At 39.9% G+C, this 72,089-nt stretch overlaps 1 protein-coding gene and 1 long non-coding RNA gene across 2 annotated transcripts; one reads left to right on the top strand and one right to left on the bottom strand.

The window, feature by feature from the left end:
* Positions 1-42,282: 42,282 nt before the first annotated feature.
* Positions 42,283-44,437, bottom strand: LOC126626005 (uncharacterized). The gene is made up of 2 exons (XR_007624558.1): positions 43,917-44,437; positions 42,283-42,503 (listed from the first exon to the last, which is right to left on the bottom strand). It is a non-coding gene; the product is annotated as an uncharacterized LOC126626005 (long non-coding RNA).
* Positions 44,438-46,907: 2,470 nt separating this feature from the next.
* LOC126626003 (scarecrow-like protein 27) lies at positions 46,908-50,244 on the top strand. The gene has a single exon (XM_050295162.1). The coding sequence runs from the start codon at positions 47,439-47,441 to the stop codon at positions 49,836-49,838; it is 2,400 nt and encodes a 799-aa protein (XP_050151119.1). The 5' UTR covers positions 46,908-47,438; the 3' UTR covers positions 49,839-50,244.
* Positions 50,245-72,089: the final 21,845 nt, after the last annotated feature.

Genomic DNA, 72,089 nt, shown 5'->3' with positions numbered 1-72,089 from the left:
GGGCCGAGGCATAGCAATAACAAACCATCTTCGCCTTTTCGGTACAACTCGTTCTGGTACGTGACATAGTTCGTGGCGTGAGCCCGTGTCCTGCGACTATGTTTCCCGTTAGGATTGTCAAGGTACTGCATAATGGGCTTTCTCCAATCATCTGGTACTGCCTCGGCCGCGTAAATTTCTATAGAGTCTTGCCGATCTAACAACGAAGGCAGGGACATGACCCTGGTGCGTATCACATTGTCTCGACGGAGGATTTGCTGATCAACCAAGGCCGGGTATAATTGTCGTAATATTGGTACCTCCCGGCCTAGCTTGCCCCCCAGGAGTTGTGCACCGGAGGAGATTTGAGCCAACTCGTCTGCGTCGGTATTATGAACCCGAGAAACATGCTCGAATGTAATACCGTCAAAGGACTCGGCCAAATAGCTGGCGACCATGTGGTAAGGCGCCAGAGTACAACTCATGCAGCGAAAAGACCCATTAAGTTGGTTAATCACTAGTTCAGAATCCCCGAGGACGAGGACACGAGTGGCATGTAGGTCAAGAAGGAGGCCAAGACCAATGACAAGAGCCTCATATTCAGCCTGATTATTGGTGCAGTCGAAATCCAATCTGAGCGAAAAATACCAACGATCGTTGTGATGAGATTGAATAACGATGCCTGCGCCGGCCGAGGACGAAGTACTGGAACCATCGAAATACATCGTCCAATAGTTGTCGCGGGTCACCACCATGCCGATTTCGACGTCAGCACTCCCAAAACCGTAAGGCGAAGGGTGCTGGGCAAGGAAATCGGCCAACGCCTGTCCCTTCACAGCTTTTTGCAGCACGTATTGCAAACTGAACTCGGACAACGCCATCGTCCATTTCCCAATTCGGCCCTTCACAATTGGCCGGGTAAGCATGTACCGGATAACGTCGGTCTGGGCAATGACTTGGGTGACCGACGGGAGCATGTAGTGCCGAAGCTTGGATGCAGCGAAGAACACGGCGAGACAGAGCTTCTCAACGGTGGAATAATTAATCTCTGGATGACTCAGATTACGGCTGAGGTAAAAGATAGCCTGTTCCCGTCCGGCATCGTTGTCTTGCACGAGGAGGCAACCGATAGACTCCTCGGCCGTCGAAATGTATAGCTTGAGAGGCTTACCGCGCTGAGGAGGGACCAAGACAGGTGGATTTGTCAGAGAAACCTTGATCTGTGTAAACGCCGCCTGATGCTCCTTATTCCACACGAACTTATCTGAGTCCTTGAGTTTCAAAAGTGTTGAAAACGCTTTCATCTTACCTGCCGAATTAGCAATAAATCGGCGTAAAAAATTGATCTGGCCGAGTAAGGATTGTAATTGTTTCTTCGTTGTTGGGGGTGGAGCAGTGATGATGGCGCGAGCCTTATTCTCATCGACTTCAATCCCACGATGATGTACGAGAAAACCAAGAAAATTCCTGGCCGATACACCGAAGGCACACTTGGCAGGATTCATCTTGAGGTTGTGCTGACGCATGCGGAGGAAAGCCTGTCGGAGATCGTCCAGATGTGTCTGTCGACGTTTAGATTTGACGACAACATCGTCGATATAAACTTCGACGATGGTGCCAATTAAATCATGGAAGATGGTGTTCATCGCCCGTTGGTACGTGGCGCCGGCATTCTTGAGGCCGAATGGCATGACAACCCATTCGTAAGTGCCGAGTGCCCCCGGGCAACGGAAAGCAGTTTTGTGCACATCGGCTTCGGCAATAAATATTTGGTTGTATCCGGCATGTCCATCCATAAAGGATAAGATCGCATGATTCGCCGCGACATCGATTAACAGATCTGAAATCGGCATGGTATACTCATCTTTGGGCGTTGCCAGATTCAGATTTCGAAAATCGGTGCAGATGCGCAGTGCACCGCTTTTCTTTAATACAGGAACAATATTCGCCAACCACTCGACATATCGAGCTGTCCGAATGAACCCGGCTTTCAAAAGCCGAACTAGTTCGTCCTTGACACTGAGTTGTACTTCGGTCGAGAATCGACGAGGTGGCTGACGGAAAGGCTTGAATCCGGGTTTAATACGTAATTCATGCTCGACTAAAGCACGATCTAAGCCGGGCATTTCATGATAACTCCAAGCGAAACAATCTTTGAATTCCGTAAGCAAGGCCCGCAACTCGTCCTTCATTTGTTGAGGAAGCAACGCACTAATAAACAAAAGCCGTGGGTCATCGGCCGTCCCAACATTAATCTCTTCCAAAGGGTCCTTAACAAGGGGCCGATGATCTTCGAGTTCGGCCGGGGCGGCTCGAATTTTATCAAAGGATAATGCAGGCCCATTATCTCCCTCAGCAAGGAACTCGATGAGGTTGACGCCTGAATTTGGTTGTTTAGATATCGTATACCAATGGGCCAGCAGTCGTTCCATAGTAGATGAAACCGCGGCCCTGCGTGCTTCCCGATCGGTGTCAAACATCGGCTTCGGGGAGAAAGTTAGCTAATCCGAGTCTTGCCGAATCCTGCTGGACAGTCTCGGCACCAACCTCGATAGCTTTCTGAACGGAAATCCGAGTCGGCCGTCCCTCTTCATTGAAGCCTTGCAACGTAATATAGCCGACGTGATCGTCATAATACCGTGCTTGAATCATGTTGGCTTCGAAGGGCTGGCTATCGGCCGGATGAACAGTGACCGATTTACCGTCCCAAAAGACAAGCACTTGGTACAATGAGGAAGGAATACAACTGGTTTGATGAATCCAATCTCGGCCGAGCAGTGCATTATACTCGGTTTTGGAATCAACCACGAAAAAGGCGGTCATATGGGTGCGACCGGCAATATTCACAGTTAACGGAAGCACACCTTTGGTGTGGGACTTATCGCCGACGAAACTACTCATTGTGATCCCTGACGGAATAAGCTCGTCATTTGAACGGCGTAAGGCCTTCATGATGTTCAGGGGCATGATATTGACAGTAGCTCCACAATCGACAAAAACTTTAGAAACCGGATATCCCTCGATGTGTGCCGTTACATACAATGGCTTTAAATGGTGAAGCTTGGCCGATGATAAACGAGGGAACAATTCGGCCAAAGTGGCCTTTAGACTATCATCTTTTGATGTTGACTCGCCTTCAGCAATCGATACAAAATCAACATGGCCAGGTTCCTCGACAACCACATCTCCATCGAGGAAATTTGGTTGAGCCGTGCTTGATTGAAAATCGGCAGGTAACACATGGACCATACTAATTTCCATATTATCCAGGACTGACGGGTCCATCTGGTCGAGACCCTCCTCGTTTGGTTGGTCAGCGACTACGGACTCAGTTGTCGTCAGAGTCGGACAACGAGATTTTTCCGTCCCTTCAATAATGTCACTCGGCGGAGCTGCTTCGGCCACTTGTTGGTTCTGCGTGACCGCCTCAGGTAAGGTCGAGATTGACAATGAACTTGGGGTCAAGACCTGAACCTGCTCCTGGTAGTGTAGCCGAGCATCCCTAGTGTCGAGATAAGCATCCAGACGGGCAATACGGGCGATTTCATCGGTCGTAAGGCCGAAGAGAGAAACCGCCGAAAATACTTCAAAGTGATACCGTAAATACTGAAGGTCCTCCAGCGAGAAAGGAAGGTCAGCGACATCGATATCGGTATACGGGTCAACTTCAAATCCAAAGACACGAGCTTCTCGTATGTGCTGGAACCTTGCTTTCAATCCTGGATCTAAGGTCTTCTGGATGATCCGCTCAGCATCCGGACAAGTCAAGACAAGATCAATGGTGTCCTGACATGCCTTCGGCAAACCATACAAATCGTTGGCCGAATGTTTCTTATGAAATTCTCGCATATACTCCAAAGACTCCCCAAGGAACGGGGGGTGCAAATTCCGTCGAATTTTGACCAAAGGCTCTTGTATAGCTAGCGGGGATAATTTGCTTTCGGCCTCTTGCCTGAAATGTTCAACACGTGCCTTCATTTCCCCTGGTCGAATGAGAAGTTTGATCCGCTTATCAACTTCTTCAAACATGGTCTCGACGTCTTGATCGACCAGCCGTTTCCCCTGAGCCAACTCTGTCATAATTGGTGGAGGTGGTCGCTCCTCATTAGTGGCAACTGTATCCTTCGGTCGCCACTTAGGGGCCGAAGTTTCTTGGGCTGCTTGTCGGCGAGCCATGCAATCTATCCGTTGATGCCGGCGTTTCTGAGATTTGGACAACGCAGTGTAAACGCCCTTCGAAGAATGGTATGTATACCAACGTTGATCTCTAGGCTCGGGAGGCTTAAAGGTCTTTTGACTCCGTGATGATCCTGAACTGCTAGAATTACGCTTATAGTAATCATCGTCATAAAATGAAGCATCAAAATCAAGGCGCCGCCTGACCGGGGGTGTATCTTCCATCCGTACTTTAGGACCGAGCCTCTCAAAAACCCCGTGATGGTGGCCTTCATTGGCTACCTTTTGCCGAGTTGCGGCCACAGGCTCCGAAGAAGGCTTCTCCTCTGATTCACTGTCAACCTTCGCTCTACATTTCCTGCACAAAACCGCCGTCCCACTATCTTCATCAGTACTATAATCCATCATAGATTTGACAATAGCGGGCCCCGTTAAAGCCGTAGGTGGTTTATTTGAACGAAAATCGGCCATGAACCGTGGCCGAACATTCTGATTCCGCGGGCGTTGTGTCTCAACCACTTTAGCCTTGCCTTTCCCTTTGTCCTTGGGTAGGTACGCGTCGACCATGTTTACTGTTGCCGTGGGGAATGGATCAGTATCCACACTCATCTTTTTTTCGGGGAATTTCAGTTTGCCATTATCAATCCAGTTTTGAACGTTGTCGCGAAATACGACACAATTGTTTGTCGTATGTTTGCTTGAATTGTGGTATTTGCAATACACCTTCCCTTTAAGCTCTTCGGCCTTAGGAATGTTGTGACCAGGCCGAAGCTTGATAATTCTTGCGGATAACAGTTGGTCGAAGATTGCGTCAGCCTTGGTAATATCAAAAGTGTAGACCTTTGATGGTTTCAACACTCCTTCAGCGGCCGAGCGACTTTTGACTTCTCTAGAATCAACCTGAGTTAATGCCTTACAAACGTATGGCTTATCTATCACTATCTCGGCCGCATCCACACTGACGCATTCATCCTCGGTTGACGCATAGCTGACAGTAGGATTTTTGTACAACGTCCCCCGATATGGCGTTTTCGAAACCTTCTCCTCACGGAGCAAGTAGTCGTATTGTTCAACATGCTGGGCTAATTCATACATGTCCCGAAAGTTTGCCCCCAGGAATTTCTTTTTGTATTCGACGTCGAGGCCGTTCAAAGCAAGCCTGACAAATTCGACTTCGGGTAAGGGCACTCGGCACCAATTCCGGGCCAATTTGAACCTAGTGAGATAGTCCATTGGTGATTCATCAGATGCCTGAGCCATCCTTGCTAATGAAGAAACTGACATCTCCATCCCTGGTCGATAAAACTGCTCATGGAACTTCTCGACCAACTCTTCCCAGTTCTGGACGGAATTGGGGGGTAGATTAATGTACCAAGCAAATGCCGAGCCGGTCAATGAGAAGTTGAATAGCCGTAACTTATGAAAGTCGCTATTGACATCTCCGCATTGCGCAGTGAAACGAGCCACATGCTCCAACGAAGATAAAGACGATTCATCGGCAAAAAGACTAAAATCTGGGATCTTGAAACCCTTCGGGTACCCAAACGATTGCACGTAAGCTGGGTACGGATGAATAAACTTAGGAAACTTCGGCCCTTTCTTCATGGCCGAGTCAATCATCCGCTGAACTTCGGTCATATCAACAGGTGTTGCTTCGACCCTCTGGTCGGTCCCGTCTGACCTACTATTCGACCCTCCTCCTTTCTCCAAGTTAATTGGTTTGAACAGGGCAGGAATAGGCCCGGCCGGTACAATCGGTGCCGGGTTATTTTCTGGTAAACAAGGTTGGCGAAGATCGAAAGGCCTGCTGCCACCAACTTGACTAACCAGCATTTCGAGCAGCTTGGTTTGCCGATCATTGGCACTGAGTATCGCGTCATGCAGCTTGTCAATGCCTCGACTGAACGTCTGCTCGACTGACCGAGACTGCTCGTCCAGTCGCTTTCGGAGAAACGACCTCGTTGGTGGGTCTGATCCTTCACCACCATCCTCGTCACATTCCTCTATTATCCCTTCATTGAGAACGCATGTGTTTCTGTTAGGGATCTCTAAACCACGAAGTTGACCGCCGAGATTAACTTCTCTCTCTCGGCGAGTCGCGTTCGTGGACTCAGGTGTACCAACGCTAAGGGGATTCTGCGCCTGTGGCACACTCTGTCCTATGCTCTGACTCGGTAAATCGGCTGTCGACTTTCCCATAGCTGTTTTCTTTTTTACCGATCGTGTTTCAATTGGCATGAACTTCGTAGTTTAGCACTGGGTCCCACTGGGCGTGCCAAAATGTTGACCCTAGAAATTACAAAGCCTACGTGGCGCGCAGGCCGAATATATTCTAAGCTAACTACGTCCTTCGGTGATTGCGGGGCGTGCCAACTCGTCGGCCGAGGCTCGGCCGAGGAGTAAATTTGATGATGCTGCGTTGGGTCGCGCTACTGACTTCTGCGTCTTGCGATTGCGGCCGAGAAAGGAACGCGTCTCGGCCTCTTGGGTTCTCGAGCCTGAAGACAAGGCTGCTATTTCTTACAAAGTTCACGAACCGAATTCGGCTTGCAATGTGCCGAATGTAATAACTGTAACACCTCACCTCGCCGAGAAGGCTAATGAGATGACCTCGACCAACAAGGATTCGAAAACCCTTCTTGACCGAGACTTGGATAGGCAATCGACCGTTCTCGCCGCAGTGCTGTTGATGCCAACGGAAGATACTGCGAGACCGACCGACTCTACGGTGACAGAGCTATCTATGCCGACTTAAGATATCACCGGTTGCTTCCACAGTGCTGTTGATGCCAACAGAAGATGTGTCAGCGAAAAAGGAAAAGAAAAAGATCTCAAGTTGTGAGAGTTTGCGCAGGGCAATTTTTGTGTTGATTTGCAGGGGCCCTTCCTGATGCACAGCGTCCCCTATTTATAGTACTGAACCTTGAGTCCGAGTTTAAATCCTACTCGGACTAGGTTTCCCTCTCCGGATCACCTCGACCAGTCCTACATCTACTAGGACTATGAACCTAGTCCTTAGCTAAGCTGGATTAGTTTCCTGGATATCCGATCTCGTCGAGACTCCCCATTGCACTAGGATTCGTCCTAACCGCCCTAGGTTTGGACGCCCACGTGTTGACCGATCCATGGTCCTTCTGCCGCCCGGCCTCCTGGACCGAGAGTGATCCTACCCTCGGCCCAAGCTATTATTTTGGGCCCAAACAGGTGCATACCAGCATGTTTCCATAATTTAGTTGTTAAATGCATGTGTTATTTTGCTTAATGAACATAGTTTATCAATATTCTCCTTCAAGTGGTATCAACAGCCTAGGTCTAGTAATTGGTGAATCCTTTTGGGTTTTTTGTTCATAGCATATGATTTGAATGTTGTAATGGTTACAAGTTTTGTTCTTCTTTTAATTTTAATTTTGCTTGAAAATTTGACATCTGAAAAGTTGTACATGTAGTTTAAATGAGTATGAGTTTTGCAGCTAAAATTTGGCGTTTTTTGTTTTGGGGAAATTTGGCTAAATCCATGGATGGATTTTTTAGGTTCATGTTTGTCTTGTTAAAAGAATTTTAAAGTGACATTAGGAACCTTTATGCACCCTTTTATCTTGTGGGATAATGATTTTTTAAGGTCGGAGTAAGGCTGATCCGAATACTATTACCTCAGAAATCCAGTCATGGACTCATCAGCTTTGGGCAGAGCTAGATTAGACGGGGTAGCAGTGTCATCATCACCCTATTTCGGGGCAATAGGCACAATCCTGGCAACTTCGTTAGATGACCATACTTGTTCCGCAAGACACGCGATTTGATCAAGATATGGACATAATCAGATCCTTTAAGTCTTAAAGTTCCTATAATCTAGGAATTGGCATGCGCCGCAAATAATTATAACTTTTAAGAGGGTGAAATATCTACTTCTAGATGTTCTCTAGGATTCTCCCGACTTCGAACAAGAATTATGTCCTACAAAAGGTATCTCTCCCATAGTATGAATACAATTGTCTCATCTCAGGTAATGCAATCTAAACACTTGAATTCTCTAGCCCACTGCTTGAGTCTAAAATTGTTCACTAATTGGACCGTCGGAGAGCCTTTGGTCGACACGCCCCAAGTCCTAAGCTTGCTCACAGTTGTTTATTGTTTTGCAGGTAGTCAAGTTCGAGCACTTCCTTCACACACGGCAATGCACTAATTTGGTTCCAACAATTGGTGCCTTCAATGAGAGCAAACTCTTATTCCTTTTGACCCGATCACTCAATCAACTGACATGTTTGCTAAAGAAAGCTCGGTTAACGCCAACGTTAACCCCATCAATAGGGATAACTTACCCTCTTATGCGTTCGACCCACTACCTCAGGTCACCACCGCCCTAGTGTCAAGTAACAGCTCACAACGAGTGACAACTATGCTAAAGAATAACAAGGACCCAGTCAACAGGCCACCTCCTGCCATGAACTTTGGAAAACCTTGATGAAGATCAACAACTCTGTCGAAAAGTTGTAAAAAAACCAAATATCCGCTCGAGTAGAAAGACACTCTAACCTTGTGGACATCAATATTCCTGTTTTTGGTTCTGTAAACATAATAAGCACCATAATTCCCGAAGGAGAACCCATAGTATCACCTATCGTCCCAACCTCCATAAATGCTACTAGTCCAAGAAAAGATCCCTTACACGATGGATAAGTCACCAGTATAGCCTTCGGAGATAAACAACAAGAACCACATAATTTTCCTTTTGGAATGCAACGAAAACACCGATAGTTGAACCTCGTTACCTGAGATTTGACAAACCTGACTTTCCTTAAAACCAAGAGCAGCGACATCCCTTGGATAGAAATGACCCTAGAAGTTTAGTCAGGAACGACGATCCTTGCATCCCCAGCAGGCCAACGAAGTGGTTCAAAAGTTCACTTTTGATAGCAATCGAAATCACTCCCCCTCCCCTACGAGGGAAGTTTTCCAACCAAGGTTCAAATCATTCCATGGTGATTCTGACCTAGATTACCATGTTATACACTACCAGAACTCCATGGCCCTATACAGCAACAACGATGCTTGGATTTGCAAAATGTTCCCATCCATCTTTAAGGAGCCATCTTTGAGATGGTACTCGGAGCTGCTAGCTAGGTCCATTGATTGTTCTGTAGATTTAGCTAACATATTCACGAACACTTATTCAGTATACCGTGATGTTCGAAAGCATCATGAAGGCATGTTGAGAATGATCCCTCAATCTAAAGACAAAAGTCTAAGGACCTAACTTTATATATCTTCATTCCAATGTCTGTTCTTTTTTTTCTTTTTGGTGATGCAAGGAATACCTTACTCGTTCCAAACAAAGCATAAACTTTGAAAACTTTGCATGAATGCAAGTCTAAAATTCAAAGTAACATTGTCAAAAGAGTCTCTCTTAGCCCATTCCATAATAAATGGTTAGCAACTTAGGATATTCAAACCGTAATAAGCGCTATTACAATTGGCTGGCTACAAGCATAGGCACATGGTGCCCTGACCCAGAAGTTCAATGCAACATCCAGCCTCCGGAAAGTTTATACAACTAGCAAAGTTATGGGTTTTAACATTCAAACCTAGGCTCTACGCCATTCAAGGTAATAGTCGAAAGGGTGATCTGGAAATCATTCGATGGTGGCTCTGAACTTCGACCCCAAGTGCGACTACTTCTATCTCAAACCAACATACTAAGTCAACTATGTTCTGCAACATTGTAGGTTAGCAGGTCCAAATGGGGCATCCATACTAGGCAATGCCCAAGAGGAATTTTATTCTAATAGACCTCCAATGCATGGAAATGCCTTGACTAAGCCAGTCAAGGTAATCGAAAACACTCAGGTTTGAGCATAGGGTATACTTTTGATCTTAATGTACTATTTTCCCTACGATTAAGAGCATTTTTTCACTGGATTTTTGCTACCTAACTAGGTTTTAATGAGATACCCATCCTGGGCTAGTCATGCCCTTGTGAGCTTGTTACTTGCGTCCATATGACTTATAGTTTTGACTTAGTGCAACTTCTCACGTTTCTCCTTAGTCGATGGGTTTTTATCCCACCTTGGGCTTTACCATAGCAAGGTTTTGTGAGTTTTACCTTTTTATGCCTTCTTCCGTTGATTTGAGACTCGCATTCACTCATTGTGCTGATGACTTCATTAACTATACTTACTTCATTGCTAAATACTTGATGCATCATTTACTTAAGTATTTACATACTCAAGGGGGAGTGCTGTAATTGTGAAGCCAAAAATAATCAAGAAAATTATGGAGGCGACACCTGGACTTTTAGAGAGATGAAAAAAACAAAATTACCCCTAAGGCACGTTGGGATTCCCACACGCATACAACGGACAATAACAACTCAATCGAGGTCAAAGGTGATCAAAATGGTATTCTTTTAAAACCCTCTCATCACTCCTCATCAAATCCTCACCCATAAGGTAACTCCCAATTATTCTTTTCAAATTGGGAATAATTTTTGAATTAATTGATTAATTACCAAATTGATTGCAAGATATTATTTAGCATAAATATCTTGCAATTAGGGCCAAATTTCTACCGTAAGTGGCCGGCCCCTATTTCTCCAAATAGGGCCGGCCACACCCCTATATATAGCCCCTCATTTCTTCAAAAACCTAAGTTCATTCCCCTCCTAAAATTCTCTAAACACTTTCTCTCTTCAATTCTAACTTTAGCATCAGAGACTCTTCAACCAATGCCCCCCCCCCCCCAACATTCATCATGGGCACGTGAGGCTCTTGGCCTTGATCTTAGGTGTTAATTGTTTTGCAGATACATTTTCATCCAAGAAGAAGAAGACGAAAATTTGCATCCATAGCATTCCTTATAGTTTAGGAATGTATGCATAAATCCTAGGAAATCTTTATGGAATTCTATTATATCTTATCGTTAGATTTTATCCTATTAGAGTTGCAACTCTATTGGGTAAGAAATTAAACTTCCCAACTACTATAAATAAAAGAATAATGGGGGTGGAGAAAATACACCTTAGAATTCACCCAATTCTCTCTACACTTAGCCACCCCTCTCTTTTAATCTCTTTATAATTCTTCATTCAAATAGGCCTAAATAGTCACTTAAAAAATATCGAATCACCTTATAGAAATTTGACATGAATGTTCAACCAGATCATGAAACTTTTGTTGCAGTGGGAGATTCAATGCAAGATAATTTCTTTTTTTAGGATAACACATGGTCTTTACACTTCTTTTGATAGATTTGCAGCCACCATTTAGTTAAGCCAAAAGTGAAAGAGTAGACAGAGGCAAAACACTAAGCAAAATAAGCAAATCTCCAAACCAAAAGCGAAACTTGTCTGCTAGCTTAACCACTGTACAATATCTTTTGAAACCATACATGTTTGCACTAAGCGATTTGGTATTGAATATTTGCTAAACAAAAGAATCGAACATAAACCTCTAAATTACAAATGAATAAAAGTAACTCTAAAATGTAGTGCTAAGTGATAGCCACTTTACAATTTTACATGCTAGTTAATTAGATTTCCATGACTGGATTATTATTATTATTTGCTGATTTATTTTAATCATGGCCACCAGACAAACCCGACCCTAATGGCTTAACATTCATTAAAGTGTACAAAAAGACGTAGTTCAGTCTATAAGCTAAAAACCTTTAATTTTCAAAACATTGGAACTTGCCCAAAAGCAGTTTTATAACTGAAAAGCTTGAAGTTGGGTACATGGAGGAAGATTTACATAAGCCGTAATTAAAGTTATAAAGTGTACAATCTAATGCCACAGACTCACAACAATGCTCCAAAAAGATAAATAAAGTCATCTAAATTGGACACAAAAGCTCCTGGCTTTACGGTTTAAAATATTATTATGGATTGGTAATAGTGATTAGTGATAAGTGACTAGAGATTAGTGACAACGGAGTATAGCATTGAACAAAAGCTATGAAGGTTTAGTCTGCAGATTCATGCCATTACCAATCGTGGTCACTCGATTAATGGTCTTTTCTTTTGGGACAGAACTATTTTTATGATTGTTAGAGACGCTTTGTTGTTTAATTTAGGTAGAAATGAATGGAATGGGGTTCACCCTCTGATTATATCTACTTAACTGTACTTAGTAAAAAAATAAAAAAGATAAAATAAGAACTCTGGTATAAAACCATTGTGGCCCCAAAACGAATCTACATGTAAACATTGATGTAAGATTTAAGAACCCTGGACTATCAAATTTCAAGTTTGATCTCTTTGAGCTTCTTTCCAAAATAAAGTTTAACTTGTTAAGATCCAGAGAAACGAGTCAGCGTCTCACTACTGACCACATTAATATTGCATCCCAACTTGCATCTTATCACCAACACAACAAGAGATATGAAAATTTCATCAAAAAAATGTCTCGATATAATTAGTCATATTACTACTCTATATAAGTTGTAATAATTTTGACAATTTTGCGTTGGAATTTTTGTATTCTTCGACGCAACTATATACAATAGTCATAGTCTGTAAGAGCATCTGCAAAGGAGTTTAGCAATTTTTTTAAGTGTCTTTTGCCAATCCATTTGGTACTTTTATGCCACTTTAAAAATTTGTCACCAAAACCCACTATTCAACCAACTCTTCAAACTTTATATTTCTCTGTAAAATATTAATATCTTAATTTTATCTTATCTTGTATGGCCCGCATTTTATTTTCAAACTTTTTACTAAATAATACTATTGAATCAAATATATTCCGGAACCAATCTGCTAACTTGAAGAAGTAGCAAAGGACCTTCTATTTGCAAGGTCAATTTTTAACTCCTTAATTTGCTTATTGGGTTGATACCTTCGTTGAAAATGCATTTTTCTTATGTGGCATAGCAAATCTAACTTTGTTATACAAATGTCACTTAGTACTACGGTCTAGTAGTATTCTTCTTCACTTGTAAGTGAAAGATCTTAGGCCAAATTATTGCCTAGCACATTGTGAGGCTAAGTCCATCTTCTCACCAAATTACCTGCCTTATCAGGGCCGGCCCAGGCCCAGTGCAGGCAGGGCAACCGTCCAAGGCCCAAAAAAATTAGGGGCACCAAAATTATTAGGGTGGTATATTTATATATATTTTTATGAGAGTATAAATTTATAAAATTTGGTTCAAAGACACAGAAATTTAACTAGAAATGGTGGTTTGTCATTTGAACTTGGGTTCAAAACACCATGTGTGCTTATTTACTTTCCATTTTTTACAAATTTCTTTTTATAAGAGTATAAATTTATAAAATTTGGTTAAAGGATCAAGAAGCTTAATTAGAAACAATGATTTTTGTTGTTTAAAATTAACAAGAGGTCCTAAGTTCGAAATGCTATGTGCATGTTTATTTTTTTCAATTTTTACAAATTTTTGTTTGGTTGTTAATTTATTTTTAGTTACTATCTAGTAGCTATGTGGGTTGTTATTTTTAAATATTCATTTTAATTCAAGTCTAATCTTCAACAAAGAATAATACGTAGACCAAATTTGCAAATTATATGATGTGTTATCAAAATGTTTAATTTAGTGCCCATCCATTAATAATGCATATCAATTAAAGACTCGAAAACATCATTATTTTTTAGTCCCATACTGACAAGGTTGGTAAATAAGAAAAAAACATCTAACGATTTATTCAAAAACACATTCAAAGTTCAGATAAAAAACAAAACTCATCATCTATCTACTTGTAAGACGGAAGTTTTTTTGTTTCCCTCTCTCGATACAAAATAAATTAGTCTTTTTGTGTTTCTAAATTATTGAGTTTAAAGTGTTTTTCTAAGTATAATTTTTTCGATGTCTTATGTGTGAAAATAAATAATTTTCTTACATGAAATTAGGGCACTTTTTTTTACGTCACCCTAGATCTCAAAAATCTCTAGACCGGCCATGTGCCTTTGTTGACCCTAGAAATTACAAAGCCTACGTGGCGCGCAGGCCGAATATATTCTAAGCTAACTACGTCCTTCGGTGATTGCGGGGCGTGCCAACTCGTCGGCCGAGGCTCGGCCGAGGAGTAAATTTGATGATGCTGCGTTGGGTCGCGCTACTGACTTCTGCGTCTTGCGATTGCGGCCGAGAAAGGAACGCGTCTCGGCCTCTTGGGTTCTCGAGCCTGAAGACAAGGCTGCTATTTCTTACAAAGTTCACGAACCGAATTCGGCTTGCAATGTGCCGAATGTAATAACTGTAACACCTCACCTCGCCGAGAAGGCTAATGAGATGACCTCGACCAACAAGGATTCGAAAACCCTTCTCGACCGAGACTTGGATAGGCAATCGACCGTTCTCGCCGCAGTGCTGTTGATGCCAACGGAAGATACTGCGAGACCGACCGACTCTACGGTGACAGAGCTATCTATGCCGACTTAAGATATCACCGGTTGCTTCCACAGTGTTGTTGATGCCAACGGAAGATGTGTCAGCGAAAAAGGAAAAGAAAAAGATCTCAAGTTGTGAGAGTTTGCGCAGGGCAATTTTTGTGTTGATTTGCAGGGGCCTTTCCTGATGCACAGCGTCCCCTATTTATAGTACTGAACCTTGAGTCCGAGTTTAAATCCTACTCGGACTAGGTTTCCCTCTCCGGATCACCTCGACCAGTCCTACATCTACTAGGACTATGAACCTAGTCCTTAGCTAAGCTGGATTAGTTTCCTGGATATCCGATCTCGTCGAGACTCCCCATTGCACTAGGATTCGTCCTAACCTGCCCTAGGTTTGGACGCCCACGTGTTGACCGATCCATGGTCCTTCTGCCGCCCGGCCTCCTGGACCGAGAATGATCCTACCCTCGGCCCAAGCTATTATTTTGGGCCCAAACAATCTCTTAACAATAATAAAATTATCTTCACCTTTCTATCCGACGGTTGGGAGGTATGCTTACTCAACGGCCTTGATTGCACGGGCCGATGATGTAAATTTGGGTCCAAACATTGCCCCCCAGTTTCCTTGAGCTTCGGCCTGTAAGCCGAATGATTAAGGAAATTAACTGGTTCATAGCCAACAACATCTCGTCGTATTGCCGAAACAAATTTTGTTCCTCGGCATTAAAATCACCTCTGTTCTGGCAATATCATAAAGCAGGGCCGAGGTCGAGAAGAATTGTGGTCGAGCAGGGCCGAGGCCGATGATGAAATTGGGTTGCCGCTACCGAGAAGAAAAGGTGCTGCATATATATAAGTATCCTGATTGTAAACTGGCTTCAACACCAAGGCCATAATGGCAGTAGCCTGATTGTAGGTTGACCTTAACACCAAGGCTATTTATATTTATATATATACATATATATATATAAGTAAAAGTAGCATGATGTAGGCTGATGTGACCTGCCAGCCATGCAGCAGCCATATATATAAATGGGATCCTGGCCGAGCACACACATTTATAAAATGAACCTGTGCCGAGCACCAGTTCGTCGAGCTCGGCTTGTGCGATATAGGTAGGATTTTTACTCGGCCAATAATATATATATATATATATATATATTAAACTGCACATCAAAACTTTAATTGAGCAAGCTTTGCAACCATGCATGCTCTCATAAATTCGTTCGACCAAAACTGTCTGCCGAGTACTCCATTATTCGACCAAAATTGTCTGTCAAGTGCACCCTCTTGTTGCCCCCTTTATTTTCTTAAGTATCGGTCAAGGGCCCGAATGGTTAAGAAAATAATTTGTTCAATATTTTTTAATATCAGAAAACAAAAGTGGCCGAACTATAAAGCGGAGGAGGCCAACGATGCTTTATTCCAAGCCGAGATTTTTGTATATCAACACAGCCAATCCAATTTTGCATTGAGCCGAATAAAAAATGATCTTCGAATATATTTAACTTGGAAAAATATTTTTTATCGGCCGCCGAATATGTTGAACAATTATTATGCCCCCCAGGCACAATAATTTCGCAAATTTCAGCTTTTAACTTGAACAACTTAGCCGAACGGGATTTCTCCATATCGGCTTTATCACCAATAATCATATCAATTGGCGTGATTTTTTCGGCTAGGCCTATGTCTTCAATTACCATATCAATCGATTGGTCTTGTTCGTCATTAGAGCACTCCTCTGACGATCCTACCACACTTCCAGTCTCGACCGAAAAAATAGGTGGCCTAAGTTTTTCTTCTTGGCCGACCATATCTTCAGCCTCGACCGAAAAAATAGGTGGCCTTTGTTCTTCGGCCAAATTAACAATTTTCTTAGGTCGATGTCTGATTACGGCCGGAGCGAAAAATTGCCCCCCGGCCTTTGGGCCTAACCATTTTTCAAATGGAATTGATCTGTAATCAGAAACGAAAGGAAAATTTTCTTCATCTAGCCAGGCATTAAATCGAGCCCTGTCTTCATTTACCCATTGCCTTTGCAGGGTAACAGGAGCTTTTATTTCCAACATGCAAGCAAATGACTTTTGCATCTCTCTATGGCCACGAAGAACTTTTTCTGCTTCCAAAGATTTTTTACATTCCTCATTATGTTTTTTCAATTCCTCCAGGAGCTCGTACAATCGGCTACGTTGAGCCAGATTGGAATCTTGATAGATCATATGAACTTCGTAGTTTTAGCACTGGGTCCCACTAGGCGTGCCAAAATGTTGACCCTAGAAATTACAAAGCCTACGTGGCGCGCAGGCCGAATATATTCTAAGCTAACTACGTCCTTCGGTGATTGCGGGGCGTGCCAACTCGTCGGCCGAGGCTCGGCCGAGGAGTAAATTTGATGATGCTGCGTTGGGTCGCGCTACTGACTTCTGCGTCTTGCGATTGCGGCCGAGAAAGGAACGCGTCTCGGCCTCTTGGGTTCTCGAGCCTGAAGACAAGGCTGCTATTTCTTACAAAGTTCACGAACCGAATTCGGCTTGCAATGTGCCGAATGTAATAACTGTAACACCTCACCTCGCCGAGAAGGCTAATGAGATGACCTCGACCAACAAGGATTCGAAAACCCTTCTCGACCGAGACTTGGATAGGCAATCGACCGTTCTCGCCGCAGTGCTGTTGATGCCAATGGAAGATACTGCGAGACCAACCGACTCTACGGTGACAGAGCTATCTATGCCGACTTAAGATATCACCGGTTGCTTCCACAGTGCTGTTGATGCCAACGGAAGATGTGTCAGCGAAAAAGGAAAAGAAAAAGATCTCAAGTTGTGAGAGTTTGCGCAGGGCAATTTTTGTGTTGATTTGCAAGGGCCTTTCCTGATGCACAGCGTCCCCTATTTATAGTACTGAACCTTGAGTCCGAGTTTAAATCCTACTCGGACTAGGTTTCCCTCTACGGATCACCTCGACCAGTCCTACATCTACTAGGACTATGAACCTAGTCCTTAGCTAAGCTGGATTAGTTTCTTGGATATCCGATCTCGTCGAGACTCCCCATTGCACTAGGATTCGTCCTAACCGCCCTAGGTTTGGACGCCCACGTGTTGACCGATCCATGGTCCTTCTGCCGCCCGGCCTCCTGGACCGAGAGTGATCCTACCCTCGGCCCAAGCTATTATTTTGGGCCCAAAAAATCTCTTAACAATAATAAAATTATCTTCACCTTTCTATCCGACGGTTGGGAGGTATGCTTACTCAACGGCCTTGATTGCAAAGCCTACGTGGCGCTCAGGCCGAGTATATTCTAAGCTAACTACGTCCTTCGGTGATTGCGGGGCGTCCCAACTCGTCGGCCGAGGCTCGGCCGAGGAGCAAATTTGTTGATGTTGCGTTGGGTCGCGCTACTGACTTCTGCGTCTTGCGATTGCGGCCGAGAAAGGAACACGTCTCGGCCTCTTGGGCTCTCGAACCTGAATACAAGGTTACTATTCTTACGAAGTTCAATATCAAATTCGGCTTTCAATGTGCCGAATGTAATAACTGTAACACCTCACTTCGCCGAGAAGGCTGATGAGATGACCTCGACCAATAAGGATTTAGAAACCCTTCTCGACCGAGACTTGGATAGGTAATCAATCGTTCTCGCCGCAGTGCTGTTGATGCCAACGGAAGATACTGCGAGACCGACTGACTCTACGGTGACAGAGCTATCTATGCCGACTTAAGATATCACCGGTTGCTTCCACAGTGCTGTTGATGCCAACGGAAGATGTGTCAGCGAAAAAGGAAAAAGCAAAATCACAAGTTGTGAGAGTTTGCGCAGGGCAATTTTGTATTGATTTTGTGGGGGCCTTTCCTGATGCACAGCGTCCCCTATTTATAGTACTGAACCTTGAGTCCGAGTTTAAATCCTACTCGGACTAGGTTTCCCTCTCCGGATCACCTCGACCAGTCCTACATCTACTAGGACTATGAACCTAGTCCTTAGCTAAGCTGGATTAGTTTCCTGGATATCCGATCTCGTCGAGACTCCCCATTGCACTAGGATTCGTCCTAACCGCCCTAGGTTTGGACGCCCACGTGTTGACCGTGTTGGAAATGTGCCCTAAAACCAATCATATGATGATACTTTAACATATAAAGGGCAAAGATTATAAAGGGCAAAGATTATTGTTTGAGCCGTCTCATATAAATGTTATATGCTTAAACGATAAAGTCCAAGGAATATGTGATTGGGAGAATGCAATCTAATGAAGTTAGATTAATGAGACCATTCTTTCGTAGACACATCCTAAATGTTCCTGATCATAGGATTACCAATTGGGCATTGACAGTCCGTTAAGATCAGTACGTACTGTGTCTTCTCTCAGGGAGAGTGACTAGTCTCGAGTCATTGGTGTGTGTGACATCAAGACAAGTACGTAGGTGCTCAATAAGAGAATGAGTTCACTGAACGTGATCAACGAAGAGTTCTTATATTCCATGTCACATGAGAACTCATGGTTGGGATAATGCAAAGTAGTCCTTTGACCTGAGGCATCACAGTTGTCTTGTGGTTAAGTCCTTAATCTTTGATTATGTCTAATTCATCCCCTAGGGGTGTCACGGCATCGTTGGGGTTAAGCCACTTAGCTATGGAGACAAGTAAATGCGCAACAAGGGATCTCTAACCTTCAAACAGTTGAGGGAGAATACTCTATGATATGATTTGGAATCTCTGGCCAGAGTATGAATGAGATTGGGGAATGCGTTCCAAATCACATTCAAGGAAATCATATAAGCAAACGATTCACATTGGATAGTAGACATGAGTAAATAAACTATCATACCAAACAATGTGGTCAAGAGTATTAGATTAGAGAAGGACCGTATTGCATTTGTAATCCCGAACTGAATAGGTTCTCTAACCTCTTCTGATTAGCTTGGATAACCATGACATGCTGCTAGGCGTCAACCATGGTTTGTGGAAGCCCTATACGTGTATAACCACTAAAGGGAGAATTGAAAATTGTTTAAATTCACAATCGATGTAAAATGGTTTTAATCGCCCACTGCCTCGCTAAAAGGAACCTAATGGATCGCACACCATAAAAGGTGGAGATTGAAGATTAAACGGAAATGAGTAAGAATGATTAAATGGTTTAATCATTTATTTATGGCAAGGATTAATTAATATGTTAATTAATCAAACGAATAAGTTCGTTAAAGACTTCGGGATAGTTTTGGACCTTAAGGCCCAATGGGCTTCGAACGTCAAGCCCATTAACTTAAGTTGTATGACAATTTAATGAATAAAGATTCATTAAGGCCCAAAAGCCCAAAACTCCCTAAATGGCCGGCCATATGTGTATGAATTAGGGTTTTGGTTGTTTAGGTCACTTAAAGAAGTGACTATATAAATGACTTTATAGCCAAATATTCATTAATGTGATTAAGGGTTTATTTTGGGTGAAAATGGGTGAGAATTGTCTCTCCATTTTTTCTCTAAAGAGGCCAACACCTTGGAGGGTACATCTAGCAATCCTACTACTCCAAGGTCACTCATTTCTTCTACAATCAAACCTTGGTGAAGAGACTTAGAGGTTCTCAATTTTGGGAACTTGGAGAACCTATTCTTCCATCCAAATCCATGGATCTAAGAAGCAAGGAATGAAGGCCCTATCTCTTTGGGTGATTAGCCTTTGCTTATGCAAAGAGGAATCTACAAAGGTATTAATTTCAACTCACTTTGTTTTGAGTTGATTATTGGTTCACCAATCTACTAGGCTTTGAATTTCATGGGTAATGTTTTGTTTTTGAATGCATACAAGCATGATTCCGCCTTTAATTTGTTAATTGCATGCTATAGATGTTATTCAAATGAACATGTTTTTCAAAATAAATCCTTCAGACCGATCCATGGTCCTTCTGCCGCCCGGCCTCCTGGACCGAGAGTGATCCTACCCTCGGCCCAAGCTATTATTTTGGGCCCAAACAATCTCTTAACAATAATAAAATTATCTTCACCTTTCTATCCGACGGTTGGGAGGTATGCTTACTCAACGGCCTTGATTGCACGGGCCGATGATGTAAATTTGGGTCCAAACAGCCTTATATATGCTCTATTATTACAGTAACCTTTTTCTTACCCTTTTTCCCCCCTACAGTAAGGTCAAACATAATTTAACTAACTATACAACTAAGTAGGGACGATCAAATTGATGGGTAGTAATAACAGTGATTTATGTTTATAGGCTTGTTAGCAATAATTCATTCGTCTTTCAAGTCATCAAATCATAGCTTGAATTATTACTGAAGCAAAGCAACCCCACTCGTACCAACCATTAGTTTTTATTTTTACTCAAGATTGATTGATCACAGTGTCTTGCAGTAAGTTGGGTGATGACCATTGAATAATATACCTCCTGTTTTCATCGCTTCAGTTGCTTAATTATCCTTATAATATGTATAATTGTATATGCTTTCACAAAGTTGCATGCATGCAGCTGCTTCATGAGCAGGAGAATCGTGATTAACTTGAATTAATTTGCTCAAGTTTAGGCTGCCCAACTTGCCTTGAGGGTTGAGGAAAGAACATGACTGATGTGGCACCTGATGTGGAACAAAGGATCGATACATCTTCTCACAACATCACATGAGTACTACTCAATAAATACGTAGATGTGCGATAGTTATGTATAACCATACCACTACTTTTCTGGTAAAATAATATGCAAGTAAAAGATAAAAGAAAATCAGAGTATTACGTACGTACTTACATTTTTTGTCATGAGGATGGGGCAGAGACAGAGTGAGTGAGGGACCTGAGTTGCTTGTAGCCAATGGTAAACAAAACTTATAGCAAGGGAAATTTTGAAAAGAAGAATGTATATACAAAGAAAAAGAAAAAAAAACAATGAAATTAAGAAAACATGTGTGGGGCAAAGATGGATTGAGCTGTTGTGTCACTTTCCACTTGATAAAAACGAAAGGTTTATGCGTTAGGGATCACATGGGGCTGGATATAAAAACTAAGCCTCACTACTGACATGTCCAAATCATGGTTTTCCTATACAATATTCATATATACTAGACCAAAGCATGTCCCCTCATATCATCTCGTCCCTTCCCACACAAATACCCAAAATATTTCTTTTCTCGAACACGCACATAGACAAGTTTGTTCACCTCTTGGAGCCATGCAACGCAATATTCCCTCCCATGAACCCTTCTTGGATATATATTGGAGTCTATTATTGTTTTGATGAGAACGAAATAACTTAAAGGACAAAGACTAACTAGCGTGCATGCAAGACAAGTACGTACAAAGTATATACTTGTGTTTGTGCTTTTGTTTAGAAGTTCATTTCCAAAAGCTTCATTCGAGAAAGCAGTAGAGACAGTACGTAAACAGTTTGCAAAGCCTGGTAGCATGAACTTGTAAATAAGCAGAGTGTTACAGTGTTTTATTACATGATGATATTAGAAACTAAAAGCTTATCTCTTATGTTGAAATATTCCTCTTCATTAATTGATAAAATATTACAATGAATGTTGGTGAATATATATAGCAAAAGCTATGCACAAAACAGACCATAACAAAATAACTAATTGCATGCACACTTCATTACATGATTGATCAACTATACTAGTAGCCTAACTAATTGTCATGACTTGGCATCTTTATCTTTACCCCCTCAAGTTGAGCTTGGAAGAACTAAGAGTTGCAAGAGAGAGCTTGGATTGCAAAAATAAGAACCTATTTTTGGACAAGGACTTAGTGTGTATATCAGCAATTTGATCTTGGCTGCAAACAAACAGAACTTTGACAAGATTTACAAGAACCAACTTCCTAATATAGTGGTAATCAATTTCACATGTTTTGACTGAGCATGGAAAACTGGATTTGAAGCAAGAGAGATGGCTGATATGTTGTCACACTAAATAGTAGGCTTAAGAGACAGAGGAAAACCAAAATCACAAAATACTTTACAAATCCATGTGATTTCAGTTGCAGTTTGTGTCAATGATCTGTACTCAGCCTTAGAGGAAGAACAAGCTACTATAGGTTACTTTTTAGCACTCCAGCTAATGAGATTGGAGCCTAAAAATACACAAGAGCCACTAGCAGATCTTCTGTCAAAAGTGCAACCAGCCCAATCTACATTAGAATATGCAGATATGTGGAGTAGACTCTTGTTGAACCAAATTCCATGAGAAATGGTACCTTGGAGAAATCTCAGTATTCTCTTTGCAGTTTGCATATAAATATCAGTGGGGGAATGCATGAATTAGCAGACTTGGTTTACTGCAAATGAAATATCATGTCTGTCCATGTGATATCTGTAAACCACCCACAATTGATCTGTACTTGTGGGATTTTCCAGAGGTGTACCATTGTGATCTAGTTTGATTGTACCAATAGGTGTACAACAAGGTTTTTCACCCTCCATACTTGTCTTTTGCAGCGGATCAAGTAAATATTTACACTTGATGAAGAAAAAGATCATCTTTGGATCTATGAACTTATAATCCTAAGAAGTAGTGTAATGAACCCGAATCTTTGACTGGGAATAAGGTACTCAACTTGTGAATGAGTTATGTAAGTGAACAACTCATTGTCATCTCCTGTTGAGGTCAAATTAATCATGTCTTACATCCTCAGGTTAGTGGGTTATGGCCCACCTTTAACGGAATGTAGCAAATCACTTTGTAAGGGTTATGCCCCACCTTTAATGGACTGTAGCAAATCACCTTGTAACTTACATTATTTGAAAGTAAGTAAACTGTTTGATAAGGTAGTTATAGGATACTTGGCTAAGGTTTCATATATGTAGATCAAATTATGGAATATTGTCTAGCTAATTAAATGATGAGGTGTGCTAACAAGCGTGAACGCTCTATATCTTTGTCGCTGATATATGCATTGAGGAACTCGTATACATCAGTAGCTGAGAACCACACGTGTGTGAAGAAAAATATGTTTAGCATTACTCTTAAATATAACTGGTTTAAGAAAGGAGAGACAATTATAAGCAGTTAAACAAAGTGGTTGATTAGGTTGCATTTCAGTTTTGTATTGACAAAGGCTGTATATCAATCCAATAATGCCCGACCTAAATTAATTAACTAAATAAAGAAAACCATAGCTCGAAGTCTACTCATCCCAAATATGGCAACTTGTCAAAGTTTTAATCAATAGAATCAGTAGATTGAATAAATATATACATAATGAACTAGCAATATTGAGAAGTTTTTGTGTACGAGAATAATGTCATATAGTGTTATTATTTTATGTGTCATGATATAATACGAATAATTGGCAGAGTTTAATATATTCTACTATACAACGGTGTTCTAGATACATTGCCATATTAACTCTCATTAGGTGGTGGTGTAAATTTCCAAAGCTATAGGCAAATCAGGGTAAACCTCAAGGACTTGACAAGTAATCATACTTTGTACGCAAGTTTTCTTATTCATTGAATTGCACGAGATTTCCAAGTGACATTAGGTTAATCACGGGTTAAATAAAGTTGCATCGACTTCATTTATTTCTATTGCATTTCACTTTTTCTCCCGCTAAAGAAAAGGTAACTTTCCATTCGGTAAAATTGATAACAAAATAAAGTTACCATCAACCTATACATCTTGGTGCGAACTTGATCTTTTTTATTGATTTCTCTTACTCCTAACATTTAACAATTTAATCTATTAATACTCTTGAGTGTCATAAAAAAAATCCAGTAAAATGTATGTTTGTGGACTGTAAAATATCAATTAATTTATTTTATGCATATTTGTCATTTTATTGAATGTCACCATCAATTGGAGCCTCTAGTTCTGCTGCTAAGATCTATTTGCTTTTACAAATGAAGCCGTCTTAAAAGGTGTAAATAGACAGGACAATTTATAATAACAGAAATCATAATTGGAAAATGCTAGAGACATCACTGTTTATAGACAATTAATATATTGGTTGATGATTATATTTTTTGTTTAATAATTTAAACGAAAAATTTAATTATCAAATATCACATCCAATAATTTACAAAATATAATTTAATTAGATTGTCTATCTGACTTCAACAAAGTTTTATGCATAATTACCATATATAAAGTAATAGAGGAACACTGACTAGTCCAAAAAAAAAAAAAAACAGTGTAAAAAGATCTTGTTATTTGTTTTAGAATATTACCTGCCATGATAGCCAAACTAGCAGTTAGCTTAAATCACAGTACCTTTCCGACTAAACAATTCCTATGTTAAAAGAAGGACAAGGATCCTCTCCGGATTCTTTTTGTGGGAATCCGAAAATCAATTAATTGTATCCATTCATTGTAAGCAAGTAAATCATAATTGTAAAATGCTAGAAACATCACTGATTTTTAGACTATATTTATAGACAATTAATATATTGGTTGATGATTTTATTCTTTGTTTAATAATTTAAACGAAAAATTTAATTATCAAATATCACATCCAATAATTTACAAAATATAATTTAATTAGATTGTCTGACTTCAACAAAGTTTTATGCATAATTACTATATATAAAGTAATAGAGGAACACTGACCAGTCCAAAAAAAAAAAAAAAAAACAGTGTAAAAAGATCTTGTTATTTGTTTTAGAATATTACCTGCCATGATATCCAAACTAGCAGTTGGCTTAAATCACAGTACCTTTCCGACTAAACAATTCCTATGTTAAAAGAAGGACAAGGATCCTCTCCGGATCATTTTTGTGAAAATCCGAAAATCAATTAATTGTATTTATTTATTGTACATTGTGCGGCCATTATGTGGTCAATTTTCATTAAGTACTATTTATATTCAATTTTAAATTTTAAATTTTAAATAATTTTTAATTGTACGATATATGATGAACGAACACGATTGGTTGATCCTTCAGATCCTCACAAAGAGAATCCGAAGAGGATCAATGTCCTTCTACACAACCCGTTAATAAGGCAGAAAAACAATAGAAAAATAACATGTTTCGAATCAATATGATAATTAATCGGGTTGTTATAGTTAACAACCCATTACTAGCTGGCTAACGGGTTTACATACGAGTAACCCATTTCAACTCGTTAAGAAAAAAATTATTGATAATTTTAAACTACTAAAAAGACCTTCGTGGTTACTACAATAACTATAATACTTAACCTTCGTGGTTACTACAATGACTATAGTACTTAATCTCACATAAGTGAGATTAAAAATTTACAAAGCACATGCCATTTAGTACTACGATCTAATGGTATTCATCTTCACTTGTAAGTAAGAGATCTTAGGTTTGATTCTCGCCAAAGACGAGTTTGAATTATATCATTGCTAGCCTATTGTGAAGTTAAGCCCACCCATCTCTCTTAGTATAGATTATATCGTTTGTTTAAAAAAAAAAATTACAAACCACATTAAAAGTACAAACCAATTTAAAAATACCAAGTATAAAAAAAATGTAAACAAATATGCAAACCCTCGTGATTGCATCCCCTATGCTTTGACGATGGGTACATCGTCGTTTAAACTTTTAAAACCTAACAAACCCTCATAAATAGTGCTTTTACGGGGAGTTCAAAATAAATAAAAATTCATAATAATTAATTTACAAGTTGAAAATGTGGAAGAATATCGTTAGTTTATCCTCTACTTAGACAATGGTTACATTGTCATTTAGATTTTTAAAACCCTCCAAAACCCTCATGAATAGTTTTTTTATTTGAGTGCAGAATTAATAAAAATTCATAATAACTAATGTAGAAGTGTGAAAAATATAAAAAAGAAAAAAAAATATATATACACACACATACAATCACTCGTAATGACAAACTTTACAACTTTCGTGAAAGACTCAACTCCAAAATCCAGCACCATAATCCATTAACACTATATTTATATTTAACTGTCGATTATCGTTTATACTCTATTCTTTTCACTAGATTTCGTTTTTCAAATTTTCTTTTTTGAAACATGAACTTTTAGCTAATGCAGAAGAATGATTTGGATTGTTGATATCTTTTTTATTTTTTTTAATTTGTAGAGATGGATTAGGCGAGATTAGCTCTTCGTCAACAGTCGTGTGCGAGGCACCAACCTTCTCCCGAAGGAGAAAGGACAGTTGCACCCAGAAACCCCTCGCCCGTCCCCTCTCTACTAGATTTTATTAAGAAGAAAAAAAGAAAAGTTATACAAACGGGGGAACTAGGTCAATACCCGCTAAAAACAACTTTTGAAGCCAAACCTTGACAAGAAGTTGAAAACTGCTTGAGACACGAAAACCCAGTTACAAAAAAAACAAGGTAAAACCCATCCAAACAAAGTCGATAATTGGGGCGAAGAGAAAGATTATGATAATATGCAGCAATAGCACAAGGAGGACAAGAGTCCCCCCCAATAAACCCCATGATGGTCCACTCCATAATTTTTGAAACAGTCAGCCATCTGATTCCCTTCGCGAAAAATATGTGTAACTCTTATGCACATAGAAGAGAGCAACGCTCTACAATTCAAACAACGAACCCTCAAACGCCAGGGAACACGATTATGAGAAGTAGAAGTGAAAAGAACAGCCAAGGATGAATCACACTCAATCTAAAGGGAACGCCAACCCTTCTCCCAAACTAAGTTTACCACATGAATTACAACATGCAATTCAGCTTCAACAGAGGTGGCCACCCCTAAAGAAGTAGCAAAACACCCTACGCATGAACCAAAATGATCACGAAAGATACCGCCAGTACCAGCCAATCATGGTGATCCACGAGCTGCACCATTGGTATTCACTTTGACCCAATGTAGAGAAGGTGGTTTCCATAAAACTTCAATAACACGAGGTGACTTGGCAGGACGACCAAACAAACCAATAGCATGAAGAATACAAAGTTCTTCCACATAATGTTTCATGTTTCCCTTGCTCAGTGAATCAATTTCAATGAGCTGAAAATTAATTGAGCGAACAATAGCAATAATGGAAGGTCGAATATCGTCAAAACGAAGCTTATTACGTGTTGTCCATATGCAATATAAATGTGCTCCAAATGTAATATGGTTTCTAAAGACTTTTAAAATCCGAGCAATATTTTCACTAACTGTAAAAATCTGAATGTGATATTAGCGATCTGAACCGTTCATCTTTCTGCAACCACTAAAAGGTCATGTTTTCAAAAGAGAAAATTTAAAAAAAATGAAATTCGGTGAGAAGAATTGAGTATAAATGTAAACAACAATCAACAATTAAATTTAAATCTATGGTTTATGAGATTACAATGGAGAATTTTGGAGTTGGCCTCTTCACAAAAGTTGTAGAGCTTATAATTACAAGTGTTTGTATTTTTTTTTCTCACTTCGATAGCAATTAAAAAAACTATTTTGTAGTAATATACTTGTTGCAGTCATATTTAGAATATGAATATGATTGTGTAAATCCTAGGGAATCTGGGAAAGTATCTTATATTCCTATTAGGATTAGATTACCTATTAAATATTGTAATCCTAAAGGGAAGGGTTTTACCCTTCCTACTACTATAAATAAAGGCACAATGGGGTGAATCAAACACACCTCACAATTAAATAAATCTCTCTTCTCTCTCAATATTGTCGAACCCCTCTCTCTCTAAACCCTAGATTGTTCAATCAAATAGGCCTACAACAATACTAATGTTTTTCATTAAGTTCTTATTTTGGGGTATATAATACTTGAAAGATAAATGTGTTTTTATATTTTGAAGTAATTTTTATGGGACAATGTGGTATGTAGATACTAATATAGTATTATGTTTTTAATTTAATTATTTATTGATTTAAAATATATTTTCTTTAACAAGTAATAGTTCAGATCATATTACCTGTTTATTTTAGCGGGTGTTACATGACACAACCTGTTAAGATATTAGGTATGTCACGAAAACAACATGAACACAAGAAACACAACAAGAATGCCAAGTCTAATATTGGGGTGCAGGGAAGGAAAATAGACTAAGAAATCAGGGTAGACATAAAAAGTTAATTCAAATTAAATGTATAGAAATATGTTGTAGGCATAATTTACTGAACAATTATGGAGGCCTTAGAGAGAGAAGGGGTGCGGCATAGAGAGAGAAGAGAGAGATGTGTAATTGTGAATGTGTTCTATTCCACCCCATTGTGGCTTTATTTATAGTAGTAGGGAAGGTTAATTCCTTACCCTTTAGGATTACAACATTTAATAGGTAATCTAATCCTAATAGGAATATAAGAGATATTCTAAGATATACTAGGATTTACATAATCACATTCCTAATCTAATAGGACTGCAACACTCACACTTGAGTGTGTAAATACTCAAGTAAATGGCGCATCAGGTCTTCAATGATGAAGCAAGTATAGTTAATGAAGTCGTCGGCACAATGAGCGGATGCGAGTCTCAGATCAACGGAAGAATGCATAAAAAGTAAAACTCACAAAACCTCACTATAGTAAAACCCAAGGTGGGAGAAAAACCCATAGACTAAGGAGAAAAGTGAGAAGTTGCATTAAGTCAAAACTATACGTCTTTTAGAAGCAAGTCGAATAGCTCACAAGGGTATGATCAGCCCAAGATGGGTGCCTCGTTAAAACCTAGTTAGGTAGCAAAAACCCAGTGGAAAAAATGCTCCTAATCGTAGGGAAAAAGAGTACATTAAGATCAAGTGAGTATACTTCTGAATACTCCCCCTGAGTTTGACATAACTTCCAAATGAGAACTACAAGCATTGCATATGAATAATTAGGCATACCAATTCCTCGGACAAGCTTCTGGAAGGTTGACTTCGGCAGTGACGTCGTGTAGAGGTCGGCAAGGTTGTCTGGGATCGGCTTGCATGACTTCAATCTCCTGATGCTTTACTGATGTAGATGTGGACGCAATATGTCTTGGTGTTAACTTCGTTGATGTATCATGGCTTGATCGGGTTGATACATGCGACATAATCTTCATGGATCGTCGTTGGGACTCAAAAATGGATGAAAACACATCAAGTACTTCGAATATGCTCAACAAGAACTCCTAACCATGCCTCACTTGTGACGTAGTGAAGTGAGGTGAGTCTTGGAACGATTCGAAGGTTTCGCAACTAAGGTCATATCATGGACCTTCCAAGATATTGCGATATCCCTATTGGTAAAGACATAACCATTTGGAGATTTTTCCTTGTGCGAGTTTGATAAGTAACTAGCGTCAGCATAACAAACAAAGCAAGCATCATTTCGAGGATCATGGGGTTTGGATCTGCTCGAGATACATTGGGATTTGCCTATATAGTACCCTCAGGGTGTGTTTGTTTCCCTTCACTAGGCCTCACTGGACTAGACTAGACTAACAATTAGTCAAATCCCTTGTTTGTTATTTGTGTGGACTAACTTAAGTGGGACTAAGTTTCGCTCGCCCGGATTGGAGGCCTCACTAAACGGTCTTAGCGAGACCCCCCGAAACCCATAGGATTGCTAAAACCGTCTATCTCTCGCGTTCTCGTCCTCACCTTTCGAAGCTACTCAACATCGTCATCTTCCTAGCGTTCTGAACCTTTATCGGCCGCGATGACGACATCCAATAAATCAGAAACGCCTCTCTCTCAATGCACCTCCCCTTAACGATCTAGCAACCACCAAAAACCCTAAATCCCCAAATCAAATAATCCTTCGAATTCCCACTCAATCCCTATCAGACCCTAACCAAATGGTCGAGCCCTAATGTTCAGATGGAATGGCCTCCGCCTATTCTTTCTCCGCATGGCCTTCGCCTATTCCTTATCCGCTGGAATATCTAAATCTACAATTGGAGAAAAACTGATTTGCATCTAAACCAGAGTAGGAGGGAGAAGATGAAGGAGAGGGTTGATGGGCTCGAATCGGTGGTCGGGTAGACAAAAACGGATTGAAGATTAGATTTATAAATTGAAAATTAGAAGAAAAAATGGCTTGGAGGAGGAGAGGGGAGTAGCAACTCTCCTTTGTTGCTGATGCTTCTAATTTCCAACGAAGAAGAGAGAGTCCTGCCTGATTTTGCTGTAAAATTTTGGTTTTGATTGTGGGTCAGTCATGTTGTTATAATTTCTTCTAGGTTCCTTGATTATTGTAGAGGAAGATGGTTCTAGAAAAATAGGACAAAAGATAAAGTAATACAAAATATTAATTGATATATTAAATAAAAAATAAAATATTAATAAATATAGATTAAATAATATAATATTATAGTCCTGCTTCTTAGTCCGACACTGCACCAAACGCTTCACTAAGTTAGTCCAGTTTAGTCTAGTCTAAGCCAGTCCAGCTTAATCCCTGAAGCTAGTCCAATCCGAGATAGTCCGGTGCAACAAACGCACCCTCAGGGTACATCTTTAATACCAATTTAGTGGATGCATGTAGGCGCGGTGCTGCATCTTTACCAAGATCAATAGCAAAGGAGATATCCTGTCTAAATACAATGAGCTAAGTACAGCGAAGCGCAAAGTTGAACTTGGATATGGAATTTTGGATTCCATAACCTCTTCAAGGGTCTTATTTGCATATAACGTATGGACGATCAAAGGTATACTCAAAGGTAACACATTCAGGGTGTAGTTCAACTGGTAGACCAAAATACTGTTAGAACAATGCTTCAACTTTAGGTCAAGGCATAAACGAATTTTCCCAAGATCCTTCATCTCAAATTCCATCTTCAGGTGTGAGGTAGTTTTCTCAAGCTCTTCCAGAGTCTTAGTGAGATGTATGTCAACGACATAAACTGCAACTCTAGCAATTTGGAATAAGACTTCATAGTTGAACACGCAAAGGCATAATTCATATCCCTGACTGATCAAATAATCACTTAGATGGGTATACCACATCTGTCGGATTGTAAGTGAACGCCTCAAAACAAGTTAAGAGGGTGTTCTATGGTTTTGGAAGTATTTGAACCAGTCCATGTAATTCTTCGAGAACTTACATGTAAATCTCCGTATCTATATCCCCATGGAGAAAACACTAACCATATTTCATAATGCTGCTATCAATCAGACGTTTGAGAGAAACCTTGTGTCGTAAGGCGTGCATCATATTGCATTATTTCATTCATCTCATAACGTTTCATTTCCTACTTATAACACAACAGGGTTACCTTGGGCAGTGTAGGAACGACAGGTCCAATACACACTTTGGTAAGGAATTTGACCTGGATTGTAACTTTAATTGCCCAATCAATTCTACGTTGTCACTTAATCAACGGAACACGGTGATATCGTTGCTTTTCATTTATGTCGGTAACTACCATATAAATGAAAACATCATCGATGATAATCTCATTTCAATTCCATTTAGCTCATCCAAACTAGTATACTGGACCAAGAACTTTAAGTCTCATGAGAGATCCGGATTAATCTCATGAGATGAAAATGATTTGAGACAGCAATCGAGTTTAGATTCATTTTTGTGCCGTGTCTTCCTCTTCTAGGGAAGTGAATCCTACGAACCAAATGATATGTCGTGCTCCAAGCCAAGATAGATTGATTGGCTATCCGCCGGTGTACCGGACAGTCCAATAACGGCGTCCAAACCGTCCAACAAAGGGGCACACCCTCCAGGGATGTTGACTCAATGTCCGTTAAGTACGTCTATCATTGCAGACATATTTGCAGTTGGTATATGATCTCGTCACTTTAGCTAGATCTGAGGAATGCGTCTGGAGCAACATTCTAAAATCTAGAATTTATCACACTTGCTTATCACACTTGTGTGGTATGGGGATTAAGATAAGACATAGTGGGCAATGTCCATGCAAATTCACGCCGTTCTCCACGAACGTTGACGTTATTATCTCCCCTTAACGGCAGGAAGACTCTCTCATTAAAGTGACAACCCGCAAATGAGCGGTAAAGAGATCGCATGCAAGGGCTTTAAGAGAGCTAGTGTGAAGGAAAATCATTATCGACAAAAGCTACACATCCTTCGTTGATGACCCATGGTGGTACGTTGCGGCAGCGCAACTTGGCACATAGAATGCACACCCAAATGCTTAAATACAAAAATCGTCAAGTTTGTACCCAATAACCAACTATAACGTCATATAGGTTGGGTGGCAATGGGCCTCAAGGCAGACCAACATAACTGCGTACAAGGATGGCATAGCCCTAGGAAGAAATTGAAAACTTGGTACGTTTACCAAAATTTGGGCGATCATTTAAATTGTGCTTTATGATCACTAGGGGAGGCTACTTAGGGTGAACCATGGGAATTCGATGTTCAATTATAAACCCAAAATACATGCAATACTTTATCGAAAACCGTCGATATAAACTCTCCAGCATTATCCAGTCTCCCGGACTTTAAGGGATAAGTAGGGTGGTGAGCCCTTAATTGGCCATGAGGTTTAGCAGTAATGTGTGTGGACAAACATGTGACCAGTTTGTCGATTCATCAACCAAAACCATAAGTATTTATATGGTCTGCATTTTGATTGGATTAGTCCACATATATTCCCTTAAATCCATTGTGAAAAGAGAGTCGTGTCATATCTTTAAGAGGAATGATATAGAAAATCAATTTTCCTAATGAGCATGTTTGGCAAAGTGTGCGTGTAAGCACAAGGTCCTTACTTCGAGTAAGGAGATGCGTTGTAGTATCATTGTTCGACCTAAGTGTCCCAAAATGTCACACCAAAGCAAGTAAACTGCTCAATCACCCATCTCCAGGCCGGCGACATATGACGTGTGCCCTAGTTGGGGGATAGCCCATTAGCCCCAAATTAAAGCTTCAGGCTCATTTTTGGAGGTGCTGCAAAGATATTTCAGTCTATTTTCTTTAGTGTTTCATTTATGATCCTTGTCATCTCGAATATCCTTAAAAACTCAACATCAAGGAGAATTTAAGGTCCCTTAAATGGTGATTCAGTACCATTCATACAACGAGGAGTGTGCCAATGCTTTTAATTAGGTTAGATAGACCTGAAGTCATTGTTAGAGATGTGATTTAGGTGAAAAGTTAGTGTGCGTAGTACGCAATCATCCAGACAACTAAGTTTCCCACATTCTTACCTAATCACATGTTTAATTGAATCAGTCACATGTATTAAGAAACATGATTCAATTAACTCATATTCGAGGACAATATCAATAAGATTATCCATAAGTAGAACATATACCAAACTTGAATCCAAGAACATAGAAAAATGTTCACAAAGTAAATGGTTTACCAAGGGGATCCGGCCAACAAGGCTATCTATGTCAAAATTCTGCTCTTCCAACAGTGTTCGGTAGAGCAAAATTAGTCTCACATATTGACTACTAGAATGGTACTCCTTAACAACATTGGTAGGGGCACGAATAGGTGCATAACCAATGGTCTATTCCATCGAGACAAAAATAAATTTTGCAGGTTTAAGGTTCGGGAATATTTTCCCTTATTCTTGAAGTTTTAGGTCTTAGGTACCAAGGATCATGCTTCAGGCATGATGCCACACCTTGGCAGGCCCTGATTCTACCATATGTTGTAAAAACAAACTCAAAATTGGATTGTGAGAGAATATGTCATTCGATGTATCCCTGTCGAAGCAATGCATAACCATTTGGTAGGCTTTGACCGAACTGGGTCGTATTTGGTATACTCCAGCCAACCTGGGTCTATACCTTGCTCTCATGTTTGTGGTAGTAATCAGATCCGAGAATCTGGTAAACTTCCGTTATCTACACTGCTGCTTCAGGGGTGAGTTAGAAATAAGGAAGGACGAGAAAAGTATTCTCCAGTCAAAATTCGATCGGATTTATAAACTTTAGAATTTTACTCATTCAATGACGTAATCATGGTATGCTTCAGAAAATGCCTTTCATGATTAGACAGTTCGTATGAGCGAGCCAAAGAGCTATGGAATCCTCGATCGGGAGGTATTTCCATTTGTAATGCTTGGAGCATAAGTCTTTGAATAAAGATCATGGTAGAGGCTAATTCAGCTCTTTCATGCCATTGTTGGCTTTAATGGTTTCTCAGCTTCTTGATAGTCAAGTGGAGATTCACGTCTTGTACCCTACATAAAGTAGTTTCTCTTAGAAAACGTCCAAATCAGGAAAATCGAACTTATGACGGTTCGACAATCCATTGAATTTGGAGGGAACAAGGTTGTGATTGGTGCTATGTGAATGAATCATCCATAAGCATCAAAGTTAGAGCATTCGAGTTCTAAGACATGGTTTTCATGAAAAAAACGTCGGGTTTTCATGAAAAAAAACGTCGGGTTTTCATAGGTGTATTGTTTTATGAAACTTCAGGTTTTAAAGGCACTAAATTTGAAACTACAGGTTCAATTTAGTTTATAAACGTTTAGTTATTAAAAGAGAGGTTCCTGCAAGAATCACAGAATGCAATATACAACTAAGTGTAGTGGATTTGAGGTTCTTCAGAAACTCAAGTGTGAGTGCTTCGGGACTACGAAAGTAAGTCAACGGTTCAAAGTATAAAAATAAATTATTGAATCGTTAATGTCCAAAAGTGATCTTCAGGTCAATAATTTTGGATTCATTATCAGATTAATGGACTGCATGTCACTTTTAATTAATTTAATGGATCGGGACCATTCAGGGTCGATCGTAGAAGCAAAAATAATAATAACATTCGGGTTAAAATTATTTAAAATGCTAAATAATAGTGTTGGGTTGAAAATACCATAGCCCAAAAGATAGGGCTAGGTGTCGTGAGCCAAATGAGGGGCTCGAGTTAGGTATGGATGCAAAAGCAACCCACGGAATGGTCTTCGGGCTATGGGCTGAGAGCATGGAGCCCAGCAGCATCAGCTACTAGCTCTTTGGGCTAAAGGAGGGGCACAGATTAGGCCCAGTGAAATGATGGCATGCGGGTTGGGTCTTAGGCAACTTAAGCCCAGCAACCAAAGCTATTGGCGAGTAGGTTGAGACTGGGGCGAAGCCCAATGAGTTCACGGGCCAAGGGACACAGGACAATGGGCCAAAATATGTTGGTTTTACGTTTAGGGATTGTAAGTCCTATAAACAAAGATAGGCCAAAAGGCCTAGTGGTCTGGATTAGAGCAGCAAAGCCCTAGGGCTGCTGCCGTCCGTGATGGGTCCAAGGTGTCCGCGGTGGTGGTGCCGCAAGTACCCATATTTTTCGACAGAATTAGGGTTTGAAAACCCTAAATATAATTGCATAGTGCATGAAACAAATATTTATATTGACAAATATATGAACATATACAATATCAATATATATATATATATATATATATATATATATATATATATATATATATCGGAAGGAAAATATAAACATAGGGGGTTCATGCATCATGAGGAATGTTTTCATGCTTCATGGTCGTTTCAAATATCTTACTTTATTTGAAGCGTACCTGATTGGCAGAAAACAACAAAAGCCTTTGAATTTGTAGAAGATCCTTCTCGAAAAGCCGGAATTGCATCTCCAATGCGTTGTATCATGTTCAACAAAGAAAAATTAAATTGAATCAATAGCATGTAGATTAATTCAAAATAATAAATTAATCATAAAAAGAATGATTAAAACATAATACTCCCCTGATTGAAGAATAAATTCTCTTATTAGCGTAGCATCAAGAGTGTGCTGATAACGTGTTGTAGGCATAATTTACTGAACAATTATGGAGGCCTTAGAGAGAGAGAGAGGGTGCGGCATAGAGAGAAAAGAGAGAGATGTGTAATTGTGGGTGTATTATATTCCACCCCATTGTGCCTTTATTTATAGTAGTAGAGAAGGTTAATTCCTCACCCTTTAGGATTACAACATCTAATAGGTAATCTACTCCTAATAGGAATATAAGAGATATTATAAGATATACTAGGATTTACACAATTATATTCCTAATCTAATAGGACTGCAACACAATAATCATTTTACCGTTGATTTTTCAATCTGTTTGTTTTTTTAGCACGGAATGCAATTCATGGAAAGAAATCTAACAAAGAAGATTGCAGCTTAGAGTGGACTCTTCATGGAATGAGAACCAAAGGTGGTTCAAATGGTGACAGTGGCGCTCAGGATTTAGGATTTGTTTGGTGTTTAGATTTGTCCTTGTGAGCTTGTGTCTTTTGTCAATGCCTTAGAGCAAGTCCACTTCCAAAAACCCAATCGGCATTAGTCAATTCAATCCATCCAAATAAATAGTAATTGACCGCAATAAATAGTATCTACCCAAGTGCATCTCCACCCTTAAACTAAATAGCCTAGTCAATTTGTATTAAAATATTATTAATTTTTTTATAAAATAATTTTGAATAGGATTTTTAACCAATCTTGTCATGCCACATATCACTGTTTGAAAGTATAATTTTTGTGGATAGATTTTTAAGTAGAATTTTAACCAATTCCGTAGTGCCACATGTCATGATTCTATAAGAATTTTATGAATAGATTTCCGATAAGATTTTGAATCAATCATGTCACGCCAAGTGTCACTATCTGTTTAGAATCATTTCGAATAGATTTTGATAAAAAATTTAACCAATTAAGTCATGCCACGTTGCATTATCTACAACCTTATCCTTTATTTTTTTTGTCCATATAAACCCTACATCCATCCTAATTCATACACCAAACTCAAACTAGCTCAGAATCCTTCTTCATAGTTTATAAATTTTGAGTTCTTACAATGACTTCTTCAAGGAGATTGTATGAAATCAATGAGCAAGAAAAAAAAATTGTTTGAGGAAGATGAAGAATTGTTCAATCTCGAGGATGGTGCAGATGAGGTGTTCGTAATGGAAGAGGAAGAAAACGATGAACTTAGAAGGCAGAGAGCCTCACATTCCCATTGTGTCATGCAAGCTATGAGTGAGATCTCCAAACCCAAGTGTTCCGCAAACTTGGATAGAAAGAAGGAAAAACGAGGTAAGGATCTCTTAGAAGATTATTTTATCCCCAATAATGTATTCATTGATGATGTTTTTAGACGTCATTTTAGAATGCAAGGAAGTTTGTTCAACAAAATCATGATTGATGTTGCAACCATGATCCAAAATTTGTACAAAAAAAGAGAGGATGTTTTTCATGTTATAAGTCGCATTCCTGAGCAAAAAATTATCGCTACCTTGTGGGTGCTTGCATATGGAGTATCTGCAGACCAAGTTGTTGAGATTACGAGGACGGAAAAATCAACTGCTTTAGAGTATGATGAGGTTTTGCTCCGCAATTGAAGTTATCTACACCAATGGGTACCTCCGGATACCCACGCCAATGGACATGCTAAGGCTTTTGAAGAAGGGTGAGATGTGAGGTTTTCCTGACATGATTGGAAGCATCGAATGTATGCACTGAACCTGGAAAAATTGCCCAACTGCATGGCAAGGAGCTTATGGCGACAGAAAATGAGCCAAAAATATCATTTGGAAGCGATGGCATCATTTACATGGATTTGACTTTTTTTTTATGTTCCAAGAGTTCAAAATGACCTCAATGTCCTTACCTAATCTCTAGTATTCGACGAGGTGCTACAAGAAAAAGCATCGAGAGTCACATATTGAATCAATGGAACTAAGTACGACAGAGCATACTACCTAGCAGACGACATTTACACAAGGTGGACATCATTTGTCAAAACAGTGCCACATCCAGAAAGTGAAAAGGAAAAACACTTTTCAAGATGTCAAGAGGGGTGTAGGAAGGATGTGGAGCGTTATTTTAGTATCCTCCAAGCCCGTTGGGCGATTGTTAGAGGTGCTGCCAGATTATTTGATGTAGAGGCACTTCGACCCATCATGATAACGAGTATCATTCTCCATAACATGATTGTGGAAGAAGAGTATGATTATGATGTCATCGATAAATTTGAACCGAACACACTCAACAATTATAGAACAAGTATATATTGTGCTCATGAAGGCACTGAAGACCCTGTGCAATACGAGCCATTAGAAAGGAATGGACGTTACAATCAAAGGGTCATTAAATGGTTTACTTCAATTCAAACTCCATAAATGCACTTAAGTCATCAAAGTGACTTGATTGAGCACTTGTGGGGATTGAAACAATGTGAAGAAACTTAAAACAAGCTTGTGGTGGAAGAATAAAGTTCTTAGCTTATTTGGTGTTTTTGTAATTATGTTTGGTGTGTTTTTGTAATTTTATTTGTCGTTTTTTGTAAGTTTATTTGGTATATTTTTTTAAACTTACTTGGTGTGTTTTTGTAATCTTATGTGGTGTGTTTTTGTAATTTTGTTTTGTTTGAATAAATATGCTCTTATTTTAAATAAAGTACCAAATTTAATAAATACAAAATTACATAAAGTACTAAAAACAAATACATAATTACATAAAGTACTAAAGTATATGAAAACTTTGGTTGAACCCAGCATTCACACAACTTAACATCTTCGACGACCGACCAATTCGAATGTGCTTCATCAGCCTTTTTTTTTTTGCAAACAAAAATTATATGAAAACTTTGGTTGAAAGCATTGAAAACATTGACACGTGGTGTAGGTGGAAGATGATGGTTAGGTACTTATAAAAAAAAATTCATTTTATTTTTTTCTGTATTTTTAAACAATTTTTATAATTTTTTTATAAATTTTTATTAAGTTAATTAATTTGGACCGATGGATTTCAAAAAGATTGAAATCCAACAGCCCAAAATTGGACACATGGCCAACGATAAGATTTCTAACATTTTTTAAGGCCAAAAAACCTAGACCATTGCTCTAGAAATTGAGTGGCCAAATTTTGCCATGTCACTAGCCGTTGGGGTTGAATTTCAAATTTCTTTTACTGTTTCAAAGTCCAACAGCCCTCACTGAGCCACGTAGCACAAAGTCTTGCATCCTTTAGTGCGCCTGCAGCACGAGCCCTCCCCTCTGCACGCTGTAGGGAATGCGCGCCCAAGCGGGCATGTTTCCCACGTACCTAGTGCAAAAATAAAATAAAATCATTCACATGGCTGACGTTAGCCTGGCGTCAAGTAGACCCGGCATTGGGTCAGCCAATTTTTTGCTGGGCAAGTTGCTGGCCTCCCCCAAAGCCCAACGGATTGTATGGGGTGGACTAGGTTTTTGGGGGAGGGGGAAAATGGGTTGTTGCCCAGCTATTAGAGGGAGGGCTGGAGTTGCTCTTATGGTGAACTAGTGCGTACCTCTAATGCAACTGGTATCTATTATGGAGGTCACCATTTTTATTTTTTTTGCAATTTTTTTTTTTTGGAGTTGTCGTTGCTTGTATTCAAATAGTGTTTCCTTACTGTTTTTGTTAGTGAATTTGTGTTTGATACGGTGTTAGAAAGAAAAAGCAAACTAATTGATACTATCACCAATACTAATGGCTCGTTTACTAATTTGTAATCAGAATGAGTGGAATTGAATTAAGGAGGAGTTGGAATAAGTTGAAATCAAAATCAGATTACTAATGAAACTATTTATTAAAATTTCTTTGAAGCGGAGTAAAAACAATATTTATCCATATAAGTTGTTTACTAAAACACATGGATCGGAATGAAATCTAATATTACTACCAAAATGCCCATATTCTAACCCTTTTATTTTTTTGTATTTTTAGTAAAATTTTGATTCTTTTTTATATTTGAGAAAGCTTAAATTTTTTTTGTATGGTTTTTTTTTTTTTAAATGCTGAAAGGATGTTTGGTAGTCAAGATAAAAAAATTAAAAAATAAATAAAAAAATAAAACCCCATCAAATCTCTCCACTAATCTTCTTCCCTATCCCTCAACTTCTTTCTCTTGTAAAGTCTGCATCGCACTTATCCCCAACTATTTTCAGCTTCCCCATCTCTTTTTTCCATATACTTCTCATCCCTGGATTTGGATCCTCTCTTGAGCTCAGCATCATGAGCCTACTGAGCAAATCACACAACTCATTGGATTTTGATCAAACGGCTACAATTATTATAACTTTTAGATGAGCCCCCTGTTTGTAGCCATTTGATCAAAATTCAACGGCTCGTGTGATTTTCTTAGTATGCTCAGGATGATGAGCTCAGGAGAGGATCCAAATCCCTCATCCCTCTTTCCCCAACCACAAAATCACTGCAAGATACCCCATAACCACAATAGTAGTAATTCCACCACACCACTGTAGGTTCAGTTCTAGATGCCAGAGTGTCGCTGCAATGCCAGATGCACCACCGAATGAGTTTCAAATATGGTCTTCACTAACAACAACCTATTCATCACCAACTTAATCTCTTAAACCCATCCTGGCACAAAATCATCAAGAACCCGTGCAGCTTAAGGCTCGTCATCGTCGATGGACGAGATTGAGTGGGTAAATGTGCAAGGGAGTTGGCAGACTAGGGAAAAGGAGGAACATATACGAAGAGGGGGTGAGGGCTGAAGGCAAAAGATACCAAGTAATTTGGGTAGAAAATTTTGATTCCTAGAATAGCCTTCTCCCTCGAATTGAAATACCACCTTCATCTAAGGGATCCGATTTCGGGAGATTTAGGGACCCCATCTTCTTTATGATTCCTAAAATGTTTGGCCATCTCCAACCGAAATGGCTAAATATAGTCTCATCCAGAATTATAGCTTTGCAAAATATTATTTAAAAAAATAATGTTAGGCCATACTCATATACCATCTTCAACCGAATAGGCTAAACAAAGTCCCCTCAATAATTTATTAGTTTTAAGTTTATACTTAAATTTATTATTAATTGTAGTTTATACTTAAATTTATTAGTTAATTTAATTAATCTTTGTATGTTTTTAATCTAGCTATTGAATTTGAATCAATTATTGCAACTGAGGAGCTGGGCTTCAAAAAATTGGCTAAGAGGGGCTACATTTGGCTAGCATGATGCCACTTTAACCAAATAATAGCCTGGTGAACTCCTTAAAATTATAGCTCACCCTTCGGTTGGAGATCAGTTTTTGGTCAAATCAGGCTATTTTTTGGCTTTTGGACCTTCAGCCGAATGCTTCAAAAAAAGTATGATTCTGTTTCTTGCTATTCCATTCCAGGTTCGTAAACACATTGTGGTAGTCAATTTCCGCCTCGTTCAATCTTAACAAAAATGTATCTACAAAACTTTACACCTTTGATTAAAGACCAAAGTCTCACGCACCCTTGATAAGTGGGGGGGGGGGGCAATGGATCTCTGATGCCTAAGTCAGTAACTCTGAATAAATTAAGTGTTTAGGGTTTTATGTTAGCGAAAATCTTACCAAAGTTTGGTGGAGATGAGGGTATATATATGAGGTAGTGGCCGGCCATCGGGTAGGGTTTTGCCTTACAAATATTGGCTTCCTATTGGCCAAGTTATGTTATTAGTAGGATGCGCAAGGAAATGATATTTCCAAGATATTAATTAGGAGATAATATCTTGGAATGATGATGGAAATATCCTTATTTTATTGTGGTAGGGATTCTTACTTGATATATTGATCTTCCTTTAGGATTGTGTTAAAGATAAAATTTGGTAATTAATCCCTTATCTTTTATACCTTTGACTTTTCCACACCACGAGCAAGGGAGCTTTGAGTAGTCATAATCTGCTGCTTGAACTTCCAAGGAAGCTGAGTTGCGCATGAGAACACCTGAGAGCCTTGCCCATTTAATGAGGGAAATCTTGTATTTCTTAAATAAAAGTCTGCGTGTCACCTTGTGGAGTTTTGGGATTATTTTTAGCTCCACACATGCTCTAAATTATTATGACTTGTCTATTTTATAACATAAAGATAATATATCAACGCATTTAAAAAATGAAAAAAATAATAACTCTCTTGGGCATATGACATTGGCTCACCTTCATACTTATGTCACATCTCGATATTGACATACGTCAAGGATCGACGTGTGACGTTTGGGTGCATGGGTGCGAGGAAATACAAAGAATATACACAAAGGAATATTGATACTAAAATTCTCAAATACAAGTATGGTGGTGGGTTCTCTATCACAAATACAATAAATGTACAACAAAGTTGATGCAAAAAAGAAAGTCGAAAGAAATACCAGGAATGGTACAAGAATAATGTAATTGCTCCAACCTCCCTTACCACTGCTACCCCCAAAAGGTCCTCGTATCAACTAAGATCTGTGTCCTACACAATCGCCCCTACACATTAGGAATGGTGACTCGGATAAATCAACAATCTAAATAGCTGCAAAACTCGTGTAAGTGACAATAATCCAATGTATGTGATAATCATAAAATAAATCCATTGCTCATAGTTATAAACATTAAATATAAATCCATTCTTCAAAAAATTATAACAATTCGTTATAAATCCTTAAAGAGTCACATAGACATCCATCGACCTTTTTACAATCAAACCACAAAGGTTTTCAAGTATATCATTCATAAATACGCTGAAAACTAGATCTAGTGTGACATAATTTGGCTGAAGCCTACATCACCCAAGCTTTCACATTCTATACCAATTCAAAGAAATCAACGAACCAATCAAGACAAGGAATGCGGTTTCGGACCACTCAAAGAAATTCAATGAAAAATGGGTTCGGGACCACTTAAGGAACCGAATAGGATACAATTCTAGACCACTCAATAGAATCGCATAGTATGAGGAGAGATTAGACCACTCAACGGAATCTGAACAAGATACGATTCCAGACCACTCAACAGAATCGTAGAGTATGAGGGATTCGAGACCAGTCAACGGAACCCCAGCAAAACTCGATTCTGGACCACTCAACGAAACCCCGAATTCAAGGAACTCAGTTTACAATAGGTCAAAGAGACAAGAAATGGCACAAGTTCAATGCAAAAATTATCCATGACAATGGGTTAATGGACCTCTACTAGTCCTCACGTTTCACAAACATTTCAAATATTCATTTCAAATAATTTTTCATAAAATAGATCGATGGTAGAATTTAAAAATAACAATTTAATATAAAACATATGTATAAATCAATGCAATATCCCCAAAGTATACTAGCATGGGGATTTCATGGGTATTCTTGATATCACATATATTAAAGTTACTCACCTGGAGTCTGTGCTACGGCTCCTAGCACAAAGAATGAGGCATCACATATGTTCGTCGCCTAAAACAAATCACAAGTTTTGTCTCTAAATTTTATCGATAAAACACATAATTTTACGTTGTACACGTCCTTTGAGACAATCTTGATGGATTCGGGACACATTGACCAAAAGTCAATAGTCGGTCAATTATCAAAGGTAGGGAAAACAACCCTACGTAACTCAATTTGAAAGATCCACACATTGGATTTCCAATCTGTAACTTCCTTTAATGTCTCACTATGCTTCTATAACAACATATTAAAATTTTGTTTTGATCCGACGATCGAATCTTTGCCAATTACAAGTTTAAGTGGCAGTCAACCATAAAACTACGTTAAAACAATGGAATTTTGCTAAACGGATGCCCAAAACGGATTTAGGGCAACATTTTGGGTTTTAGGCATCAAAATACCGTCTCGCGCTTAAGATCGGTTGGAATATTCAATTAAAGCTAATGAAACCTCAAGATATATACCTTACCTCATTAACGGAAGATTCTGAGAGCTAAGGAATATATTACTGTGTCTTCTATCACTCTTTGGTCGCTGTTGCGGTCCGTCGCCCTCCGTCGTCATAGTCACTGAGATCTGGGGAAACTCGTCAGATTTCTGGAAGATTTTCAAAGTCCAAATCTTACTCATTTCTCCACCACATTTCACGATCCATATACCAAAATGAAGCTACAGGAGAGTAGAACATGATTTTATCTGTTTGGAGTCCAAAAGATCACTGGAAACGGTCTGAAATTCAATGAGAAAGACACGGCTTGTTATAAAGCTTCAGGACGTTAGTCCCTCATCTCGTGATCCAAAGCTCATCTTCGAGCTTGTGAATAGAGGAAGGCTGCTGTGATGCTTGTTTGGTGATTAACTTGACAATATTTGAAGGTGATGTGGTGTGGTTTCACGGGACAAAGAAGAGAGGGCGAGAGAGATGAGAGAATTCGGGAGAGAGAAAGAAGGAAGAAAGTTCTAGAATTATTGAGGGGTGGGCCCCATACGACATACATAGGGCTGGTTTGGTATTGCTGTGCTTTGAAAAAAAACTGCTGTGAGAATAAGCGGCTGTGCTGTGAGAATAAGCGGCTGTGAAATAAAGCCAGTAGAGTGTTTGGTAAACTTTTTTGTGAAAGTGCTTTTGGAAAAAAAAGCAGGATGATAGTGTGTCTTTTCATTAAAGGAGCACTGTAGCTCCGTGTGCTTTGAAAAAACTGGCTTTTTTTCAAAGCAGCAAATAGCAGCTTCAGCTTTTCCTTTGATTTTCAGCTTATTCTCACAGCAGCTTCCAAAATAAGCCTTTTTTTTTTCAGTTTACCAAACACAAAAATGACCCTCAGTTTTTTTTCATAGTGGCTTTTTTTAAAATCACCTCAATCCCAAACGGGATCATAACATGGTCATAAAAAGACAAATAAAAATGTGTCCACTTAAAGGGTAAAATTACTCAAATACATCTGTATTTGCGCCTAATAAAATCTTCGTTCTAATTTTAAATTATGTTCCTTTTACGCTTACGTGTTCATACCAACACGTACTATCCAAATATGCTAAAAAAATGTTAATAAAAACATGAATGGATCAAATACGTTCATGTAGAATTATGTTTAGCCTAAGAGGGGCATTATAGTCTTTACAAATTAAAAAAAAAAAATTCTACGCAGTAAATATAAATGTGTCGAAACTACTAAATATAAAATTTAAACAGTGAAATTTGGGGACAGGATTTCACAACTTAAAAAAAGATAATTAGACTGTTTTTTTTTTTTTTAAGAAGTTATGAGATGAAAAAGATTGCTTAGATTCTTTCCGAATACTACCCTTGTTTGCCTTTTTTTGTAATAGTGATGAAAAAGATCAACAACATCTCTTTGTCAATTGTAGCTTCTTTAGGATGTTTGGTGGATCTCCAATGGTCCAATGCCTGTGAATGCGAGTTCAAATTTGATTTCTTGGCTATCCCAACTAAATGCAAATGATGAATTTGAACTTTCTGATCTAAGTAAAGCTCTTCGAATTTGGTGGCAAGTGTGGAATGATAAAAATAATCTTGTTTTATGTGATTGCAAGGCCAATCATGCTAGGGTCCCTATGGTTGCTGATGTAGTTGGCAAGCAATATCACCTCACCAATAAAAATTTAAGATCAATTCATACCTTGAATGCAACTCATGTTCATGATTCATCTCAAACTATCAAGTGGAGGCCACCTCATGCACCTAAACTCAAAATTAATTTTGATGGCTCGGTGGTGGTTTCTACGGCTGCTGCTGGTTTCGTCATAAGAGATGCTAACAGTTCACCTATTGTGGCTGGCTACCCGCAATCTTGGAGAAAGTACAATTTCGGTTGCTGAAGCTCTTGCTCTTCGTGATGCTTTGAGATATGCAAAGGTCAAAAGTTGTAAGGACTTGTGTGTTGAAGGATATTTCAAGCCTATCATTGATGCCATTTTGAACAAGTGCAGTACACCTTGGCAGCTGAGGACAATCATTGACGACATCAGGTCTCTTGCTAGTTTTTTTTTCTTTTATTGCTTGGTCGCATGTCTTTCGCTAAACGAATTTTCTCGCCATCACCATTACTATATTTTTCTATTTGATTGTACTGAGAATGGTTGTATTAAAGGTTTATTTCTTAAATAAATTTACTTTTCCTTAAAATAAAATAGAAAGTTATGAGACTGGTTTGCATTAATTCATCATTAAATTGTAGTAATGGTTCCTTAACTTTAATTTAATTGGAGCAATGGTCCCTCAACTAAAAATCCATTATCATTTATCCCTCAACTTTAATCCAACTGGAGAAATAGTCTCTCAACCTTAACCCAATTAGAGTAATGATTTCTCAACTTTAACCCAATTGTAGCAATGGTCCTTCCAACATAACTCATTTTGACAAAATTCTAACAAAGTTGACAAAAATGATTATAACTACATGTTTTGATGAGTTGAGGGACCCTAATTGTAGTAATGACCCTTTCAACATAACTTATTTTGACAAAATTCTAACGAAGTTGACGAAAAAGACCATAACTACACATTTTGATGAGTTGAGAGGTCAATAGTAATAAATTTTTAGGTAAGAGACCATTACTCTAATTTGATTAGAGTTGAAAGACAATTGTTACGATTTACTCTTAATTCATTGCGTGGTAGAAGCATGGTTGTATTTTAGATTTGAAGATCTAAATCAATGTGTGATAAGGGAAACAAGAATAGATAGATAGATTGGAGTTTGAACATGAATAGTTGTACTGTATCTATGCAAAGGCAATTACGCAAAGACAGGATCTGACATGGCCTATAAATGTAATTTTAGTATCTGAGGAGGGAGGGAGTGCCCCTACTATCAAAAAGCACAGGCGCCCATTTTTACCCTTGTAAATTTTGGTAAAGACAACACCGTGACCACTATGCGAAGTGACAGAAAAAACCCAGCAAGCAATATGAGAGAGAGAGAGAGAGAGAGAGGAATAATAATAAAATGAGAAAAAAAATTAAAAAATTGTAGCGAGAGAGAGAAAGAGAGAGAGATAGGGACTAGAGAGAGAGGATGGTGAGGAGGGAGAGCACACTTTATTACCTTTTTTATGATGCACGCATCCATGGCAGAACAGGGAAGGGTACAGAGTACTCTCTGCTGCGACACAAGGGTAGAAGAAGAGATTAGAAGAAACAACACCACCTCCACCACCAATATTAACAATTGCAAATTCTAGAGAGAGAGAAAAAAAAGTAGAGAGAGAAAGTTAGAGACAGACAGAGAGTATTGAAATGGAGCTGTGTGTGGCAAATGGTAAAGGAAGATATGATGGAACCGAGCAGGAAAACAGGCAACTTTCCCAGTGATGGAAAAGAAAGAGCTGATTTTAAGAATTTTTACGAAATGGGTTTGTTTTGTTTGAGCTGAAAAGAGATTTTTCTGCACAAATCTGGAAAGAAGACGCCATTTTTGCAAAGATTTGAGCTTTTTTTTAGCTGTAATTTGTGTAATTTACGAGAGGGATGCCCTTTCAGTTCCAGCAGGGGAAGGGGGTCATCGAAATAGCAACTGCAAGTTTGCCGGCAATTTTCACAGACAGCAGCTGCAGCAAGTACAAAGACGGCGGATTTTTCAACCACCACCACCACAGCTTTCCGACCAGCGAGCCCAATTCGGTTCTTCATATGAGAAGAAGCCCGAGCCCACCCACTTCGGCTTCCACTCTCTCTTCCTCTTTCAACAACGGCGGCGGTGGCGGCGACAAATTGACGCCGCTGGCTGCTGAGACTCCGCCTGCGGTGGGACAAACGTCGTCGAAAGACGAGTGGGCCTGCGAGCTCCAGTCGATTCCGAGTGGGGGTTTGGAGGCCGTGACCGGATCAGCAGGAGGAGGAGTCGAGAGATGCGACCTTGGGCTTGGCGGGTTGGAGGATTGGGAGACCATGCTCTCCGAAACGACGGCGTCTCCGGGTCACGACCAGTCGCTGCTGAGGTGGATCGCTGGGGATGTGGACGACACGTCGTTTGGGCTCAAGCAGCTCTTGCAGAGCGGGAACAACCACCACCGCCACCACAACAGCCCCCTTGATTTCGACGGCAATGCCGGGTTGGGTGTTGTCGATCAGGGCCCTAATTTCGACCTAATTGGAAACGGCGGCGTTTCGGGCCCGAATTTCGGGTTCGGCGGTTCGGGTTTTGGGAACGGCAGTAACAATGGCAGCAATGGGAAGCTGGGTTTTGTTCCTCCGGGTTCTGGGTCTTTTGGGTTGCTAAATTACAAGGTTTCAAATGTTGAGTTGATTCACAACAATGGCGGCAGCAACAGTGTCAATTGCAACATTCAAAACCCCATTTTCTCGAATTCGTCTAACACTTTGGCTCTGCCGGTATCTTTGCCTGCGGTTTACGGGCAGCAGCAATTAAGCCCGGACGAGAAGCCGCAGATTCTGAACCCCCAGCTGTTCATGAGCAACCAAAATCAGCAGCCTCAGGTGGCTCAGAATCCGAACTTTTTCATGCCACTGGCGTATGCCCAGCAAGAACAGCACCACCTGCTTCAGTCCCAGCCCAAACGCCCCAACTCAGGCACGAATGTAGACCCGAGTACTCATCAGATCCAAAAGGGTCAGTTTTCTGATGCAGGGCAAGAGTTTTTTATGAGAAAACAGCAGCAGCAATTCGGGTTTGCTCAAGGGATGCAGTTTCTGCCTCAGCAGCATCGCATTCAGCAGAAGCCGTTAATGGTGCCGAAACAGAAGGTTGTGCTGGGAAATGGTGAAGAAATGGCTCACCACCAGCAGCAACAACAGCTCCAGCATACTTTGCTCGACCAGCTCTATAAGGCCGCAGAGCTGGTAGGGACTGGGAACTTTTCACACGCGCAAGGGATATTGGCGCGGCTCAATCACCAGCTTTCCCCTGTTGGAAAGCCCCTTCAGAGGGCTGCTTTCTATTTCAAGGAGGCTTTGCAACTCCTCCTCCTCATGAACAATCCTGCCACCTCTCCACCACCGAGAACTCCGACCCCATTTGATATCATCTTCAAAATGGGGGCTTACAAAGTCTTCTCCGAAGTTTCTCCGCTCCTTCAGTTTGTCAATTTCACCTGCAACCAGGCCCTCCTCGAGGCCCTCTCCGACGCTGATCAGATTCACATTGTTGATTTCGATATTGGTTTTGGTGCTCATTGGGCTTCCTTTATGCAGGAGCTTCCCATCAGGAATAGGGGTGCTTCTGCCCCTTCACTCAGAATCACTGCCTTTGCTTCACCTTCGACTCACCACCCGGTTGAGCTCGGGCTTATGCGTGATAATTTGACACAATTCGCTAATGAGATTGGTGTAAGCTTTGATCTTGAAGTGGTTAACATTGATTCTCTGGACCAAAACTCATACTCCCTGCCCATTTTTCGAGCCAACGATAATGAGGCAGTTGCTGTGAATTTCCCCATTTGGTCTACTTCTAATCAACCAGCTGCTTTGCCTAATGTCCTTCGCTTTGTGAAGCAGCTATCTCCCAAAATTGTGGTATCTTTGGATAGAGGGTGTGATAGAAGTGACCTCCCATTCCCACAGCACATTCTGCAGGCCCTCCAGTCGTACATAAACCTTTTGGAATCACTTGATGCTGTTAATGTGACTTCCGATGCTGTGAACAAGATTGAGAGGTTCCTCCTTCAGCCCAAGATCGAGAGCACTGTTCTGGGGCGTCTCCGAACCCCAGACAAGATGCCCCTTTGGAAAACACTCTTTGCCTCCGCTGGTTTCACTCCTGTACCCTTCAGTAACTTCACTGAAACTCAGGCGGAATGTGTGGTGAAGAGGAATCCAGCAAGGGGATTCCATGTCGAGAAGCGACAAGAGTCACTAGTTCTATGCTGGCAGCGGCGAGAGCTCATCTCCGCTTCAGCTTGGAGGTGCTGAGGAGCAGGAGCAGCATTTTGACAAGCAGGGGAGGTTGGTTTTTGGCAACTCACAATTTATTGCGGAGGTTCCAGCTTACTCTACTCTGATAATATGTCAATAAATATTGAACTATGTTATTGGCGCCTCTGTTATGACTTAATCCTTATGAATTGTCGTGTTTGTGAGGCCCCTTTGCGTATTGTATATCTAGTCAGATGGACTAGTGATTTCTCGGTAGAACAAATCATCTAACAGGCAAGCCTAGTAGATTGTTATTTATTTTGGACCTGGATATTGCTGCTATGGTACTTCAATGTTTTAAGAGGGAAGCTGCATTTTCTTCTGGTTAAGAGGGTGATGATATGTTGTGTACTTGACAACGAATGAACTAGAAATGGAAAAGAACTTGCCGGATTTGAATCCATCTCCCGGGTTTCTAGATAACTTATTACAACTTTGTCAATTCTATGGATTTTATAGACAGTAGTTCATTTATTTGCTATATTAAGTTCACTTGCATAGGGATTGATTGCCGGAATACTAATCTCTCTGCTGGGCTTTATAGATAGCAGTTCATGTGCTTGCCAGTTCGATTTATAATTTCCTATTTGTGTGCATCATGTTGAAAATATTTATCTCATGCATGACACCTTGTTATCATTCTTTTAGCATGGGGTTTCTTACGCTCTTTTGCTCCCGTAGTTCTCTGTGATTCCGCTTAGCAACACCTTGTTATCATTCTTTTAGCACGGGGTTTCTTTCGCTCTTTTGCTCCTGTAGTTCTCTGTTATTCCGCCTAGCAACACCCTGTTATCATTCTTTTAGCATGGGGTTTCTTTCGCTCTTTTGCTCCTGTAAGTTCTCTGTGATTCCGCTTAGCAGTTAGTAACATCCTAATGAAGTATTTGTTGCCCCTCTTGCTGTAACTAGGATTAAAGGGATCCATCAAATTCCCGGTCACTAGAAGCAATTTAACTTCTAGCGATACAGCTAACCGCACACAATTTTGGAACAACTAACCTAGTTGGTTGAGATCAAAAGGAGTTACAGTGATATACTAATATGTCTCTATTTGGTCCTTCTTCTGAGTGCTTAATTATAACATAAAATTGTTGGGTTGGTTAGTTGTCCATTTGATCACATGCTTGTTGTAGGGTTTAAGGGACTTCCATGTATAAATAGTTCCTCAATGCTAAAAACAAGCAATGTTTCATGTACGAGGCTTATTTTCCCCATCACATTATTGTGTCAATGTTAGAACTCTCTCTTTTCCCGTTAGACAGTCCTATTTGTTATGTTGTCTATGAGATTTAAACCCGTGACCTCCAAAAACGTTTCCGACTATCTGTTAGTCCTTATTAAGACTTGTCTTAAGATCCCCGTCTAGCACCCGTCTAGGTCCCGCATAGGTGTTAGGGGCTGGCTACCATTCTAATTAGTTCCTAGGTGTTTGAAAATTAAGACAGTGTGCATAGACACGCTTAGGCATCCGCCTAGACACCTGCTTAGGTCGCGACGTTGATTTAGACAGAAATTTGATAACTTTCATTTTGCATTTTAATTTTTCAATAAAATGTAAGAAACTTGTTGAATACTTGGATGTTCACTTATTATATGCTTTTTTTCCATGTTTAAATACTTTATAATTTATGTGTCATTTTATTTTGTAATTTATGTCCCAATATAATTATGTATGTTTTTAAGTATAAATAAATACTTATTTATACAATATATAATAAATATAGTTAAATTTGCTTAGGCACACGTCTAGCCGCCAGGTGCTAGGCCGAACTCAACGCTAGATTTGGTTGGGTAGAGTTTTATTGGTCAGGCTAATTAAATACATAAAGGTAACATACGTAACCGAGTTTGATAGAATACTGTGTTTCACCTTTGTATCTAAGTTCGAATCTCTATTTGAAGCACACATTTGAGTTCAAAACAGCATTAGTTTATGGTGTGTTTAACAATGATGAAGGCAGGCGAATAACATGGTTGGATTGAATTTTGTCAAACCATGTTTCATGTCTTGCATTATTTTTGTATGTAATGCACCAAACACGTAACGCGTCATTCTCCTCCCTCCTTTAAAAAGCAACGTTTCTTTTTTCCTCTTTTATTTTTTTAATTTTTGTTTTTATTTTCTTCTTTGTTAAGACATATTTTTTTAAGTTACAATTCTTTATGCTATTATTATACACAGTTCCCTGTCTCGTAGCCTCACATAGCCTAAGCCTATTGAGTTTTTCCATTTTTTCTGATTATTTTTTTGGGACACCTACTCATCAAGCCACATGGGCCATGTTTGATTGAAGCACCCACTTGATTACATTACTCACCCTAAGCAGTTCTGTTTTTTTTAAGGCTTTTGTTTAAGGAGTTGGATTGTCTGCGCTCTCATTTTTATACTCTTTTCATACATTTCTGTAATGCATGATCACGGTTAAGCCACGTTAATATTTTATATTAATTTTTTATAGAAATAAAACAAAAAGTAATAGGAATATAAAATATTGATGTGGCTTAACTGTGACCACACAAACAGAAGGGAATGTGAAGAGTATGGAAATGGGAGGGCAGATAATCCACCTCCTTTGTTTAATCCACAATTTTATATTATTTAGAAGGAAAAGAAAAAAAAAATTAGAGTACATTAATTTTGTTAGAACTTTCGTTCCCTATTTGTTTCTTCAAACATTTTACTTTAGATGAAAATTTGAACTGTGTTATTTGAAAAGGTCATTGATCCATATATGTTATGCAATTTTAGCGATGGCTACTCATTCCTCATGTCAAAACTTACTAACCAATGATATAATTATGTTTTTTTAACCAAAAAAATATAATGTATACTAAGAGGTAGGGGGTGAGACTTAGTCTCATAATGGACTAGTAATAATATGATTCAAATTCGTCTTTGCCGAGAATCGAACATAAAATGTCTCTCTTATAAATGAAAATGAATAATATTAAATCGTAATATTAAGTAGCAATGATATAATTATGTTAAACCTATATTAATAAACTAAAAAAAAATTAATGCATGCATAATAAACTAAAAGAATTGAACTGAAAATATTTGAGGCGAACATGCCCCAGTATGGACAGCGACAAAGATTAATCAAATTTTCTTTCTTACAATAATTAAAAGGCAAATTAAAAATGGAAAACGTCGGTTTCTTTGAAAACGAACTCCTATAAAAATACCTGCGAACAACCTCGATAATACCCTACAGATTTAAAGCTTTTTAATTAAGGAGGCAGATTCTTTGCCCTCCCACTTCCCGTGTCCTCATGTGCTTTTCTATTTGTGATCACAGTTAAACCACGTCAACATTTTATATTACTATTCATTTTTGTCTTATTATCTCTATAAAAAAAATATATAAAATGTTGACATGACTTAATTGTGACCACACAAAATAAAAAAATATGGAAGGGCACAGACATAGGAGGTCACGGGAAGAGATGACAGATAATCTGCCTCCTTTAATTAATTAGCCGTTTAAACCTAATTATTTATCTCCATTTGGCTTAAAGAATGAGGTGTCTGTGTCTGAGGATTTTGTCATTCTTCCAAGGTTTTCCAATTAGTACATAGTTATTTTATTTGCTTCTATTATTTAATTAATTAATGGGGCCTACATGTGTGATTAAGACTTTAATATTGGAAGCCATAAGCTTTTGTCAGACATAATGAAGATGGCTCGTTTTAGCTAAAGCTAACGCGCTGTCCTGCTGCAGTGCAATCACTTTCCAGTTAATTATGTCACATTCACATTGGTTGGAGTGTATTTTTCTCTCCATTTTAAAGTGGTTCACGTTAGGTCAATCTACGGTAGGTTTAGGAAGTGTAATATATACCGGGTTAATTTCAGTTTATCACTTTAAAAGTCAGTCGTTAATTAGTGACGTGACGTTTATGTGGATAATAACTTGATGCTATATGTCATTAAAGGTCCATGTGGAAATTTAAAAATTTTAAATGAACAAGGATGCGGCCAAAACCCTACACCCAAAAAAACCCAATCCCAAGATGCCTCCTCATTTCCTCCCTGTTTGCAACACCTCATCTCCTCGCAACACGCCGTCACTCGCAGCTCACCATCTAAGAAGTCCCAGGACACACGACTCCTTCGACTGCTTTCTCAAATACGCCTTGGTCTCCCATGTCACATCCCATCCCGAGGTCCAGCACATCTCGGGCCCGCTCCACCACCGTAGCATGATATTATTCGCTTTGGGCCCTGACTACGCCCTCACGGTTTTGTTTCTAGGAACTCACACGAGAACTTCCCAATGGGTCACCCATCATAGGATTGCTCTCACGCGCTACTTGCTTAACTTCGGAGTTCCGACAGAACCCGAAGCCAGTGAGCTCCTAAAAGGCCTCATGCTAGGTAGGGATGAGAATATACATATAAGGATCACTTCCCTAAGTGATATGGGATCCTACAATCCACGCCCGATGACCTGGTCAACACACCACGGCCAGGGTTAGGCTTTGATACCAATTTGTCACATCCCAGCCCGGGGTCCACCACATCCCGGACCTGCTCCATCACCATAATACGATATTGTCCGCTTTGGGCCTCGACTACACCCTCACGGTTTTGTTTATGGGAACTCACACGAGAACTTCCCAGTGGGTCACCCATCATAGGATGGCTCTCGCGCGCTACTCGCTTAACTTCGAAGTTCCGACAGAACCCGAAGCCAGTGAGCTCCCAAAAGGCCTCGTGCTAGGTAGGGATGTTAATATACATATAAGGATCACTCCCCTAGGCGATGTGAGATCTTACATCCCAACTCCGCCTTGTCTCTTCGTTGTCTTCCGATTCCCTCAAGACCTGTGACCCATCGCTTGTGGCATTGGCGTAAGAGTCGCCATGTTCGACAACAAGCCACTCGGCGAATTCGCCGCCACTTGTCTCACCCATTCCGACGCCCAGAACTCCCACTCTGATAAGATTTAAATCTCTAGGCTCTTAATAAACCTGCAATTAACAAAGAGTATAGAGATGGAGAGGGAAGGAAGAGAGAGCAGAGCTTTTGAATTGTTTTTGTTTATATTTCTTTTGTGTAAATTCTAAACTCCTTACAAACCAAAGAGCAGGTGCTCTTATACACGAAATGTGACTCCTGCTAGCTGGCATTTCTAACAAATTTTCCTAATAACCAGTAAAACCGTCAATTACAACTAATTGGGTTCATAACAATATTTCCCCTATGAAAATTAGCCTTGTCCTCAAGGCTTAAAAAAAGAAACTGTGGAAACTTGTTTGAAACGAGCAGCAACTAGCAGGGTGGCGGCAGTAGCAAAATTTTCCTTCAACGCAATTTTAGCCTTGGTGTTGAAGATGCTTTTCCTGCTGGCAAGAATAAAGACAAAGTGAAACTGTCATTGGAACTGGCCATTATATGAACGCTCCTTAGTAATCTGTTTCCAAGCATTTTGGTGACTTGGAACATGCCACTGATATTCAGACCTCGAAATATCACAGGGAAGAAGATCCACCTGAATATGAGCCCATGATGAGTATCTGTTGACCACATTTGCAAGATACTTAAGAACATTCTCACGGGTGTCAGCATTTTTTAGTAGTAGGAGAATAACTGCAGTAAGGCCATCATATTAGTTGTTCATGATTGTCTTAATTGTGGCAATTGAAGATTGCAGATCAGCTAATCTACAAGTTGAAGCCTCCTCAATACCATCCACCATCATAAGTGCACCATCATTAATACGAATAGTAGCTGTGACCCCCCAGATGAAAAGTCAATGTGCTTGGATGAATCAATGTGATTGATAAGGTACTCATTTTCATTACTCTTTCCCTTGTAACTCATCAAAGATTCATCAGTCATCTCATAGTACAAAGAGTTGTCATGGAAAAGACCAAGTATACTAGTTAACTTCATGCGTGAAATACCTTCTGATTAAACACTCTGTATTCAAAGGTGCCTCATGATTTGAACTAAGTACCTTCTTCAACATCTCACATGCGGTACAAAGGTGAAGGCAAGCCCTTGCATTTTGGAAGACATCAATCTTGTACTTTTCCTTGAATTTGAAGGAAATTTTTTGTCCTAGCTAAGAACATGTGAGAACATTTGAACACATATGCAAACTAATAACACATTAAAGTAGGCATGCATTCAAAACAATTCTAAAACCCATGACTTTCAAAGCCTAGTGAATGGTGAATCACAAGACTCTTTAACAATATTAAAGAGAGGGAAGGATTTAGAGATTCATTACCCTTGAAGCTCATCCTTGTTTACACAAGGGACTCACCCAAGTGGAGGGCCTTCAAGTCGCCTCCTAGCTCCTTGGATCTTCCTTGTATTTTTCTTCCTTTTGATGCTCCTTTGCTCCTTGAGGATGTGAGGAAAGGATCTCCAAGAACACCAAAGATTTGGCGTCTCTAAGTCTCCACACCAAGGATGAGGTGTGAAGATGAAATGGATGACTTAGAGAAGAAAAGATTGCTAGCTAAATCTTCCCTAAGTGGCCGGCCTCTTTTAGAGAAAAAGAGAGAAAGTGTTTCTCTTCTTTTCTTCAAGAAAACCCTAATGAGAAAAAGCTATAAAGTTGACTTTATACTACATCACATGTGAGTGGCAAACTTGTAATTAATTCAAGTTTGCATCCACTCACCCTTATGGCTGACCTTGTCTTTGTTATTGGGCTAATTGCCCATTTTGTTTTAGTTGTCATACAACTTAAACATAATGGGCCTTGTGGACCAAAACACTTTTGGGTACCGAAACCCAAAACCAACTTAAAAGCCCAATACGAACCTTTCGTAAAATTAATTAACTAATTAATTAATCTTGACCATTCTCAATTAAACCATTTTATCGCTTATCCATCTCATTTATATTTCTTCACTTTCATCCTTACTCCGTGTACGATCCATTAGGTTCCAATTAGCGACGTAGTAGGCGATTGTTACTCTTAACGATCGATTGTGAATTAAAACAACATTTCAATTCTCCCTTTGTTGAAGATTAGTGTTTGCTAATCTTCAGGGCTTCCACAAACCATGAGTGACACCTAGCAGTATGTCATGGCTACCCAAGCTAAGTAGAAGTGGTTGGAGAACCTATCCAGTTACAATTACAATGCAATACGGTCCCTCTCTAATACAATACTCTTAATCACATTGTTTGAGTGATAGTTTGTTTCATGTCTACTATCCGATGTGATACTTCTTTATATGATTCAATTGAATATGATTTGGAACAAACTTCCTAAGTCATATTCATATGTTTCGGCGAAAGACTCCCGAATTATATCTTAGAGTATTCTCCCTCCACCATGGAAGGTTAGAGATCCCTTGTTGTGCATTCATATGCCTACATGATTAGATATCTTGACCTCAACAATGCCGTGGACACTCTCGATGGAATGCCTTTAACATGATCAAAGATCAAGGAACTAACCATTAGACTGTTGGAAGTATGCCCACAAAGCCACTCATTTGATGTAATAGCTTTTGGAATACTTATTGTATTAAACTTTTATATGTTTAATGAAGGGCAAAGCTTATTGTTAATCACTATTTATTGTATCATGTGTTTAAGCAATAAGGGAATCCAAGGAATGTATTTGTTCTAAGAGAGAAGTGATCTAATGAGTTAGATTATCGAGACCTCTCTCTTATGTTCATTCCTAAAACGTTCCTAGCCATAGGATTGCCAATTGGGCATTGACAATCCGCTAAGGTTAGTATGTGTTATGTTGACTCAAACGTGAGTATGAACTAGTCTCAAGTCATTTGGTGTTGGACACTGAGACAAACACATAGGTGCTCGAAAAAGTAATCGAGTACACTGAACGTCGATCAAAAGAGAGTTCGAACATACATGTCATGTATGAACTCTAAAGTTGCAATATGCAAAGTAGTCCTTTGACCTGAGGCATCATAGATGTCTAATGGTTAGGTCCTTGATCTTTGATCATGTCAATGGCATTCCTTCGGATTGTCCACGGCATTGTTGGGGTCAAGCTATCTAGTCATGTAGGCATATGAATGCACAACAAGGGATCTCTAACCTTCCATGGTGGAAGGAGAATACTCTAAGATATGATTCTAAAGTCTTTGGCCAAAGCATATGAATATGACTTAGGAAGTTTGTTCCAAATCATATTCAAAGGAGTCATATAGGAAAGTATCACATTGGATAGTAGACATGAAACAAACTATCACTTAAACAATGTGATTAAGAGTATTGTATTAGAGAAGGACCGTATTGCATTGTAGTTGTAACTGGATAGGTTCTCCAACCAATTCTACTTAGCTTGGGTAACCATGATATGCTGCTAGGTGTCACTCATGGTTTGTGGAAGCCCTGAAGATTAGCAAACACTAATCTTAAGGGAGAATTGAAATGTGGTTTCAATTCACAATCGATCGTTAAGAGTAACATCGCCCACTGCCTCGTTAATTGGAACCTAATGGATCGCACACCACATAAGGATGTTAGTGAAGAAATTATATGAAATGGATAAGCAATTAAATGGTTTAATTGAAGAATGGTCAAGATTAATTAATTAGTTAATTAATTATACGAAAGGTTCGTATTGGGCTTATATGTTGGTTTTGGGTTTCGGGGCCCAAAAGTGTTTTGGTCCACAAGGCCCATTATGTTTAAGTTGTATGACAACTAAAACAAAATGGGCAAATTAGCCCAATAACAAGGAGAGGCCGGCCATTAGGGTGAATGGGCAAGCTTGCTTAATTACAAGTTTGCCACTCACCAAAGAAAATGTTATAAAAGCAACTTTATAGCAATTTTCTCATTAAGGGTTTTCTAATAGAAATTGGGTGAAACATTTTCTCTCTTTTTCTACATAGAGGCCGGCCACTTAGAGGATTTTTACTAGCATCTAAAATCTCTCTAAGTCATCCATATCATCTTCACAATATACAACCTTGGTGAAGAGACTTAGAGACATCAAGCTTTTGATGTTTTTGGAGAACAAATCCTTTTTCCTCTAATCATCAAAGGAGCACTAAAGGGAGGAAAACACAAGGAGGATTCAAGGAGCTTGGAGGTGACTTGAAGGCCCTCCACTTGGGTGAATCCCTTGTGTAAACAAGGATGAGCTTCAAGGGTAAAGAATCACTAAATCTTTACTTCTCTTTAATTTTGTTAAAGAGTTTATTTTGGTTCACCATATACTAGGCTTTGAAAGTCATGGGTTTTATGAATTGTTTTTGGATGCATGCCTACTTTAAAGTGTTGATAGCTTGCATGTGTATTCAAATGTTCATACTTGTTCTTAGCTAGGACATAATTTTTCCTTCATAGACATCTATGATGCCTCATGTCAAAGGACTACTTTGCATATTGCAACTAACGAGTTCTTACATGACATGTATGTTCGAACTCTCTTTTGATCGTTGTTTAGCGTACTCGATTACCCTTTCGAGCACTTACGTGTTTGTCTTAGTGTCCAACACTAAATGACTTGAGACTAGTCATACTCACGCTTGAGTTGACATAACACATACTAACCTTAGCGGATTGTCAATGCCCAATTGGCAATCCTATGGCTAGGAACGTTTTAGGAATGAACATAAGAGAAATGTCTCGTTAATCTAACTTACTTAGATTACTTCTCTCAGATTAAATACTTTTCTTGGATTCTCTTATTGCTTAAACACATGATACAATAAATAGTGATTAACAATAAGCTTTGCCCTTCATTAAACATATAATAGTTTAATACAATAAGTATTCCAAAAGCTATTACATCAAATAAGTGGCTTTGTGGGCATACTTCCAACAGAATTTTCCTGCAAAGCGGTGGAACCATGCTTCATTAAAGCCCCTACCTCTGAAATTGAAGGAATCCACATAAGCATGCACAAATTTTGGAGGAAATTCTTCAAACAACCACAAGTACTGCCTCACTGCATTGATGGTACCACACTACTGCGCAGTTTCAGCCACAAATTGTATCGCCTCTTTTTTCCCAGATTTCCCACACTCCTTGGAATGCATTCCATGAAATAAGAAAAGTAAGATTGAAGATGTTGTTTTTCCATTCTCCTAAAAAAGAAGGTTGACCCTAATCTCTAAATTTGGGGAACTTGTGAGACTGTTGGCAACCATGGAAATGACTTTCTTGAAGTAAGAGGTATGTGTAATCAGTGATTTCCTTAGATTAAGTGGCAAGGCATCAGATAAATAGGCGTCATCAGGAAAATTTTGATCCATCTCTGCCAAATATAACATCTCCTTGACCATGAAACAATGATCTTCAAACAAAATGGCCCAAGTCCTGATATCAAGCACATTTTCATTTGTAGTTCCCTCTCCTATAACAATACCCACACTAGCCTTTCCTACACTTAATAGCTCCAAGAGGAATTGTAATACTATAGTATCTAGTGAAGCATCACAGAATAATATGGCAATTTTCCATGTATTATGATGCTCAATAACCAAGGGTAGGCAAAGAACTATAGGAAGCAGCTTCTAGAAATTACAAGGGAATAACTCTGCCTTGATTTTGAGAAGATCATTTATGTGTTTACAGCTGAGAACTGCAAACATGTCCTGTTCTTGTCTGACATGTCCATCTTTAAGCCCTTTCAAGTTGGCAGATTCTTCCAAGAGCCTGATAATGGATGTAACAAACCCGAAAGCCTTTCTCTTCCCATTTTCTTCTACTACCATGAAAGAGAGAATGCAAGGCTTCTCCATCAACCATTTTGTGTTATTCCGCTTATTGAAAACAACTTTTTGATAAGATATATTGTCACAAGGATCATTGAGCTTTTGACACCAACCCGGTTGTTGGAAAATCTGGTCATTCTCCACGCAATTAGGAAAAGAAACAGCATTAAGGTGTACATCAACCCTATTACAAAATTCCTTATTCAATTTCAATAACAAGTTGGTGAAAATAGAACAGTGAAGTTGGGAAATGGCCATGACTGTCAACGCACAGATTTGTAACAATGATAAGCAGAGGAACTGCTTGATAGCATGGATATAACCTAAAGTCCCATTCTCCTCAGTGAAACTAGCTACATGATCTTTAGGCCAAGACCGACATACAAGTACAACAATATCCAAAGCTTCCAGGTTGCTACTGAATGACATATTCTCCATATTATACCTCTCAAACATTTCATCAAACAGATGCAACGCATACAAATTCTTCATCACAAATTTACCCACAAGGTACCAATTAACCCATCCACATTTATCAGTAAAAAAGTCTTCATACATGATCACAATAACACCAATATAATATGCCAGAATAAACTGCAAAATCCAATACCATTTGTCCTTTCGATTTGTAAAATTGGAAAGCAATGATGTCAATACCTCATGTCGACGTTTCGTGGTGTTCGTATACATTAAGGGCAGTATACAGAGGCATAGAATTTGCAATTTGAAGCTCTTGTGATCTTCACACCTCTCAATATGGGTGGTAACATTGACGTCCTGGTCTGCCAGTTGAGATAAGGCCACAGTTTTGCCAACGATTACTGAAAATGGGAACGACACTGTGGTCACCATCGCAATAGGCATGGGTTTCTCAAAATGTTGCAGTGGAATTGTGGCTGCCATAGACTCTTTCAATTGGGACTTGACTGGAGAACTTGCAAGTGCTCTCAACATCGGTGACTATAAGAGCAATGGAGGAATGGAATGGTTGTGGATTGTTGACAAAATTCATAGTGGGTTGTCGTCTTCGTTGTGCATCTTAAGTTTTTGAAGTTTCTGGTGACCTACCTTGATCGATTCAGCTTCCTTGGAACACATCGAGGCTGGATCAGATCCCTCGACGCCGAGATCCAAGTCACGGCGTAACTGAGCAAGGTCACTGCGGATTTCTGTGAGTACAGGATTTACAGCCTTGTGAATGGAGGTGAATACAGAATCCATAGCGTCGTGGATCGCATCACGGATTGCAGCACGCATCGAAGCTTCAAATGAGTCGATTGCAGTGGAGAGGCGTGCATCCATGGTAGGAAGACGGGTCGGGTGGGCGTGCACATGAGGGAAACCAGGATTCGAGAAGGATGATACCATTAATAAGATCCAAATCTCTAGGCCCTTAATCAACCTGCAAGTAACACAGAGGATAGAGATGGAGAGGGAAGGAAGAGAGAGAGCAGAGCTTTTGAATTGTTTTTGTTTATATTTGTTTTGTGTAAATTCTGAATTCTTACAAACCAAAGAGCAGGTGCTCTTATACACGAAGTGTGACTCCTGACAGTTGGCATTTCTAACAAATTCTCCTAATAACTAGTAAAACCCTCAATTACAACTAATTTGACTCTTTAATTAAAGCATAAACCTCAATCACAAATTGGGTTCATAACACACTCCATCAACATCTCCAACGTCCTCGTCGACTTTGCAAAAATTGATTCCTTCCGTGAAAACTCAATCCAAGAAATGCCCAAAATTAGGGCTAATTTGGGCTAATAAAATTTTAGGGATTAGGGTTTGGTGCAGGTTAATCTGGGGACAGAAAATAGAGGAGAGGTGAAGAGGGTGGAGGAGAGGGAGGAAGTGGGTTGGGGAGGTGGAGATGGGGGACTGTGAGGGATCAGGAGTTGAAGAGGGCAGGGGGAAGAGAAAAGTTGTATTTTTTTTTTCAAATTGATTTTGAATTTTTATGTGGACCTCTTAACGACAGGTGACATCCAATCATTAATCCTTATATATAAAAATTAAATAATTTGAATTTGATACACCATATTGAGTTTAATATATTGATATCATAATTAAAATTTTTAGCCAAATTGTAGGAGTGATTCTTATATGATTGGTATCACACGTTTTCTGACCTACTGTGGAAAGCTTTTACACCCGTAGTCATTGTCATTAGATAAGTCTCGTTGAACCTAAATTTTTCACAAATCTTTAATTCATTTAAGGAAAAGCTATGTGATGTTAACATCACCACCATTATAATAAATTAATGTTATACAATTTTAGAATATAACTTTTCTTGTTTCAAAATTTGGATTCACAGCCTAGTAACGTAAATGAGAGATATTAGATCTATTTAGTAAATAACAGAGTTTAAAACGCCATAATTTTTTTAGCGAAACGATAGTTTTATTGATACTTTGAAACGGTACAATCATCAAGTAATTTCGGATAATGTTTGGTAGTTGATCAAACATAAAGTATTCAAAATCATAATAAATGGTCATCTTGGCTAGTTGACGAGCCACAACTTTAAAGGAGCGCCTCGCATGAATAAATACAAAAATTGGAGAATTGTCAAGGAATTGAGGTCTTGCATTTGATTAAAAACAATTATTCAAGCACTTGAGGTAGGCCTGATAATTTTTGACACTATCCGTTAACCCGATACGAAATGATACAAAATTAACAGGTTATCGAATCGACACGATAACGAATCAGGTTGTTATTGGATAACCCGATAAGCACCTGTTAAAATAATAGGTTGGTTTGGGTATATACGTGGGTAAATCGATACACGATAAGAAAAATATTAATTTTATAATTTTATACCCCTAAAAATACTATAATAATTATATATATTTATAAATAATCATATATATATATATAATTACATATATTATATGGTATAGTTGTCACATCCCGACCCGGGGCGGACCACTTCCCGGGTCCGCTCCACCATCGTAGCACGATATTGTCCACTTTGAGCCCCGACCACGCCCTCACGATTTTGTTTCTGGGAACTCACGAGCAACTTCCCAGTGGGTCACCCATTATGGGAGTGCTTTGGCCACCTTCTCGCTTAACTTCAGAGTTTTGACGAAACCTGAAGCCAGTGAGCTCTCAAAAGGCCTCATGCTAGGTAGGGATGTGAATATACATTTAAGGATCACTCCCCTGGGCGATGTGGGATGTTACAATCCATCCCCTTTAGGGGCCCGATGTTCTCGTCGGCACACTTCCGGCCAGGGATTGGCTTTGATACCATTTGTCATATCCCGGCCTGAGGCGGACCACTTCCCGGGTCCACTACACCCGTTACGTCCTCGTCGACACACTTCCGGCTAGGGATTGGCTTTGATACCATTTGTCACATCCCGGCCCGGGGCGGACCACTTCCCGGGTCTGCTCCACCACCGTAGCACAATATTGTTCGCTTTGGGCCCTGACCACGCCCTCACGGTTTTGTACGTCCTCGTCGGCACACCTCCGGCTAGGGATTGGCACTGATACCATTTGTCATATCCCAGCCTGGGGTGGACCACTTCCTGGGTCTGCTCCACCATCGTAGCACAATATTGTCCGCTTTGGGCCCAGACCACGCCCTTATGGTTTTGTTTTTGGGAACTCACGAGTAACTTCCCAGTGGGTCACCCATCATGGGAGTGCTTTGGCCACCTTCTCGCTTAACTTCAGAGGTCCGACGGAACCTGAAGCCAGTGAACTCCCAAAAGGCCTCGTGCTAGGTAAGGATGAGAATAAACATTTAAGGATCATTTCTTTAGGCGATGTGGGATGTTACAATCCACCTCTCTTAGGGGCCTGATGTCCTCGTCGGCACACTTCCGGTCAGGGATTGGCTTTGATACCATTTGTCACATCCTGGCCCAGAGCAGACCACTTCCTAGGTCTGCTTCATCACTGTAGCACGATATTATCCGCTTTGGGCCCCGACCACGACCTCACGATTTTGTACGTCCTCGTCGGCACACTTCCGGCCAGGGATTGGCTCTGATACCATTTGTCACATCCCGACCTAGGACGGACCACTTCTCGGGTCCACTCCACCACCGCAGCACGATATTGTCCGTTTTGGGCCCCGACCACGCCCTCACGGTTTTGTTTCTGGGAACTCACAAGCAACTTCCCAGTGGGTCACCCATCATGGGAGTGCTCTGGCCGCCTTCTCGCTTAACTTCAGAGTTTTGACGGAACCCGAAGCCAGTGAGCTCCCAAAAGGCCTCGTGCTAGGTAGGGATGGGAATATACATTTAAGGATCACTCCCCTGGGCGATGTGTGATGTTACAATAATACTATTGTTTTATTTCTTTTCATAATTATTTTGGTAAACTTCTCATAATTGTAATGGTTTATAATATTTGGTTTTTCTATACTTAGTTTATGCGGAAGAGTGTTCTGATGTGGAAAACATTATTGAAAACATCATCAACATAACTCTTAAAGACAATAGATCAAGCCAAAGTTCCAATACAATTTTCTCATGATGATCAATGAAAATTGAAGGATTTTGTAAAAGGAATAACATGCAAACTTTGAGTTTCATTGGCAAGGTTTTAACTTCTGAGAAATGCTTCACTACCTTGAAAAGAAAAACTCATTCATTTTGCATATCCTTGCATATTTGAGATTTTTTAGTAGACTAGTAGTGTATTGGTGTTTTTTATTGGGCCCTTAATTTTTAGTGTAGATGTAGTACTTAACGACAAATGTGTTTTTATGTTTTGAATTAATATTTATGTGGCAATGTGGTATGTGCAAATTAAGAAAAAAAAACATTTCTTAACAGGTCATAACGGGTTGGATCATTTTACCTATTGGGTAAAGTGACTCGACCTGTTAAAGGCACCGTTAAGATAACGGGTGTGACACGACACGATCCGTTAAGATAACAGGTGTTGCACGAAACACGGCAAACACAACCCATTTGCCACGCCTAACCTGAGGTGTCGCATTTGATTTTCACACACAAATTTTGGGATCTTAGAGAACTTTTGTTTTGACACAACTAAGTATGTATTCAACGTGATCGCAATTTTGTTGAGTGAGTTCCTTTGTAATGTGTGTGTGTTTGTACATATATTATATTGTGACACATATAGATTTGCCCTTTTTTTTATTATAACATGCGAACTAATAACATAAGGGAGAATTGTGTCCAAACAAAAGTTTGTAGTTGTTAAGTGTAGGCCTGGGTATACATGGGAGTAACACGATACATGATAAGCAAAATATTAATTTTATAATTTTATAACCCTAAAAAATTTTAACAATTTTATACCCCTAATGAAACATCCCACCTCGCCCAAAGGAATGGATCTTGTAAGCCTTATATGTATATTCCCATCTCTACCTAGCACGAGGCCTTTTGGGAGCTCACTTGCTTCGAGTTTCATAGGAACTCCGAAGTTAAGCGAGTTCGTGCGAGAGCAATCCCATGGTGGGTGACCAACTAGGAAGTTCTTGTGTGAGTTCCCAAAAACAAAATCGTGAAGGTGTGGTTGGGGCCTAAAGCGGACAATATCGTGCTATGGTGGAGTCGAGCTCGGGATGTGGTGGGGCCCTAGGCCGGGATGTGGTAATTTGGTATCAGAGCCAATCCCTGGCCGGAAGTGTGCCGATGAGGATGTTGGGCCCCTAAGTGGGGTGGATTGTAACATCCCACATCGCCTAGGGGAATTGATCCTGTAAGCCTTATATGTATATTTCCATCTCTACCTAGTAAGAAGCCTTTTGGGAGCTCACTGCCTTTGGGTTTCATCGGAACTCCGAAGTTAAGCGAGTTCGCGCAAGAGCAATCTAATGATGGGTGACCCGCTGTGAAGCTCACGTGTGAGTTCCTAGAAAAACCGTGAGGGTATGCTTGAGGCCCAAAGCGGATAATATCGTGCTACGGCGGAGTCCAACCTGGGATGTGGTGGGGGCACTGGCCAGGATGTGACACCTAAAAACTATAATAATTATATTCATATATATATATATATTAAATTAAATTAAATATTAAAAATTGGTGACCATTGGATTGGTTTAAATATACATACCATTCAATTTCTTAAGTGTTATATGTCACATCCCGGCCCGGGCCCCCACCACATCCCGAGCTCGACTCCACCGTAGCCCGATATTATTCGCTTTGGGCCCCAACCACGCCCTCATGGTTTGTTTCTGGGAACTTCCACGAGAACTTTCCAGTGGGCCACCCATCATGAGATTGTTCTCGCGCGAACTCACTTAACCTCAAAGTTCCGATGGAACCCGAAGCTAGTAAGCTCTCAAAAAGCCTTGTGCTAGGTAGAGATGGGAATATACATATAAGGCTTACATGATCCACTCCCCTGGGTGATGTGGGATGTTACAATCCACCCCCCTTAGGGGCCCGAAGTCCTCGTTGGCATCCCACAGTTAGGGTTCGGCTCTAATACCAAATTGTCACATCCCGACCTGAGCCCTCACCACATCCCACGCTCGACTCCACCGTAGCACGATATTGTCCACTTTTGACCCCGACCACGCCCTCATGGTTTTGTTTCTAGGAACTTACATAAGAACTTCCCAGTAGGTCACCCATCATGGGATTGCTCTCGCGCGAACTCACTTAACTTCGGAGTTCCGATGGAACCCAAAGCCAGTGAGCTCCCAAAAGGCCTCGTGCTAGATAGAGATGAGAATATACATATAAGGCTTACAAGATCCACTCCCCTTGGTGATATGGGATGTTACAATCCACCCCTCTTAGGGGCCTGATGTCCTAGTCACCATACTATAACCAGGGTTAGGCTCTGATACCAAATTGTCACATCCCGGTCCGGGCCCCACCACATCCCAGACTCGACTCCACCGTAACACGATATTGTTCGCTTTAGGCCCCGACCACACCTTCACAATTTTGTTTCTAGGAACTCACACGAGAACTTCCTAGTAGGTTACCCATCAAGGGAGTGCTTTCGCATGAACTCGCTTAACTTCAGAGTTCCGATGGAACCCGAAGCCAGTGAGCTCCCAAAAGACCTCGTGCTAGGTAGAGATGGGAATATACATATAAGCTTACAGGATCCACTCCCTTGAACATCCCACATCGTCAGGGGAGTGGATCATGTAAGCCTTATACGTATATTCTCATCTTTACCTATCACGAGGCCTTTTGGGAGCTCACTCGCTTCGGGTTCCATCGGAACTCCGAAGTTAAGCGAGTTCGCACAAGAGCAATCTCATGATGGGTGACCTAGTGGGAAGTTCTCATGTGAGGTCCTAGAAATAAAACCATGAGGGCGTGGTCGGGGCACAAAGCGGACAATATCATGCTACGGTGAAGTCGAGCTCGGGATGTGGTGGGGGCCCAGGCGGGGGTGTGACAATTTGGTATAAGAGCCAATCCCTGGTCAGAAGTGTGCCGACGAGGTCGTCGGGCCCCTAAGGGGGTTGGATTGTAAAATCCCACATCGCCCAGGGGAGTGGATCCTATAAGCCTTATACGTATATTCCCATATCTACCTAGCACGAGGCCTTTTGGGATCTCATTAGCTTCGGGTTCCATCGGAACTCTGAAGTTAAGCGAGTTCACACAAGAGCAATCCCATAATGGGTGACCCACTAGGAAGTTCTCGTGTGAGTTCCCAGAAACAAAACCATGAGGGCGTGTCGGGGCCCAAAGCAAACAATATCGTGCTACGGTGGAGTCGAGCCCGAGATATGGTGGGGGCCCAGGCCAGGATGTGACATTATATGTACAAAATAAATAAATTTAAATCTACTTAATATATATATATATATATATATATATATATATATATATATATATACCATTGAACTTGATGGGATACCAATTCTACGAAACTAATTTCAATGATTTAACCATCAAACGTGTTTGTATATTGTAACAGCCCGTCCTTAAAAGTTATGATTTTTATAATTTTAATAAGTGAGTTTACAAAAATTCCCTTTGGCGTATTCTCGTAGTACTCGTCACTACAAACGCGTGGGCGCAAACAGAGCGCAATTTGGAGTTATAACTAAGGAGATATTAACGTTTAAAGTTGAGGGCAAAATTGTAAATTAATATTTTCTAGAAAACTCCAGATTTCTGGAGCCAAATCAGGATGGCCACGTGTGTGGCCCAGATTTAAATGAGGAACAGGAGAGATAAGTGGAGGAATGAGGAGAGGAGAGAGAAAGGAACAGACCAATAAAAAACAGAAGAAATGAGGGAAATGAGGAAGGGGAAGAATAAGGGAATCGGCTGGATCCCCTTGAGGAACCATGACTCGACCCAGGTCTATCTCCCAACTCCGGCCACCATGGACGGTGATCTTGGTGTCAAAATGATCTTTACCTTGAGGTCAATCGATACCTCTATCAATTCCACCCCAAAAATTAAAGAATTCGGCTTGATTTTGCAAAACCACATGGAGCGTACGACAACACCGTGGATCCAATCCACCATTTTGGAAACATTTTGTCCTAATTACCACTACCAGTAGACTCCCCTTGAGGCCAGGAATAAAGCCCAATCAACATTGGGGGCGTTGGAGTTGTTTTAGAGGTCGAATCAAACACACCTTTTATAGGGTTTCCAACGGATTTTAGTGAAATTAGGGCTTTTCCTAGAAAAATTGGCATTGGTCACAAGTATGAAAGTTGCTCCACTCACTGAGATCTTCATTTCTGTGAAATTAGGTATTTTTTGGAAATAGTTGAATTTTTCGGGAAGTTGGGGTAGCGGTCGGCGGCGCATGGGCCGAGGTATCCCAGAAAAATTGATTTAAATGATTTTATGTTTTATATGCCATGTCAAATGCTTTATATTTTGGTATATGCTATAAGTAGTTGTATATGTCATTGTTTGACGCTGTGGACGCTCATGTAAGTTCCAGGTGAGTATATGTATTGATGGTTGTGAGTTGCTTTATGATGGTTACATATAGAGGCATTTAGAGCTCATAAACATGCACCCCGGTGTTAGTGTTCCCGCCCGTGACCAGGGCACAGTCCTTCACGTGATGTTCATCTCCCGCACTGCACGCTCACCTTGGATCCAAGTTTGGTGCACAGTCCCGTCGTACAGACCACTATAGGTGGTTCTGACTCGTAGGTGACCCACGATTATTCGCATTGTCTTCACGTGATCGTAGCACTTGAGCGTACTTATTACACCTAGTCCTATCGTACAAACCACATTAGGTGGTTCCAACTCGTGTGCAAGCATACTTAATGAGCTATAGGTTCAACCGTACAGGCCACAATAGTTGGATCTGGCTGATATTTCACTTTTCATTAATTTACTTCACCTGGTTTACTTATTCATTATATGTGGATTTTGGTATTTTGAGTATGGTTTTGATATACGTATGTATTACCATGTTCTGGGAAAATTATACGGGTTTTACAATGAGGGGTTATTATTTTTTAAAAGAGAAATGGTTTTTGAAAAGCTTTGTTTTTGCCCACTCACGTTTTCTGTTTTGTGCCCCTCCAGGTTCTAGTAGCAAAGTTTTTGTATCGACGAGGATTCGTGGCATATCCCAGTACTGGTGGCTTCCTATGATGGTATAATCCTTATCTTACCTTACTGTTGTAACAACTCGTCCCGAATATTTATATTATTTTGTCCTCGAGAGCGTGGAAGTTACTATTTTACTCTTGAACGTTACGTGGTTTAGGGTGTAATTGAACTAGGTTGGGACCAATCCATTTTCTTCCTTAGCTTTTGAACTAATTAGATCTTAAGTTTTATTTATTTTTGTTTGGTTGCCTAAACCCGGACCACACATTTTAACACACATACACACACACCAACCTGTGGACCCTCTCTCTCTCTTTCCCTCTCGGACTTCTTTTCATTTCCGTACAATTGTACGGACAAGCTTTCAACCAACCTTTTCAGGCACAGATCGAGGTCGTGAATGGTATCTTTGGACTCCTTGCAAGCTCAGGAGTCGATTTATACCCTTGGTTGGATGTGAGGACCTGTAGAACGTGAGTTACCCGAGCTCCGGTGAGGGGTGGAAATTCCTCCAACGTGATCACAAAGGTTTTAGGTTGTTTTGACACCTAAGAAGGTATTATTCTTGCTTTTCTAGCTCATTAGATCAATTTTAGAGTGGTTTTGATGTAGGAACACTTGGGTTTATTTAGTTGCAGGGTTAGCCGGTTTCCTCGAATTTTTCCTGCGAGATTTCGTTGGATTTAGGACCTAAGCTTCATTTTGGTTGAGAAATGGAAGAGATATTGAGGTGCAAATTTCATAAAATTTCCTAAGCTTCAATTTGGTGCAACTTTCATAAAATTTGGTTGAGAAATGGAAGAGATATTAAGGTTTGAAGTTTTTCCAGTTTCTGGTGACGTAGACAGCGACGGCGACGAAATCCGGTGACTTGCCGGAGAAGAAGGGGAATATTCAGTCAAAGTTGACAGAATATTCTAACGACGTCAAGTATCTTTAATGCCATATGCTTTTATTTAACAGAATATTCCCTAACGATGTTAGGGAATCCGTCAGTGTGCCAGGCACGTGCCTACGCGTGGGCGGCGTGTCTGGCCGTGCCTTGGCCAACGCGTGAGTGGTCGGAAAATTTTTCTAAAAATATGGGGTTGTTCCTGAGGTTGAGTAGGTCACGGTGGTATATTCCAATACCCCAATTAAGCAATGTATGAGAAGTTATTACCTAGTTTTGTTTATGTGCTTAAAAATAACGTTTAAATAGTTGTTTCGCATATAGGTGAGACCTACCCTGAGGATGAGCGTAGTCAAGTAAGGCTCGGGGGTTACAACCCTTCTACATATCAGTGAGTGGGCTTTTGGTTTTCAAAAAAAAATATATATATATATATATATACACTTGGTATTTTTCCCAGAAAGCTTAATTAAATGGTTTGATACTTTGAAATGCTATGTCAAATGCTCTTTATGTTTAATTGTCCATTATTATGGTTACATATATATTGTTGCTCGACGGTGTGGACGCTCAGGTAAGCTTTAGGTGAGTATATTGATGGTAGTGATGGTAGTGAGTAAATTAGTGCTGAGATATATTTCGAGCTTATTATCCTGCCCCCCGATGTTAGTGCTCCGCCCGTGGACAGAGCCTAGCCTTCATGTGATCGTTCACCTCCAGCACCACAAGCTCACCTTGGATTCAAGGCAGGTTCCAGCCTATCGTACAGACCATTTTAGGTGGTTTCGACTAGTAGGTGACTTGCGAACTTCGCATAGCCTTCACGTGACTGTAGCACTATAGCGTACTTATTTACACCCAACCTATCGTACATACCACTCTAGGTGGTTCTGACTTGTGTGCAGAGAACTAGTTGATGAGTTATAGATCCAACCGTACAGGTCACGTTATGTGACTCCGGCTTGCATGCTATTTCATATTGATTTATTTCACCTGACTTACTTATTTCTTTTTTAGATTTGACATGGTATATTCGGTGGATTTGCTATTTTTGAATATGATTTTGGGATATAATTGTATATGCCATTTTTTAGGAATTATACAGGTTTTACGGCGAGGGGTTACTACTTTGATAAATGAAATGGCTTTGAAAATCTTTGTTTTTGC

The sequence above is a fragment of the Malus sylvestris genome, chromosome 6, assembly GCF_916048215.2.
Source record: "Malus sylvestris chromosome 6, drMalSylv7.2, whole genome shotgun sequence".
Lineage (NCBI taxonomy): Eukaryota > Viridiplantae > Streptophyta > Magnoliopsida > Rosales > Rosaceae > Malus > Malus sylvestris.
This window is presented reverse-complemented; position numbering and strand designations above follow the sequence as displayed.

Coding starts and splice junctions, on each gene's coding strand:
- LOC126626003 (XM_050295162.1), top strand. CDS start 47,439: ATGCCCTTTCAGTTCCAGCAGGGGAAGGGGGTCATCGAAATAGCAACT.